The following is a 72,089-nucleotide window of genomic DNA, read 5'->3' as shown; positions in this document are numbered from 1 at the left end:
CAACGGGATAAAAATAGAAAATGATAAGTACTTAAAATCATGAAATTAAACTTGAAATACATAGAAATGATAATTATGTGATATACTAAAATATGACATGGAAAATACATGTCTGTGAAACTTGCCTGATAATTATGCATATTCAAGATTATGAACTTCCTCTGGAATAAATATACATTGAACTTGTAAAAAAATTATGGTACATGAAATATTTTCATAATTAATTGAATAATTTATATTTAAGAAGAAACAACAAGAAAATGATATGTTTTATGACATGTAAATATGAGATTATGTAAATAAGAATAATAAATGACTCAAAATTATTGAAAATGTTCAGTAAACTCCGGTAATGCCTCGTGCCCTATTCCGACAACGGATACGGGTAAGGGGTGTTACAAAATTGGTAGTAAATTCGGCTAGCTTGGATGTTTGGCAAATTTTGCTAAATTTGGAGATTTTAGGTTTAGGGACTAAACTATCAAAAATGTAAAATTTTAGGAAAAATGTGTAATTTAATGAAAATTTAATGGTCTTTTGCATTAAATTGAATGTGAAATTTAATAGATTGAATTTAATTTCTATATAGATCAAGAACCGAGCCAAAAAGACAATAACCAAGGAAAGGGGAAAATTGTGGTGTAGGTCCTTGTGTTTTAATCGAAATTGGTAATAGGTAAGTTCATAGTATAAAAGAATTATATTATATTATGTTTAGTATTGATGTTGCTTCTGTGTTAGTTAGTTAATTTATTTTGAAGATGAAATATGAAGTGGCTATTGATGAGTAAGTATAGATATTATATTGATTGAGAAAATGGATGAAATTACAAATGATGAAATCTTAATGTGAACTTATTGAAATTATTGATTATGTATGGTTACTATGGAAATGCACGTCAAGTGAAAGTGAAAAATTTAGTAAATTGTCCAGTTGAACATAGTAATCACTAAGGTACGATTGGCATGCCCATAGGGTCAGTAAGCGTGCTTGTACGGGATTGCACTTTGGTCTCTCTGTTTGCACTTCGATGCCTCTGTCTGCACTTCGATGCCTCTGTAACATCCCGATTATGGGCCTAGTAAGAACAGTGGTTTCGAGACCACAAATCCGATAAGGAAAAATTTATTTTTACTTTATTTTTATGGTCTACAATTTCATGAAAAGACTTCGTAAAAATTTTGTTCAAAAATTTTGACGTTTGGGCACTCAATTTAGTCAAAAGGACTAAATTGTAAAAAGTGTAAAAGTTGAGTTCTACATGTTAGAGGTGTCCAATTGTTATGAAACTTTAAATTGGAGGTCTTTATATGGTAATTAGACGATTGGTTAAGTTGGTAGACAAAAATGAACATGAGATAAGTGAAATAGGAAATTTTTAAGTTACGGACAATTTGGTAATTTAGTAATAAAAAGAATTAAAAAGGGAAAAAGATGGCAAAATGTGCTCATCTTCTCCATGGTGAACGAAAATAGTAAGGGGGAAGCCATAGTTAGGGTTTTCAAGCTTCCAAGCTCCATAGTAAGTGATCCCAAGCCCCGTTCTTAATGTTCTTTACGTTTTTAGAGTCTCAGTAACTTGATTTAGCTTATTCTAGCAATAATTTAACCTAGGGTTTATATTTGTAAAAATACCCATAGGTGAAATGTGTTTATTTTGATGTTTTATGGTATAATATGAAGCTTGAAATTATGTTAAACAACTTTTGCTATTCGATTTTAAGTGAAAACAAGTATATTGATATAATCGGTAAAAATACCTAATGTTCATAAGTACATGATAGAGTGGGAATTTGATGTTGTCATAGAAGAGAAAAATGTTAGCATTTCATAAAACAGAAGAATAAGAGATGAAGTTTAATTTTCGAGCTTTGGGGTAAAAGTGTAATTATGCAAAAGTTTAGGGGCAAAATCATAATTTTTCCAAAGTTCGAGTCAAGGATTTTTTTGATGAATGTGAGTATTAAATAAGCTAAATTTGCTATTATAGATCAAGAAGAGCAAAATTCGGAGTTAGACTGTGGAAAGAAAAAGATAGAGGACTAAGTTGCTAGATTTGGTTAAATTTTGTACCGAGGTAAGTTTACAGTAAATAAATGCAATATTTAAATAATTATTATTAATACTGCTATTTTCCAGCAATTATGTATTTATTTCATGAAACTATTTAATGTTGACTTAAGTATGAGATGACAGAGAATTAGTGATAAAAGCCCTCTTGAAACATTAGGAGTGTATTGGATACAAATGTCATGACATTTGGGTAAAGAGATCCCATGTAAGACCATGTCTGGGACATGGCATTGGCATCATTAAGGTTATGAGAGGTCCCATGTAAGACCATGTTTGGGACATGGCGTTAGCACCGAGATGAGAGGTCCCCCGTAAGACCATGTCTGGGACATGGCATGGGCACCGATATGAGAACTCCCATGTAAGACCATATCTGGGATATGACATTGGTAGTACAAGAAACATCTCATGTAAGACCATGTCTGGGACATGGCTTTGGCATGTTATTATCAGAAAAGATACCCAAGTATCCTTATTATTCTAATGTGGCTCAACGGGCGAGAAAACAGATTATGTCCTATGGAAGTTCAAGTAAAAGTATAATTAGCAACTTCAGGTGAGTTATAAGAGGTAAGAATATGTTATGATATCAGTGAGAACCAACATTTCAGCAAGAGAAGAGTAAGTTGTAATCTTAAGCTAACTAAATAGGTAAGTAAATAAACAAGTAAATGAGAGTAAGTAAAGAGGAAACTTAAGAACATGATACTTGCATATCATTATTTGTGTTAAATGTTGTTATTTATTTACTTGTAAACTTACTGAGCTTTATGCTTACTTCTTTTATTTCTTTTTCTTTCATATAATATTATCAAGCATATTCGGGATCTTGAAGATGTCGGAGAGCGTTCACACTATCAACCACTACAACTTGGTATTTTAAGACGATAAATGGTTCGAGCTATGGCATGTATAGGAACGTAGTCATTTCTATTGTATATTCTTAAATTATGACCAAAATATGATATGTAAATATTTGATGATGAATAGTTATTAAAATGGCTAAGTATGAAGGTGTTTGTTGTTATAAAAGTCTAGGTGATAAATTATGCATAGAAATCATGAAAAAGTAAAAATTGGCAGTGAATCAATTTTGAGACAGCAGTAGTGATGTGAACTTGAAAAATCATCAAGGATAGTATAAAATGAATTATAGGGTGAATTATATATAGAATTAAGTCTTATTGAGTCTATTTTCATAGAAAAATAATAGTGTAGACAAAGGAATTATGTATTCTGAGATATTTGCATTTTAGTTAGACAAGGTCAAAGTGGTTTTTGGAATCCCCTGTTCTAATTTTATAAAATCATTAAAAATTGTACAAAAATATGTATGAGTTGTAATTTATATATCTAGATTCTTTATTGAGTCTATTTTCTTTAGAAACAAGTGAGAAGACCATATAAAGTTTGTACAATGAGATAATTAAATTTTAGTGACAAGATGTCAGGACAGTCAATCAGTGAAACAGGGGAGAATTTAACTAATAAAATGTACAAATTGGCTAAACCAAAAATTCTGAAAAAATTTATGGTAAAAATATATATGAGTCTATTTTCAGGGAAAATTAACGGATCTAAATTTCGAGTTTTGTAGCTCGATTTATAATTAATTTAGTGACTGCTGCGCAGGTGGACAATTTTATTGTGAATAGTGAAAGAAATTATTTTTATTTGTTTAAGTAATCGGAAATTTTTTAATGTTCCCGGTTGGGACCCAAACCATTTTTCTTGCATGTTTTAGGGTCTCGAGAGTTCTTTTAGGGACTATTGATTGAATGTGAGTGAATTAATTTTTAAAAGCAATTTTTTTATGCTCCGAGCTAGTAAGTTAAGTCAGGTAACACCTCGTGCTCAACTCTGGCAACAGTCTCGTGTGGGGGGTGTTACATTTTTTGGTATCAGAGCAGGTTTAGTCGGTTCTCAAAATATTCAATATGAAAAAGAGTCTAGCTATACATGCCATACTTGTATTTTGATAGTGTGACGACTCCTGACGATTTTAAAATATTTTTCTTTCATAGTTATAGATCCCGAAAGAGCTGGTACAAATGATGTAGAAAGTAATGCGCTCGCTCCCGCAGAAGGGACACTACCACTAGATGGTAGTGATCGGCCTGTTACATTAGTTAGGGAGGAAGGGCTCGAAAAGCCTTCTTCCAAGCTATGAATGAATGGTTTACCGAGTTCGTTCTTACGAATCCGGCTGTTAGACCTCCACCCCCTCATGATTTTCAGATTCCCCATGTAGCTCCCCTAGTTACAAGTATAAGTACAGTTATTAGAGAAAGGCCACCAGTTGATAAGATTAGAAAACAAGGGGCTAAAGAGTTTCGGGCTACTAATGATGTTGATGCAGAGAGAGCAGAATTTTGGCTTGAGAATACTATCAGAGTATTTGATGAGTTATCCTATACACCTGAGAAATGTTGAAGTGTGTTGTCTCACTCCTTAGAGATTCGGCCTATCATTGGTGGAAGACTCTTGTGTCAGTTGTACTGAGTGAGAGAGTTACTTGGGATTTCTTTCAGAGGAGTTCCGTAAAAAGTATATTAGTTAGAGGTTTATTGACCAGAAAAGAAAAGAGTTCCTTGAGTTAAAGCAGGGTAAGATGACTGTTACTGAGTATGAACGTGAATTTGTCAGACTCTGTAAGTATGCTCGAGAGTGTGTATCTAAAGAAGCTATTATGTGTAAAAGATTTGAGGATAGGCTCAATGATGATATCCGACTGTCAGTTGGTGTTCTAAAGATAAAAGAGTTTGTTGTTCTAGTTGAGAGAGCCTGTAAAGTAGAGGATTTGTTAAAAAAAGAAAATGGCAAAGCTGAAATTGAGGCGCAAGAGACGAAGAACAGGTAGATGAGCAGATCATTTCAGTCTATTTCCAAGAGGCCTAGAGAGTTCCCTAGTGGATCAAATTTTCCAACCAGATATTCTAGTCGAAGCAGAGGCAAAAGATTTGAGGGTTCTAGAGCTCAAACTACTACAGTTGCAAGTACGGGTAGTACTCGACCCACTAGGCCAGAATGTGCCCAATGCGGTAGATGTCATCCCGGAGAGTGTAAAGCAAATGGAAATGCCTGTTTCAGATGTGGTGCACCAGACCACTTTATTTAGGATTATCCCAAAACAACTAAAAGAGAAGTAATATTGAGTGCGAGACCAGGAAATGCTCCTATTAGAGGCAGATAACAGAGGAACCCGAGAGTTGGAGCAAGTAATAGGGGTCTGTCCAGAGACTCAGCTGCTAGACTAGATGTTAGAACACCCGCAAGGACATACGCTATCCGTGCTCGTGAAGAGGCATCCTCCCCTAATGTGATTACGGGTACATTTGCTCTCTATGATACTAATGTTATTACTTTAATTGATTCGGGTTCGACTCATTCTTATGTTTGTATGAGATTGATGCCTAGTATGAACATGCCTATAGAATCCACTGAATTTGTAATTAAAGTATCAAATCCATTAGGCCAGTATGTGTTAGTAGATAAAGTATGTAAGAGTTGCCCTTTGATGATTAGAGGTCATTGTTTTTCGGCCAATCTCATGCTATTGCCGTTTGATGAGTTTAATGTGATTCTTGGTATGGATTGGTTGACTGCCCATGATGTGATAGTAAATTGTGGAAATAAATACATTGAGTTGAAATGTGAAAATGGTGATATTATCCGGGTTGATTCAGATGAGTCAGATGGTTCTCTCTCTATGAATCCACTGAATTTGTAATTAAAGTATCAAATCCATTAGGCCAGTATGTGTTAGTAGATAAAGTATGTAAGAGTTACCCTTTGATGATTAGAGGTCATTATTTTTCGACCGATCTCTTGCTATTGTCATTTGATGAGTTTGATGTGATTCTTGGTATGGATTGGTTGACTGCCCATGATGTGATAGTAAATTGCAGAAAGAAATACATGGAGTTGAAATGTGAAAATGGTGATATTATCCGGGTTGATTCAAATGAGTCAGATGGTTCTCTCTCTATGATTTCTGTTATGTCTGCTCAAAAATGTTTGAGAAAAGGGTGTGAAGCTTATCTTGCTTTTGTATTGAACACTAAAAATCCAGAGTTGAAAATTGAATTAGTGCCAGTGGTATATGAGTATTTAGATATGTTCCCGGAAAAATTGACAGGTTTGCCTCCTTTTAGAGAAGTTGAATTTGGTATTGAGTTGATTCCAGGTACAACTCCTATTTCTATTGCTCCTTATAGAATAACCCCGTTGGAATTGAAAGAATTGAAAGCTCAGTTGCAGGAATTAACTGATAAAGGTTTTGTCAAGCCTAGTTGTTCTCCGTGGGGTGCACTAGTGCTTTTTGTGAAAACGAAAGACGGTTCGATGAGGTTGTGTATAGATTACCGGCAGCTAAACAAAGTAACAATAAAAAATAAATATACACTGCCTAGAATTGATGATATGTTTGACCAATTGAAGGGAGCCACTGTGTTCACCAAGATAGATTTGAGATCCGGTTACTATCAGTTGCAGGTTAAAGAATTAGATGTTCCGAAGACTATTTTCCGGACTAAGTATGGTCACTATGAGTTTCTTGTTATGCCATTTGGCTTGACTAATGCTCTTGCTATTTTCATGGACTTAATAAACCAAATTTTCAGACCTTACTTGGATAAATTTGTAGTTGTGTTCATTGATGATATTCTGATTTATTCTCGTGATGAGACTGAACATGCCGAACATTTGAGAATAGTTTTACAGATTTTGAGGGGCAATCAGTTGTATGCCATGTTTAGCAAAAGTGAGTTCTGGCTTCAAGAAGTCAGATTCCTTGGGCACATTGTCTCAGGTGATGGTATTAAAGTTGATCTGAGTAAAATTTCAGCAATTGTTGAGTGGAAACCACCCAGGAATGTATTAGAGGTTAGAAGTTTTCTTGGTTATTACATACGATTTGTAAAGGGACTTTCCATAATAGTTACCCCATTGACTAGATTGTTGCAGAAAGATGTCAAGTTTGAATGGACTGAGAAGTGTCAGCAGAGTTTTGACAAGTTAAAGGCATTGTTGACTGAAGCTCCTCTTTTAGAACAACCAGAACCGGGTAAAGAATTTGTGATTTACAGTGATGCATCCTTGAACGGATTGGGTTGTGTACTTATGAAAGAAGATAAAGTCATCGTATATGCTTCCAGACAGTTAAAGCCACACGAGAAAAACTATTCGACGCATGACTTAGAGCTGGCTGCCATAGTGTTTGCGTTGAATATTTGGAGGCATCATTTGTATGGTGAGAAGTGTCGAATATTTACTAATCATAAAAGTTTGAAATACTTGATGACTCAGAAATATTTCAACTTGAGGCAAAGAAGATGGCTAGAGTTGATTAAATATTATGAGTTAGTGATCGACTACCACCCGGGTAAGGCAAATGTTGTTGCTGATGCCTTGAGTAGAAAATCTTTATTTGCATTGAGAGCTTTCAATACGAGTTTGGCTTTATCAGATGACGGTTCCATTTTAGCTGAGTTGAGGGCTAAACCGATATTTCTTGAATAAATCTATGAAGCTCAAAAAAATGACAGTGAGTTGCAAACTAAAAGAGCTTAATGCGAGTTGGGAATAGAGTCTGATTTTCAGATCGGTTCTGATGGTTGTTTAATGTTCAGGGACAGAGTATGTGTACCAAAGAATGATGAGCTTATTCGAAAGATCTTACAAGAAGCACATAGCAGTTCTTTGTCTATTCATCGAGGTAGTACAAAGATGTATAACGATTTAAAGAAAATGTACTAGTGGGCAGGAATGAAAAGAGATATTTCAAAATTTGTTTCTAGATGCTTGATCTGTCAACAAGTAAATGTCAAACATCAGGTACCTTCAGGTTTATTGCAGCCTGTGTTAGTTCCTGAGTGGAAATGGGACCGAGTTACCATGGATTTTGTAGCAGGGTTGCCGTTGACACCGAAAAAGAAAGATGCAGTATTAGTTGTGATTGATAAGCTAACTAAGTCAGCTCATTTTATCTCGGTTCGTATGGATTATTCACTTGACAAGTTGGTTGAATTGTATGTTTCAGAGATAGTTAGACTACAAGGAGTACCGTTATCGATTATCTTAGACAGAGATCCGAGATTTACATCGCGGCTTTGGAGGAAATTGCAGGAAGCTTTGGGTATAAAGTCAAATTTCAGTACAACTTTTCATCCTCAGACCGATAGTCAGTCAGAGAGAGTTATTTAGTTATTTGAAGATATGCTCAGATGTTGTGTTTTAGAATTTCAAGGCAGTTGGGAGAAATATTTGCCTTTGGTAGAGTTTGCCTATAATAATAGTTAGCAGTCGAGTTTGAAGATGGCACCTTATGAAGCTTTGTATGGACGTAAATTTCGTACGCCTTTATATTGGACAGAACTTAAGGAAAATCAAATTTACGGGGTTGATTTAGTCAAAGAAACGGAAGAGAAAGTAAAAGTTATCAGAGATTGTTTAAAAGCAGCTTCAGATAGACAGAAGTCTTATGCAGATTTAAAAAGAAAAGAGATAGAGTATCAAGTTGGTGACAAAGTGTTTTTGAAAGTATTCCCGTGGAAGAAAATTTTCAGATTTGGTAAGAAAGGCAAACTAAGTCCACGTTTCATTGGACCGTTTGAGGTGACTGAAAGAATCGGGCCCTTAGCATATCAATTAGCTTTGCCAACTGAGTTAGAGAAGATTCATAATGTATTCCATGTGTCTATGTTACGTCATTACCGTTCCGATCCGTCACATGTGATCTCACCGATAGAGGTTGAGATTCAGGCAGACATGACTTATGTTGAAGAACCAGTAAAAATTCTAGATAGAGAGATTAAGCAACTAAGGAACAAGAGTATTGCACTTGTGAAGGTGTTATGGAATAGGCATGGGGTTGATGAGGCTACATGGGAGCCCGAAGAGGCTATGCAAAAACAGTACCCAAATCCCTTCACAGGTAAGATTTTCAGGGACGAAAATCCCTAAAAGGAGGGAGAAATGTAACATCCCGATTTTGGCCATGGTAGGAACAGTGGTTTCTGGACCACAAATCTGATGAGGAAAAATTTATTTTTACTATATTTTTATGGCCTACAATTTCACGGAAAGATTTCGTGAAAATTTCGTTCAAAAATTTTGACGTTTGGGCACTCAATTTAGTTAAAAGAACTAAATTGTAAAAAGTGCAAAAGTTGAGTTCTACTTGTTAGAGGTGTCCAATTGTTATGAAACTTTAAATTGGGTAACCTTATATGGAAATTAGACCATTATTAAGTTGGTAGACAAAAATGGACATGAGATAAGTGAAATAGGAAATTTTTAAGTTAGGGACAATTTGGTTATTTAGTAATAAAAAGAATTAAAAAGGGAAAAAGATGGAAAAATGTGCTCATCTTCTCCATGGTGAATGAAAATAGCAAGGGGGAAGCCATAGTTAGGGTTTACCAGCTTCCAAGCTCCATAGTAAGTGATCTCAAGCCCCGTTCTTAATGTTCTTTACGTTTGTGGAGTCCCGGTAACTTGATTTAGCTTATTCTAGCAATAATTTAACCTAGGGTTTATATTTGGAAAAATACCCATTGGTGAAATGTGTTTATTTTGATGTTTTATGGTATAATATGAAGCTTGAAATTATGTTAAACAACTTTTGCTAGTCGATTTTAAGTGAAAAGGAGTATATTGACATAATTGGTAAAAATACCTAATGTTCACTAGTAAATGCTAGAGTGGGAATTTGATGTTGTCGTAGAAGGGAAAAATGTTCAGCATGCCATAAAACATAAGAATAAGAGATGAAGTTTAATTTCTGAGCTTTGGGGTAAAAGTGTAATTATGCAAAAGTTTAGTGGCAAAATCATAATTTTTCCAAAGTTCGAGTCAAGGATTGTTTTGATGAATATGACTATTAAATAAGCTAAATTTTCTATTATAGATCAAGAAGAGAAAAATTCGGAGTTAGACTGGGGAAAGAAAAAGATAGTGGACTAAGTTGCTAGATTTGGTCAAATTTTGTACCGAGGTAAGTTTACGGTAAATGAATGCAATATTTTAATAATTATTATTAATGCTGCTATTTTCCAGCAATTATGTATTTATTTCATGAAATTATTTAATGTTGACTTAAGTATGAGATGACAAAGAATCAATGATAAAAGCCCCGTTGAAACATTAGGAGTGTATTGGATACAAATGTCATGGCATTTGGGTAAAGAGATCCCATGTAAGACCATGTTTGGGACATGGCATTGGCATCATTGAGGTTATGAGAGGTCCCATGTAAGACCATGTTTGGGACATGGCGTTGGCACCGAGATGAGAGGTCCCCTGTAAGACCATCTCTAGGACATGACATGGGCACCGATATGAGAACTCCCATGTAAGACCATATTTGGGATATGACATTGGCAGTACAAGAAACATCTCATGTAAGACCATGTCTGGGATGTGGCTTTGGCATGTTATTATCAGAAAAGAGACCCAAGTATCCTTATTATTCCAATGTGGCTCAACGGGCTAGAAAACAGATTATGTTCTATGGAAGTTCAAGTAAAAGTATAATTAGCAACTTCAGGTGAGTTATAAGAGGTAAGAATATGTTATGATATCAGTGAGAACCAACATTTCAGCAAGAGAAGAGTAAGTTGTAATCTTAAGCTAACTAAATAGGTAAGTAAATAAACAAGTAAATAAGAGTAAGTAAAGAGGAAACTTAAGAACATGATACTTGCATATCATTATTTGTGTTAAATGTTGTTATTTATTTACTTGTAAACTTAATGAGCTTTATGCTTACTTCTTTTATTTCTTTTTCTTTCATATAATATTATCAAGCATATTCGGGATCTTGAAGACATCGGAGAGCGTTCACACTATCAACCACCACAACTTGGCATTTTAAGACGATAAATGTTTCGAGCTATGGCATGTATAGGGACTTAGTCATTTCTATTGTATATTCTTAAATTATGACCAAAATATGATATGTAAATATTTGATGATGAATAGTTATTAAAATGGCTAAGTATGAAGGTGTTTGTTGTTATAAAAGTCTAGGTGATAAATTATGCATAGAAATCATGAAAAAGTAAAAATTGGCAGTGAATCAGTTTTGAGACAGCAGTAGTGACGTGATTTTGAAATATCATCAAGGATAGTATAAAATGAATTAGAGGGTGAATGATATATAGAATCAAGTATTATTGAGTCTATTTTCATAGAAAAATAACAATGTAGACAAAGGAATTATGTATTCTGAGATATTTGCATTTTAGTTAAACAAGGTCAAAGTGGTTTTTGGAATCCCCTGTTCTAACTTTGTAAAATCATTAAAAATTGTACAAAAATATTTATGAGTTGTAATTTATATATCTAGATTCCTTATTGAGTCTATTTTCTTTAGAAACAAGTGAGAAGACCATATGAAGTCTGTACAATGAGATAATTAAATTTTAGTGACGAGAGGTTAGGACAGTAAATCAGTGAAATAGGGGAGAATTTAACTAATAAATTGTACTAATTGGCTGAACCAAAAATTCTGAAAAATTTTATGGTATAAAGATATATGAGTCTAGTTTCAGGGAAAATTCACAGATCTAAATTTTGAGTTTTTTAGCTCGAGTTATAATTAATTTAGTGACTGTTGTGCAGGTGGACAGTTTTATTGTGAATAGTGAAATAAATTATTGTGAATAGTGAACAGTTATAATTAATTTAACGACTCCGGCAACAGTCTCGGGTAGGGGGTGTTACACTGTCACACTTTGGTCTCTTTGTTTGCACTTCGGTGCCTCTGATCGCACGTTCGTGCCTTTGTTTGCACTTCAGTGCCTCTGTTATGCATCTATGATGCCTTTGGTTTGAGTATCAAGATTTTTTAAAGTTTTAAATGTTCAATGAAATATTTATTTGTATATGAGCTCACTTATTTTGGATGACATGTTGAATATGGAATTGGTGATTTATTTGTGATGAGGAATATCATATTACATGTTGATATGTGATCATGAATTAATGTAATTTGTGGATGTGTATTCGGCTATCAGGAATTGTATGTTATCTCTTTATATTTTAATAGCAATGAATGTAAGTTTAGTTGATGATTCAAACTATGAACTTACTAAGCTTCATTAGCTTACCTGTCTTTGTTTTTTGTTTTTTTGTAGTTACCAAATTGTGGACTGATTGGATAGATCGACTGAAGGCTCACACTATCCAGTTATTTGGTAGCTTTTGCTATTTTTGTTTTGAGGTGTGGCATTTATATAGGCTTTATGTTGTTAATATGTCAAATGTTTTGTTTCAAGGTTATATCTTGTTGAATGATTAGCTTTGGATGTTTATTTAAGATGCTTTGTGGTTAGATGAATCTTTAAGGTTAAGATATGATTTTAGTGCTTTGGTATGGTAAGCTTTTATGCATACTTTTATTTTGGTCATTTGGTTTAATAATTGAATTTTTAATAGGTGGCTAATGTTAAATGTTTTTAATAGCTTAGTTATTTGAATGAATAATCTTGATTCTAGTGCCTTTGAATGGCATATGATTAGTTATTTAGGTGTTTGAATGGATAAAATTATTGTCTTTTGTGGTTAGGTAACTTTTTGGCATGAATTAAATTTGCTAAGATGAGATTTTTACCATTATTGGGATAAATATCGATGCTTTGGCATTTGGTATTGATACTTGACCAAATGAACAGTACTTAAACAAAATGAAATGCCAAAATGGTATCTATTTTCAATTGAGTATCGATACTTTTTCATAAAATATTGATACCATCAACTAATTATCGATACCATTGTTTTGCAAAGAAAGCGTAATTGAATTTTGGTATTGGTTTTCCTGAAAGGTATCGATTAAGTATCGATACCAACAGCGAAACTTTAATTTTAGTTTTAAAGCTTAATGTTTTTGAGACTTCATCCTATTATATGTTTGAAGTTCACAAATATATCCTCTTAGAGTTCTGAAATTAAATTATATATATTAGTTTACATGTGATTGATGTTTTAAATATTAGAGTATTTGTAGTATGAATGGAACTATGTATTGTATGTTTTAAAATTATTTGAATAACTGTTTTGAAGTGATGTGAAATATCTTTTTTTTGCTTGGTAACACTCTGTAACCTTAATCTGGTAACGGAGATGGGTTAGGGGTGTTACATTTACGATTTTTTTCGACACCACTGAAAATCAAGTTGTTACAGCTATCAAGTATCAGGCGTTATCTAATTTGTTAGCAAAATCCAGTTCTTACTGAATTACATGAAGCGACATGTGTTTTGGGTATAGAAAAAGGAGAATGGAACTTATACTTTGATAGGGAGAGGTGTTGGAATAGTCGTAATACCTCCAGAGGTTGATTCCTTGGGGGAGAGTTTTGAGTTAAGCTTCTCTCCACCAAATAGAAGAAGCTTCTCCTTGGGTGTTGAGGCCAGCATAGAATGGAACTCATTGATTTTAGGTCTAAAGTTAATCTCCTTAAAATCAAGTAGAAGATTAATCTCCTTGGCCTTTTAATTGGATTTTCTTTGCACCAACAATTAGGTAGATCATGAGACACCTTTTTTAGGGATGTTTGTTGAACTTACCATTAGATTAATAACTTTTTCATTTATTGGGATTCTTATTTAATTATCAAGGAATCTAGTAGGGAGTTCTCTTTAAAGGAACCTATGTTAGATCCCTACAACACTCTTGTACAATCCTTACAGAAGAGGTTCCATAAAGTGAGATGTGAATATAGTCTGAGATTTACAAATGAGTATGTGGATGCTCTTGCTACTTTGTCCTTAAAAATACATATGCTAAAAAAAATGAAAGCATTACTATGACAATGCTTAGAAAAGGCCTAACTTGTTCAAATACGGACTTACTTCAACCTCAAGAATATGAAGGTGATAAATACTAGTGTGTACCCATCATGGAACAACTACATCAACCTACTCTTAGTAGCATTCCAAGTTTAATGCATTATGTTTTGATTCATGGTGTTTTATATCATAGAAATGTTGGAGTTTTATCCAGGTGTACATCCAGTAATGAGGCAAATTAAAGGTTGAAAGATGATCATTAATAGTAGCGAGGGGAGGAAGTTTCACCTTTGCATCGTTTACTACAAATGGTAGGATACTTTTGGCCAATTATGGTTGGAAAATTTTGGTTTAAAAATGATTTTCTGCACAGCGAAAAATTAAAGTTTTGAAAATTCTTCGCTATTCTCGTACCACAAATTGCTTCGATTGTGGGCTCAAACAATCACGGACCAAACATAGAACCAAAAAAGATTTATTACTTTCAGTAGGAAGACAATTCTCTCTCAATTGAAACTAGTAGAATTATTATTCCTAGAAAATAGAATTTACACATAGAAAATAAATTATCGCTATTTTCTAGCAAAATAACAATATTGAAAACTTATATGAACTCTTATATATATAAATAGCTCTACTAGTGTCATTTATTTATTGGGGGAGATATGAAAAATCTAGTTGAATTAGTAAAACACAAATAATATTTATTTAATAGAAAACCTAGTCTTCTAGTTTAACTAGAAGAGGGGGTGGCACTGTTGGAAAAAACTGGGTTTCGAAAACGCAGCGGAAAATGAATTTAGGGAAAACAAAGTTTTAACAACTTTTCCAAAATAAGGTTTTGGTTGTGATATCTAAAGTAATAAACACTTAATTAAAATTGTACCTTTTTTATTCGTCTAGGATGGGCGATTCGACCGAGTAGTCTTCTCTGTTATCCTCAAGCTCACGTCTGCCAAGTGTGGGTTCGCTTCGAATAAGAAAATTTTTCACAAAAATTACTAGTGGGGTAATTTTGCAATTTCTCTAAATTTTTGGGTCAAATTGTAAGTCAGAAAAATATTTCTAGAAATTTCTTGAAATAATCTCTTTAGAGAATTTTCTCTCTACAACTTTCTCTTGAATTCAAGTGTGTAAATTAATAACCCAAGGCTCTCTTTATATAGGGAGAGTTTAGAGAGTTTAACTATGATTAAATTTAATCGTTTTAATATTAAATCTTATTGAAATAATAGAATACATTAAATTAAATTTAATATTAAGACAATCACTTTAATATTAAATTAATAAAATACTATTGAGATAAGTATTAAATTAAATTTAATATTAAACTATTAAAATAATATTATTTTTGGAATAATTAATTTAAAATCAAATTCTCTGATAAAGTCCTAGTAGGAGTGTAACTCTTCCACTACTCAACCACCAAAAACCAACCACCACTAGCCACCAAAACATCGCTGTCATGGCTGCCAACATCGCCATGTCCGATGATGCAAGTGTGACACCTTTACGACACCCCGAGTCAATTCGGTTACTTTCGGTTTGGTCTGGGTCAGTGACGACGTGACGAGTCCGGTCTAGCCACCAGTTAGATTGTTGATTCGGTCCGGGTTAGAGATGACCCAACCAGTTCGGTCTAGCCACTAGTTCAACCAGTTTTCTGGTTTTAGTCTCGTTTTTGGGCTCTCGAGCCCAATTTACAATCTCATGTCCAATTTTCAAGTTCAATTACCCATTGGGCTAATCGTCTGACTTAAAAATTAATTTCCAAAAATATCATATTAATTTTGATTAATTTAATTTTACTTTATTGATGTCCAGAAAACCAACTAAAAATACGACAAAGACAAGTGCACTTATCGATAAATAGTATAGCTCTAGTGAGAAAAGATATTGTTCCCATGAGAACTAAAAGTACTAGCAATTGCCATCTTTTTATTATCCAATCGACAAATCGAAGTGATTGAATTAAACTAAAATTAACTAAATCAATTAACTAAGAACTTGGAAAAGAGCAAATGAGGAAAATAATTTAATAATAACCAAGAAGCGAAACAATACACAGGAAAGAATCTACCTATACTGCATCTATCGTTATCAATCTGAATTAAACAATTTATTCACTTAATATCTTGATCCATATAAATCCTTAAATTATGCTAATATCTCTCTTCAAGACTAAAAGCAACTGACTTTAGCTTGATTAATTGAAATTTCTTTCTAATTAAAACCACTATTATCAAATTAACTCGATCTATGGATTCCCTATTAGATTTGACTCCAATCTAGTAGATTTATGTTGTCCTATTTCTAGGATTGCATGTACCTCCACTCAGTTATGCTATATCTACATCTTAAATAGGGTCTATTCCTCCTCTAAATTAAGCACATCAAACATGAATTAATAATCTGGAAATATTAAATCAAGAATTAAGCACACATAACTGAGAATAAGATTCAAGTATTTATTGCGTAAAACAAAAATCAAAAGACAAAATTCATCATAGGGTTCATCTCCCCTAGGTATTTAGAAAATTAGTTGTAATCGCAAATAAAAACATCTCAAAGTCATCATAACCATAAGAAATAAAGAAGCTCATAAAAACTTCAAAGAAATTAAAAGGAGATCTTCAATCTTGATAGAAATCTACTTCAGAGTCGACTTCAACAGTGTTTTTCAAGTTATTTTCTTTAATATTCTCTGACTTTCCTTTTCTTATATTTGGTATTTATAAGTCGTAAAATTCCTGAAAAACCTAAAATTTGCGTTTTCCGTCGTGTCTGGAGTGCGAATCATGAAATATACATGGTCTAGCACATGGTTGTGTGGCAACCCGTGTGGCTCACACGGCCGTTTGTCCAACCCGTGTGACTTCTGAAATCTGTTCAAATTGTCTAATTTTCGCTTTATTTTTGCTCGTTTTGCTCCCAAATTCTCTCCTAAGTATAGAAACATTAATTTAAAGGATTAGGAGCATAAAATTCACCATTTTGCATTGATTAATCACCCAAAAATGGATTCAGAACTAGATTAAAATGTATTACTTTTGACACTTATCATTTATCAAAATTAAATTTTCCAAAAATCACTTAGATTTTCCAAATTAATTTTTCAAGAAAATTGTTTAATCAAATTCTCTAGTTGAACAATTCTCATGACCACCTAATTTAATTCCACATCAAATAAATAAACTCAATTAAATTATTTCCAAAGTCGTAGAATTTTCTTCTAATTCAAATGCAGTCCGATTGAGCTTTTGTTGACCTAGCAGATGGGACCAATCGAACATATACAGTTAGACTCTAGTAATTGCAATTATGTCCAGAAGTATCATTCCGGTAATTCGCAATTACTTAATCATGGATTCAGTTCACAAGAAGTACCATGATTGAAAACTCTTTATTGTATACTCTTTATGAAAGCAATTCATCCATTTGTTTTGTCCAATGACCTCGTCATGTGTGTGTTATCCTCATATGATATCATTGATTCCTTTGAGTTAAATTTGTTCACTCAATGCAATCTTATTTCATCTCATTGTCATCATTGTGTCTTCTTAACGATTAATATGATCACTGTCAACAAATGACTGTGATAAATTGTTCGTTCGAGATCGAGCAACCCATGGCCACATTCCATATTTATCAATCCACACAATGCCAATGAAAGGATATCATTAACTCTTTAATTGAGCTATGAATTCCACTGTTTCTAGTAAAGCCATGTCATAGATAAGTCATATACCCAACATACCGGCTATGGGCTCGATCATCGTTAGAGCATAAGCATCCACTTATATCAGTGACTAACTCAGGATTTAGGTAAATCACACCATAAACGTCACAAGTGAATTAATTCACAAACGGATTCAAAATTAATTCATCTTGGGTCCTGTCCAATGTATCATTCTACCAATGAATACATCTATGTCTCTACTCGTGGAATCAACTGTTTTGATAACCAAGACTAGCCATCTCCCTAATTGGAATTGTAGGTGACATAATAATCCTTCTCAGTATTTGAATCAAATGTTCATTTTGATTCTTTTACAGGATTACGGACTCATTTAGATTATCAACTGGAGCAAGTTATCTTTCTCGTACAGTAAATGTTCTTATAATGTCATTTATCTTCAATTTGAACTTAGAAATCAATAAGCTAATATTTGTTTGTCACAATTTCGCTATACATGCAAAATATAAAAGACAGAAATACAAAAGATATAATAGTGAAATGTAAAATTAATTTTATTTATTTATTTATCGTTCATATAAATATAACACAGTTACATGTTTACTACAATATGGGCACATTTCCCAATAGACGAGTACACTAAGAATGTTGCCCCTCATATGTAATATAAGGGAAGTTTAGGTCTCTCTTGTATTAAGTCCAATTATATGTGTTTCTTGAACCTTTAACTTGACACTTTATAATTTAATTCAACCTAATACATGTATTTCTATTTTCCAAAATAAATCTTATTTATAAATTACTTTAATTGGATAAATTAATTTTCCAATTAAATACTTTTCTCAACCTAATTTTTAATACTATTAGAGTCATGACAAATTTACCGTAAAAGAATCTATGAGAAAATATATTTAATTCTCATATTCAACATGTTCACAGTGACTAATTGATTTAATTCTATTTTCGAACTTCAATTATTTAATTAAATAATAATTTGAAAAAATTAAATTAATTCCTAAGTCATTTCTATACTTAGAGGGACTGATTAGACATATATAATTAGGGCTCAAATGATTTATAATTAAGCTCTAGCTTTTCGCCTATTAATTATAAACTCATTTAGTCATGAAGTCATTCCACTATAGTATTGTGACTAAACTCTCCCTAATTACTTACCATTACAAAAGATATTCAAACAGTGCCCGTCCAATGATCTTGTCATGAATGTGTTACTCTCATAGAATATCATTAATCTCTTTAGGATAAATCTGTTTTCCCAATATGATCTTACTTTATCTCATGGTAATCATTACCTCTTCCTTCATGAAAAGTTAATTATTATCAAATAGTAATTAAGTCATTTATCACAAAGACAAACGACTTGCGACCGTGTTTACTTTTCATCTATCATGTAATGCCAATAAGAGGATATCATTTACCTATTTCTTGGGTTATGAATTCCACTATTTTAAATGATGCTACATATTGTAGTAGTCATATACCCAACGCACCAACTTTCAGTTTCTTATATATTTGAACTCAAGCTTTTACTTATATTAAAGTATACGAGTCACGCATACATAGTTCATCATCTGCTTAGGATTAAGGTATGTCACATTACAAACGTAACAAATGAATAATCCATAAACGAATTTAGGATCTATTCTACTTGGGTCCTAGTCAATGTATTGTCAGTCCAGTTAGTCACATCTATGTCTTCATCTTCTAGGAGTCATTCGCTCTAATACTCAAGATAAAAAATCTCCCCAATTAGACTTGGTAGACGGCATATTAGTCTTTCAATCAGTTTGCTCATTTCCAATTAGACTAAGGACCTGTTTAGTTTCATTTACTAATCTATGTTATCTTTTCGTATTACGATCTAACCAAGTAATACTGCTTAGTATTAGTTAAACATAAGATAGCCAGTAAGTTAATATTTACTTTCATTTTGTTCTGCGTGTAAAAACCATTGAGGACAGTATATAAGGGTATTAATTTAATTTATGGATATTTTTATTAAACCAATTTCTTCGAAAAATATAAGTATACAAAACGAATATACTACTCTTAATACACCAAATCCAACAACTATGACAAAGGATGCTTTGAAATTGTAAAGGTCTTACAAGAAATATTCTAAGCCACATGCATATTTGCTTATAAGAAATATGACCGAAGGAGCTATGTATTTGCTCGTGTATTTTGATGATATTATTGTCATAGGTGACAATGAAGAAGGCATTGAGAAGTTTGTAAATGAGTTAAATGCCACTAAACAAAGGTTGTTTCTTAATTAGAAAGAAAAAAACATTCTTAAGGTGTTGAAGAAAATTTATGTAACAATTAGATTTTTTGTTGGCATTGATAAATTTGGTTTTGGGTTGAATTGCTCAAACCGAGGCATTCTAAGAATGGGTACGGAAGAGAATTAGAGAGTTATTATTTGGTATCGGAGGAAGCATTTGGCACTTGTGTGCATCTCATTAGGAACCTATGCACGTTTGCTAATTGAGGGAGAAATTAGGAGTGGTACTAATTGAGGGAGAAACCTATGCAAGTTTCTGGATGATGGATGTAGTCAAGTGGAAGATGTGCTCACCAAGCCTTTTGTCTGCTCCAAGTTTTTGCTAATTGAGGGAGAAATTAGGAGTGGTACTAACTGTCTTCTCAGCAAGAAGGTACTTCAATTTAATTGTGTTTCAGGTATGGGTTTATGTTCTGTATTCTTTATTAAATTTTTTACAGATTCAACAAGCTATGATGAGAAGGGTGAATGTTAATAAGTTAGGATTAACTGTTGACTTTTCCTTAAAGTTGTTGTAAGCAATTATATAGTTGTATTTTCTGTTGCTAACTGATAACTAATGGAGAAGTTGTTTAGGATATTTTTATTAGTAACAACTAAACTTGAGGTCCTTAGTTTATCTTTGTATAATTGAACTGGGCTCCTGTTGGGAGTAATTATAGCTAAAGTAATAAAATTGATAGAGATTTTTCTTAAGTTCTTCCCTATTCTCTTCCTGGTTGCATTTCCACTCACGCTAATATATTTTGAATCAGTTTGTATTGTTTCTTGGAGCAATTCTTTCACTTGCCAACTTCACCAATTCAGGTTCTTTTATTGAAGGGAAATGGAAACAAGCTCAGTTTTCAAGCTGTTGGTTTTATTCGTTGCAGCATTGTTAGTGAATTCTAAGTTGATACAATGCAACATTACCTATGATAACAAAGCTATTCTCATCAGTGGACAAAGGAGAATCCTCATCTCCGATTTCATTCATTATCACGGAAGCACCCCAGGGGTGATTTGGTTTTCACTTCTCTTTCTTATTTTACCTAGAAAAAAAATGAAACAAAGATTGAATTTTGGGTTTTTTATTTTTTTTGGATTTAGACGTGGAAGGATCTTATAAATAAGGCTAAAGATGAAGGCTTGGATGCCGTAGACACTTACGCCTTTTGGAATGGACATGAACCTTTTCCTGGCAATGTACCATCTTAGGATCTTAATTGGGCATATTTGAATTTTTGAGTTTTCTTTTTTTAGTTTATTTCTTAATCATTTTATGTCCTTCGAGTAATTTTATTTTTGGAACGGTGTAATATAATTTCGTAGAGTGATGTGACTTGGTATGTTTTATTAAGACAGTGCAAAAAAGTGGGATTATATGTTCATCTTCACATTGGACCTTATGTTTGTACAGAGTGGAATTTTGGGTAAACTTAAAATCTTTTTAAGAGTAAACGCTTTGATAAAAAAATATGTAGTTTTATTTAATTCCATGGTTCCTGGAACCACAAGGTCCCTATCATCCTCTCTCAGGTGTGAGATTCTTATATTTGGTTTTTATGGTTGATTTCTAGTTTTAGCTAGGATTTGGCTTTCAAAAAGAGAAGACATGGACACATGTTAAGAGCCTAAGATGCCAATGGATGCTTTTGTCTAAATTTCTATCTACCAGGTTGTTTCAACTTAAACTTGAGTAGAAGTGTTAAATATGCGTATGTATCAAACATGAGTATATTTTACTTTTCTTTTTGTTTTCTTATATATCTTAAAGTTTTTGAATATTGATATCTTTATATTCATGTTCAAATATGCATTGGACATGTATACTTAACAAAAAATGATGAGTTGAACTAATCATTTATATATATATATATATACACTATAACAATTTGATGTTCAATATAAGGAAACATTCCTATGTGGCATATCTAAGAATACGCTATTCGCTAGTATAAAAAATTATCATGTGTAATTATTAATTAATTAAAAAAAGGCTTAATGGTTTTTAAAAAATCAATTAAGCTCTTACGACCTTTTTGCACCCAATTGATCCTTTGAACGAACAAAATTGGCCAAATAGACCATTTAATTAACGTTGACCATTACAACGTTGATGTGATTATTAACACTGCTAATGTGATGCTCCATGTCAACGACAGTTGCTGATGTAGTAGTCCAACGCCAGCTGTCATGTCAACAAAAATAAAAAAATTCAATTTTTTTGAAAAATAAAAATATAAAAGGAATATTTAAATTCTTTTTACTGAAATGAACCTGGACATATGGTTGTCCAGGTCCATTCATTTCAAAATTTAATTTCTTTTAAAAAATTTAAATTTTTAAATTTTTAAAAAAAATTTATAAATTTGTAAAAAAATATTAAAATTTATAAAAATATTAAATAAATTTAAAAATAATAAAATCGATTTAAAGCTAAGTTCAGAATGAATCTGGAGATACGGTTGTCCATATTCATTCAAGATAATTTTTCTAAATTATATATAGTTTAAAAATATTAAAATTTAAATTTAAAAGATGTTTATCAATGTTTTAATTCTATTGGTACCTTTTAGGATGTATAAAAATAAAAATATTTTATATAATAAATATAAATAATTTTATTTTTATTAATAGTATGTGTAAAGTTTCTTTTAATGTATGAATATGTTCAATTATTTAAAATTTTTAGGCTATAAAATAATATATACACATTTTAGGCTACACATGTAATAAAATAACTGATACAATTTTTTTAATTAGATATATTCATACATTAAAAAAATTACATGTACGATTACTAAAATTAAACTGTTTTTATTTATTTTATAAAAAAATTTTATACATAATAAAAGGTACCAATAAAATTGAAACACCAATAAACATCAATCTTTTTAAAGAAAATTAAATTTTAATATTTTTTAAACTATATAATTTAGAAAAACCATCTTGAATGAATTTGGATGTATATTTCAATAAAATAAATAAATATTCTTTTTTAATTTTTACTTTTTAAAAGTTTTTGATTTTTTTTTTTTTGCTAATGTGGACGTAGATTGTCATTTGTATAAAAAATTATTCTTTTGGAATATTTATTTATTTTTATATATTTATTTATTTATTTAGAATTAGGATCAAATTGGGATCATTTGTAAATTTAGAGGATTATTTTTTAAAAATTATGAATAAATTGATATAATATGTAAAAATTGAAGGCTAAATTTGTTGTTATACAGATTTTTTTTAACTGTCACGTAGCTTGTCGTTTGTGATTTTAACCAGAGTGACCAAAATAACTGAATTATGTAACGTGGGTGCTTAAATTGTAAACTTTTTATTTTGGGTGTCTAAACTGAAACTTTTTTATAGTTGGATGACTATTTGTGTAGTTTACTCATAATTTTAATATTAAAACAAATTAATTTAATAATATATATAAAATAAATAACCTATAAAAATTATTAGTAATGTTATACTCCTTCACCACTCAGACACGTGTCAGCACCAGATGAATCGTTGACCTTCTCGTTCACTCCATCTAAAGTAACGCCTCGACAGGTCACCAGCCCTTTAACATCTTTGGGTAAGACTACTTGTTCCTCTCATAGGAAGCCATCCACCCGTTGTTTAGGTATGAACACTCTAAACTTCCTCCTAATGTGACTAGGAATCCATTTTGGCGCAACAACCTCGTATCAATAAGGTCTCATGATATACGTCCATGAATATCCTTTACGTATTGGGCGGGGTTGAATGCTTATCTTGCCACATCATACCAATGGACAAAAGGACCTCTCTTATTAATACCCCGTTGAACAATGAAGAATGGATCAATCTTTTAGTACCCTAAAGTTATTCTGTGCAATTGTCTTCTTAATTAGTCAGTTCTTTCATCCTTGTTCCAGCTCTCAGCCTATTTAGGTGAACCGACCTCCGTTGCACCACTGCAATTAGGGGTGTGCAAATTTTGGGTAAAACCGAATTAATTCGGTTAACTGACCGAATTTGGTTAATCGGTCGGTTAACCGAATTAATTCGGTTGGGGTCGGTTAATAATTTTTTGGAAGTTCGGTTAACGGTTAATTCGGTTCGAAATCGGTCGGTTAACCGAATTTAATAAATAATATTATAATATATAAGCATTCGGTTGGGGGTTGGTCGGTTCGGTTAATTTTTTGGAAGTATAAATTAATCGGTCGATTAATTCGGTTAATTTTTTATATGTTTTATACTTCTTTTAACCAAAAATAAAAAAAAAACATATAAATTTTGGTTAATTCGGTTAACCAACCGAATTAACTGAAAAAGTTCGGTTCGGTTAATTTTTTTTTAAAATTTCGGTTCGGTTAACGGTTAAGAGTTTAAAAGGGTCGGTTAATTCGGTTAATGGTAGTTCGAGTCGGTTAACCGATCGAACACCCTTAACTGCAATCTCCTCCCTACCCCCTCCTTTGTTGTACATTGTATCAACAAGTAACATAATCTAAATTATAATAAATCAATATTTATATTCAATGTTCAAATCATGACGAATGTTTGTATTGTTCAAATCTTGACGGCTGTTGGACTTAATATGGGAGTCCCATGGGTAATGTGCAAGGAAGATGATGCCCCAGATCCTGTTTTAATCGTTTCACTCTCTCCCATTTCCAAATTTCGCCTTGTTTTCGAATGATTTACGTTTTTATTGAGTTTCATTTGGCTTGGTTTTCCATCACATGTTGAAACAGATAAATGCATGGAACGGCTTTTACTGTGATGCATTCTCTCACAACAAACCTTACCCGCCTTCACTATGGGTTGAGGCCTGGAGTGTTTGGTGAGTGCTTTCTTTGCCAACCTTTGCGAATGATCGTAAAGTTAACATGCGTTTTTTTTAGGTTTAATGACAAATTAATCTACTAACTTTTGAATGTTTTGTCAAAATGGTCCTAATTATATTTTTGAGCTTTTTTGGCCATCAACTTTTGTTCTTTTTCTCAATGTGTTTTTCCTAACAGATTTAATGAAAATACCGTTAAAAAAGTTAACGGGAATGATGTAAAATTTTATATGTGGAATATTTTTAATGAGATGTAATTTATTACTTAGATAACCAAATAAGACAATTGCATATGGAAATAATAGAATAAATAAATAATACATTAAATTAAAAAATAACTCTTAATTTAAAGAAAATAAACGTAATTATCTAAAAAAATTAACTCAATAGAAAAACTTTTCAATAAACAAACATACGAAAGATTGAAACATTTTGAAAGAAAGAAAAGATTAAAACCTTGAATTTATTCATTAAATCTGTTAAAAAATGCAGTTTGAAAAAAAAATCAAAAGTTGATGGCCAAAAAAGACTCAAAAATACAATTAGGACCATTGTCACAAAACATGCAAATGTTAGTGGCCAATTTATCATTAAGCCTTTTTTTTATCTATCTGATATACCTTCACCCAATAATGAAAAGGTTTACTGAATTTGGTGGCACAATTCACCGCTGCCCTGTTTAAGACTTGGCTTTTGCCGTTACTCATTTCGTACAAAAGGGTGGCTCATGTATCAACTATTATTTAGTTAGTTACCATGTTTTTAATTGAAAAAGATTCAGGGTACCAGCAATGAGTTTAAGGTTATGGCTAATGATCAATATACTTATGATAGTACCATGGAGGAACCAACTATGGACGGACCATTTATTACAACCAGTTATGACTATGATGCTCCAATTGATGAATATGGTGAGAAAACTGAGGTCATTGCCACTAATCTTTCTCATTTCCTTTTCTTTCTGCGTTCTCATGGATCCAAACTTCTGTATATACAGCAACATATTACCATAGATTTTGTCTTTGAACTCTAAATTGTGACTGACAAGTGCTCCTCGTTTAGGTTTAATCCGGGGACCTAAACACGGTCTTCTGAAGGAGCTCTGTAGAGCTATTAAGCTATGTGAACATGCTTTAGTTCCTTCAGATCCTACTGTTACTTCCTTGGGAACCTATCAGCAAGTAGGCTTTTTATGTCCTGATTACTCTAATTATCTGTTGGTAGGATAATCCACAAATGAGTCGTTCTGCCAACGATGTTAATGTAGCAGTAAATGTAATTAGATATGTTCGGATCTCAATACAATATCTAAGAGTTAGTAATGATTGTTTTCCAGGCCCATGTATTCTCTCCAAAGCAAGGAAACTTTGCAACTTTTCATGGGAGACTTACAATGAAGACATTTCTTCTCTACGGGAAAGCTCAAGAATCACAGTTCCTGGACTCTTGGAGCATCTGAATGTTACCAGCTACCTGTGGTACACAACCAGGTGAGGCACTTCATTTTGAAGCACCGAGGTTTATCGAGATCTCGAGCATGAGCAAAATAAGAGATTATCCATGAGTATGTCATGCAGACTCAACCTTGAGTTCAGCTAATAGTTTCTTCTGGGTTAAATTTTAATCCAGTGTTGACATCAGTCTGTTGGAATCATTTCTACGAGGAGGACGAAAATCAACTCTCGATGTCAATTCAGTTGGCCATGCTCTTCATGTCTTCATCAACGGACAGTAATATGAATGAAACATATTGAGAGCACTCTACGGGACTAGGGTAAAAAGGGGATTCATACTTGCTGGAACAAATCACATTACACTTCTCAGCATAGCTGTCGTATTGCCGGTTTGTTGCTCTTGACCATGCTTATCTGGATGCAAATATTAGCTACATATGTACAGTTAGTTCGGACTATTCCTTCATCTATGGGTCCGTTCGGATCGGTGGCAAACATAGCAACTGAACTGAACTTGTCTCAACCAAAACTTTAAAACTCAAAACAGTAAATATAGAAGTTTCTGGATTACTGACAAATTTATGTAGGTGTTTAAGGTTAAGAGTGGTTCCAAGAAAATCACGCTAACTAGGGTGAAATTCAAAAGAATAATATGGGATAAACAAGTATAAAAACATAGATAACTTATAGAAAGCATTCGCTAATTTAAATATAAGATAATATCTGAAATAGAAACAAGGGCAAAAGGCAGAGAGAGTAGCCAAATATAAATACAACCACACATTATTTAGGGTCTGTCTGTCAGACATTCATAAGATCCTAGTTTCATAAACAACTCCAGACATCAAGTACATTTAAATGTTGATTCATGCTGTCTGCACCGGGTTAGATGAATGAAAGGCAATTTTCTGCTGCAATTCTTCTTTCCTTGCACCCACAACCTTGTCAATTATGGTGCCTTCTTTCAGAAACACAAAAGTTGGCATCGCCTCAATAGCCCACTCCTGAGCCACAGTCTGCACAATTACAAAGAGCATGGTGTAAGAAAATTTGACAAGTCAAAAGCTAAAATTACAGGCTTTTTAATTAAGCAATGGCTTAAGAGACCCTACATTCAGTTCATCCACGTCCACCTTCAAGAATATGACGTTGGGCAGCTTCTTAGCAAGATCCACCAGGATTGGTGATATAAAACGGCATGGCCCGCACCATGATGCTGTGAAATCCACCACCACCTATCCAAATAAATCTTTTCTTAAGTATCATACATACAGATCTATAATTTATCATAACAAACACAATAAACAACACCTAATACTTGTGATACACCACTAGGACATAACTGAGGACCTTGCTAAGAACTATACAGGACAAATTAAGCAGGAGTTACCAAGTCCTGCGCTGAAATCAGCCCAAGTTTAAGTAGACAAAACCAATTTTTCCAAACAACCTAACAAGCAAAATTTGGTAGCTAATACAAAGAAACAGCAATTTCTGTACCAGTTTTCTTAAGTTACAACAAAGAAAAGATATTTACCAGTTTCTTGGACTGGTTTCCCATCTCGAGCTGCTGGTTCCATGAATCAACAGTGTGGCAGGCGATTACTTGTCCCTCTTCCGCCATAGTTTTTTCAGTCAACCTCAAAGCTTACAAATTAGGCAAAGCAAAATCCTTTTTATCTTGTTTCCCTTGGGTTTGTTTGACAATTTCGGTGGTGCACAATCCTTTATATAGAGGAATTTAGGGGCTAATTACGAGAATGTCATAGGTAAAGTTCGGGAATCACGTGACGCATTCTCATATGTCAGTGACGGAATAATATTAGTGGTCAGCGGTGAGAATAGTTCCGCTTTTTCGTGTCCATGTAAATGGAACCCAAAGTATGAACGGCGCTTTTGAATTTGGAAGGACACGGCACGTGCATCACATGCGGACAAAGAATCGGATTCAATGTGATAACAAAATTCAACTACAAAAATTTAATGTTGAACAAAAAAGAAAAGTAAGAAATCCAAAATGGATAAATTGCACCCAGCTCATTAAATTATTTCTACGTTTAAGCTTCGGTCATTTAACTTTAAAAAGTTATAAAATAGTTATTGAATTAATTAAAAGTTTTAATTTAAATCATTAAACTATGAAAAATTTTTCATTTAAATCATTGGAATGTTAAGTTTTTTTTAAAAAAAATTGGGTAGTGAGGCTTGAGCGGCGATTTGACTATCGTTATGGTGGATCAGTACTCATCGACGAGTAGAAGAACACATATTAGATCTAAGTTAATTTGATGATCAGTGTCGGAGGTCGAAAAAGAAAATTGTTTAGATTTTGATTCATAAATTCGTGAATCCAAAGTTATTTTATAAAAAAAACTAAACTATAAAAAAAGAGAGGGAGAGAGAGAGAGAGAGAAATGAGAGCTTTCGATGTTAACTTTGAAAAATTTTATTTAGAGTTGAACCATGGATGAGTCAAATTATTTTCATGTTATTTTTTTAACAGTAAATATTATCTTTGATAAATTTTAGCCTTATTTGATCAAATAACTAATGCCTATAAGAGGGACATGCCAAATACCTTCACCCATTTAATTTACATTAATATTGACAACAAAATTCAAAAAAGTTGGTAGAAATCAGTATAATTTACAAAACAATACATTTTAAAAACAACCAATTATAAAATAACATTACTCATTTTCCTTATCCTTTAGGTTGCACAAATTCGAAGGAGTCTATTGCAAAAGTGTCTACTTTCACATGCATCCTCCATGCGAACTTTCATGCTTTTATTTGTTTCATCCACCAATATTTTGGCTTACCTTAAACTAGGTAGTTTTGTTGTTCTTCACGCGAAAAACACCAACATAGAAAATTTTGTCCATGACACGAACAAACCCTAACCCCTTTTTTTAAACCCTAACATTAGACAACACAATTATTTTTTTAGTCATCGCACTCCAACAAACACATAAAAGATATTGCACATGTCGCTGAGATACCCTAACCCATCTCCATAAACCTGAAATCTCCATGTTCATGCATTCGGTTAGCCATAGATTAATGGGTTATTTTTCTTGGATTGGATCGCTCTCTCAAAAAAAAATCTATTTGTGGAATTTTTTTTTGGTGAAAATAAGATTACAACCAATTAAACAAAGCTAATAAGAGGATTTTCTGCAAACAACTGTAATCTGTCCTCTGTGTCAAACGTCATTTTGGCCATTTGATCTGTTTCTTTGTTTTCTTCTCTAGGAATATGGTCTAATCTCCAGTTCCTTATACTGTCCAAAAGCTGACGAATGCGTCTGACTAAGGCCGAACAAGAAGACTTCGAATCAGGATCCTGAATAGCTTCAACGACCTCCAAACTATCCGTTTGTATCAACACTCTTTCACATTGTTTAACTTGCAACAAAGATAAGCTGTCTAAAATTCCCTATAATTCAGTATCGAAAATAGAGCATTTCCCCAAACGTTTATTGAATCCAAAAAGCCATTCCCCTCGTCCATCTCTTAAGTCTTCCCTTGCGGGAGCATATCCAGAATCAATCTTCACCGCACCATCCATTTGTAGTCTCACCCAATTATCACCCCAAAACAAACTCATTTCTCCGAACTTGCCTCACGTCAAAATTGTCGTTATGAGAGTGTTTATATTGCTTGGTCCAACTAAAAGCCTTTTTAATAATTTCCGATGAGCTCCATGGCACTCCTTGAAAGACTAGGAGATTCCTATTCTTCCAAATTCTCCAAATAACACAACCAAAGAAAACTGTCCAATCAATCCCCCCAAATGCGAGCTTTTGACTAGTTACCATATTAGATATTAGCCACTCTTGCATATTCTCATAAAAGAAATGATTATGTTCTTCAGCTCAAATTATTTGAGTCCAAATATCTTTAGCTGCATTACAATCTCTAATGGCATGTATAACTTTCTCTGATTCAATCCCATAATCTGGGTAAATATCATTGTGCTCAATACCCCGTCTTTGCCTCTCCACTTGCGTCAACAGATGTTGCTCAAGAACTAACCAAATAAAAGACCGAACCCTCTGAGGCCCTTGATACTTCCATGCCAATTTCCAAATTTCATCCTTCGAACTCCACGAATTCTCCTTAAGTATCTTGTAGGCATTCTTGATAGAGAAGGCATTAGATGTGGTTCTCACCCAAGCTACTATGTCAAAACCTAGAGAGGGATGTGGGGGAGGAATACTGACTGTCGAAACCATTTTTTAAAACAAAAATTAGTTGTCGACTTAAAAATGAAAATTGGAGTTGCCACCAATATTTTATTGAAGTGTGATTGGATCACCCAAAAACGATTCTGGTCTACGAGTTTTAGAAAAACGGTTTTGGGAGTCAGTTACGTACGAGGAAGGATTAGCACCCTCGTAACGCACAAAATTGGTATCAAATTAATTATTTAATGTCTTAAGGTCGAATGATTGAAAATTCGAGAAGAAATTTAAAAATATGATCCTTTTTTATTGATGCCAATTTTAAAAACAATACTTGGAGGAAAAAAAATTTAAATGAATGTAGAAAAGGTTTCCTCATCTCAAGGCGACAAAGTGTTGCATCCCGTAAGTTAGGATACAGTATTTGAATCCTTGAGAATAAGCTAACCCTAAAAAAATTTATCAAAATTTCGTATTTTTGAAATCTGAAAATGTTTGGTCATCTTAGTTCAATGAGAAAACCGAAACCTCGTAAGTTAAGGCACGACTTCTTGGAATTCCAAATATGACATGCAACTTGCTTTTAATTTTATTAAAAACGTAAATTTTGAAATTTTTAAAAAGTTTAATTATCGAGGTTTGACGAGAAAACCGAAGCCCCGTAAGTTAGAGCACGACTTCTTGTCATCCCAAATACCATGTATTGCAAATCTTGTTATACAACATTTTTAAAGAAAATTTTACAGACTTAGGAGTAGAATTTAAGGTAATATGGAAGACAAATCATAAATCTATAGTTACATTGATGAATAATAACAAATTAAAATACAAATGGGCAATTGGCACTCATAATGGCACATATCATCTCAATTAATCAAAGAAGACGCAAGGAAATAATATATAATACAATTTTAAAGTAAATAGTACAACAATTTAAGGTAAATAACATACAAAACAAGTTACAATGAATAATATACTCAATAATTCAAAAATAAATAACTTCCATAACAAATTTTTAAAAACATGTGAAAATTTTGAAATAAAGAAATAATAAAAAGAAATTTAAAATAATACATAAAATAGTTAAAAAGGATAATAATAAAATTCAAAACAAGAATAAAACGCACCAAAAAAATTTAAACTTTAAAAGGCTAAAGTTAAATTAATTAAGGATTTAAAAGATGAAATTTAAAAAAAAAAGTAATAATAATAATAATGATAATAATATTAATAATAACAATGATAATAAAAAAATCTGATAATGATGAAAAAAAAAACTTTAAAATAGGGAATTTAAGTGAACAAAGGATTTAATTGAAACTAAATGATATTTAAAGGCATTGATTTAAAACATATATAAAAAAATTGATGAGGGCCTGATTGCAACATGCATAAAATAACAACGACCGATTGAGGCAACACCCTAGGCCTTTACATGCAGCGTTGAGAAATGGGCCAAAATAAAATGATATAGAAATTATGGGGTGAAATTTAAAAAAAAGAAAAAAAATAGAGCTAAATTGAATTGCGCCATGAAAGCGGAAGGACCATTCGCGCAAATAAACCATTTGGCTTCAAAAACACGCGAATCTTTCACAAATCGGGTAGGGTCGGACGGACCATTAATAAAACGACGCCATTTCTATGCTTACCCTTTGGCCCAAAACGGCACCGTTTTAGGTAAGCTATAAATACCAAAAAAAATTTAAAATCCTCATTTCTCCTTCATTTAAAAAAACAAAAAAACAAAAATTTTCTCTCAAATTCTCTCCCTCTCCCCAAGATCCGGCCATGGCTCCAGCGCCGGACCACCGTGGCGGCCACCGGTCGCCGGCGATGGCGCTGCCGTACACGGTGTCCGGAAAATAAAAAACCCATTTTTTTTATTTTTTCTACTCCCGGACTCCAAAAACACCAATTTTCATCGGAATCGGCACCTCCTCCTAAATAAGGTACAATTTTTATTTTTTTATTTTCGATTTTTGTTTTAAAAGAAAAGAAAAGAAAAGAAACAATAAATAATAAATAAGCCGAAAAAATAAAATAACAACCTTTGAGAATGCCCGATAGTTGAACTGATTTCTTTCCAATCTCTTTTGATTCATTCCTGTGTGTTAAAATACATAAATTCGGGGCCTTTTTATAGCCCGAAATTTCTTATTTTCTCTACTTTTACACTGTTTGTGTTGTTGTTGGACTCTCCTAGTCCTTTTACAGGTACGAACGTGGCGGCACGTGCGAGGAAGGCGGCACACGTAGAGGCTGCCGTTGGGGTGCGGCGGTTGAGGCTTGGCTGCTGCCTAGGGTTTTGTTTTTCTTTTGTTTTGGGCTAGGGTTAGCTTTTAGGTTGTTGGGCCTATTTTTGGGTTTGGCAATTTGGGCCTGTTTCATTTATTTTGGTTTTAGTTTAAATTTGGTTTTATTATATGTATATGGGCTGGGCAAATTTTGGGTTTGTACACTGACGATGCACTCAATAATCTCTTCAGGTAGCCAAATCCGAAAGAGGTCAAGGTTCCATGATTCTTCCTTTGTGACCATTTCCTTCAGGAAACATTCAATATTGATGGTGTTCCGAGTTGGAATGAGATTAATAAGGGGACTAATGTTAGGAATCCAACTGTCCTTCCAACATCTTATGCTTGATCCATTTCTAACTGACCAAAGTATGTTCTCACAGAGAAGAGGCCAAATCCTAGAAAGGGCTCTCCACATGAAATAGTAGTTACCTCGATTGATACTATTAGGAACGCTTCTCCAATTCGGTATTTTGAACAAAGAACACAAACCCATAACGCCTCTAAGTTAGACAAAATATTGTACCCCAACTTTTTATTTATAGATTATGTACACTCACAAGTGAAAAAAAATTATGTAACAAATTTGTAAAAGAATTATATAAGAACCAAATATAACCTTGGTTGAAAATGGTAAAATCAAGATAGTGAAAACATTATGTTTTGGTAATTTCACAATAGAGTTGAGGCTTGATTGATGGGTAACACCAACTCAGTCAAAATCTTAAATTATAGTACTGAATATATATACTATATCTTCTTTAAATATTATATATTTATATAAATATTGATATTAACAATCTATATTATATGCCAATTGAGTCTTAACTTAATTGACAACGTTGTTATTGCAACAACTAGTAGGATGTGGGTTTGAGAGTGTTTAAGTGTGTATTTCCCTCCGATTTAAGGGTCTAGGGAGGTTTATAAGTAGAAGTAGGACCTGTATTAAAATAAATCTATATTACATCTAGAGGTGAGCTTTTAGTCGAATCGAGTAAAATTTTTTTGAGTTAGTCAAGTTGATTAGTCCTATTTTTATGAACCTAAGTTGATTTAAATTTTTTTCTAATTAAGTTGAGTAAAATGAAATTCGAGTCAAGTCACATGAATTTGTTTGAGTTAAATTAAAAAAAATTGAAATCTTGTTGACAATATGACTAAATTTTTAGCTAGATCATATAAATTTGAGATAATACATTTTGAAAAATTCTTTGAAAGCAAAATAAGCGAAAAAATATATAATTTAATAAGATAAACTTAATTTGGTAATTCACAATGCCTCAAATTTATATTTTAGAAAATAAAGATTTGAAATTTAATCGTTTATAATCTATAATTTACTTTTTTTCATAAAATTTGTGATTTTTTATAAATACTTTAATTTTTTAATATTATTTTGAATTTTAGTAATTTTATAGGGGATAAGTTTGCTCATTTTTAAAATTGATAAAGATTCAATGGATATTTACATTAATTTATTAATTAAATTATTCGAATACTTAACTTGACTCGAATTTGAGAAATTAAACTTAAATTAATTCAATAAATTAAATATCTCAATTCAATAAATTCAAAATTAAAAATAACTCAAATGGGGTTTACATAACAACCATTTTAACAACTGAATTTGAAAAAAAATGATGATTTAAAAAAATTTAGAGTTTTGAGTCGCTTTATGGAATACTTAGGGAAATAGATCAATTTTGGAGAGAGAAACATAAAACACGTCCTACAAGGCATGCTTTCTAACTTTCTAACACATTAGCTCTTTTGGTTACATGATTAAATGTTGGTGGTTTTGTGTTTGAGTCTTGGGTTTAATTCCTTTCCTTTTTATATTTGTATTTTTATTTCATGTTGTTTCAAGCTTTACTTTTATTTTTAATTATTGTTTTTAACATATTAGCTCATTTAGTTAGATGGTTAATTAATAGTGTTTTTATCCTTAAGTCTCATGTTCGCTTTCTCTTCTAAGCACATTGATATTTTTTTTTATTTCGTGTTGTTTCAAGCTCTTTTTTTAATTAATAAATATATTGTTTTCAAGTTTTTTATTTTCAATTTATCTTTTTAATTAATAAATATTTTATATAATCAAATAATTATTACCAAATATCATTATTTTTAGTAAATATAATTTTTATTATATAATTGACAATAATTATTTGATTTTATAAATAAAAGAGTGATTAATTAAAAATAAAAAAAACTTGAAAATAATATATTTATTAATTAAAAATAAAAAAAACTTGAAACAACATAAAATAAAAATATAAATATGAGTAGGAGAGGAATTGAAGCTGAAACTCAAGGCTAAAATCGCTAACATTTAACTACCTAACTTTTTGATATATTAACTCTTTTGGTAAAATAGTTAAAAGTTAGTGGTTTTGTCATCAAATCTTGAGTTTAATTTCTCTCCTACTCATATTTGTATTTTTATTTCATTTGTTTCAAGCTTACTTTTATTTTTAATTTCTATTTTTAACAAATTAGTTCATTTGGTTAAATGATTAATTAATAGTGATTTTATCTTTGAATCCCAAGTTCAATTCCTCTTTTAAGCACATTTTATTTTTTATTTCATGTTGTTTCAAATTTTTTTTATTTTTAATTAATAAATATATTATTTTTAAGTTTTTTTAATTATATTTTTAAATAATAACTCTTTTATGCAAAAGATCAAATAATTATTTTTATAAATAAAAATAAAAATAAAACTTGAAACAACAAGAACATGAAATAAAATACAAAAATGAGCAGGGGAGGAACCAAACCCGATACTCAACCACAAAACCATTAACATTTAATTATTTAACCAAAAGAGTTTGATGTGTCAAAAAATCAAAAAACGAACTTTACAAAACTCATTTTCTATTTCCCTCCTCAAAATTAATATATTTCTCTAAATATCCTCGACCTAAAACGCTAAGGACACGTTTGGTTCGCTGTATTGAATTAGAGGCGTAATGGAATAGAGGTGTAATGGATTAGAGGTGTAATGGAATAGAGGTGTAATAGCAAATCAACTGTTTGGTTAAATGTAATGGAATAGAAGCGTAATAGTAATCTTGTGTTCGGTTGAATAGAATAGAGATGTAATAGCATAATGGAAAAAACTAAAATGACTAGAATACCCTTAGCATAAATTTGTTTTGGTAAATGATTATTGTTATTGTTATTTAAATTTTAATAAGATTATTATTATCAATAATAAATAATTTAATCATATTTAAACATAATTATTATTAAATATATTATAATTAAAATATATAATTTAATAAAATTCTTAATAATCAGTATTCTTATATGAATTTACTCAAATCATAATATATGATACTATAAAATTTAAATTAACATAATTATTATTAAATATATTATAATTAAAATATATAATTTAATAAAATTCTTAATAATTAATATTCTTATATGAATTTACTCAAATCATAATATAAAATCGTGTTGAGAGGTTCAAATCTTATAATTACAAAAGAAATTGTGGAAAATTAAAAATATAAAACCAATTTATTTATTAGTTGTGATTTTATATCGATTCAATTGAAATATAATACAAATGACAATCTAAAATAAATGTATTATTTTCAACCTAAAACATTAACTTGAAGCTTCAATTTTATTATGTCAATCAAACCTTCATTTTGTTCTTATATAAGTTATTAATAAATATAATTATTTTGGGATGTAACATAATCTAATAGATTATAAAACCTGTAGGCTTTATCATTATGTAGTTTTTGTATCAATATAATCATGAAATTTACAGACTACATCGTGGGAAGTTAGCCATATCAATGGTATCATCATCCCTGCCTCACTCACTTATCACCCCAGCACTGCTGGAAACAGTTCACATAGAAAGTACATGTTTTCCTAATCCCCCGACCCACCGTTTCATCGAGTCGCGATAATCAACTTCAAGTTGGATTTCTTTGCATGTTTGGATTAACAGGTGCAAGATCAGAGCTAAAGTACCTTCACCTTGACAAATTTCACTGTGTTACATTAGCAAGATGTCCTTGGCGTGCTGAAATCATTTGCCATGAGAATGTTGTATGCCAAAAACGACTTCTGCTTGCTCCTTTCGGCTAACCCACATCCTGATACCAACCAAAACAGAACTGTCGGTTTAGATTCGAACATCTATATTTGAAGAAATATGATGTATCTTTATTCTTCTCTAGACTGATAGCAAGACTTGTGATTATTTAGCATGGGTGCATATTAAAATGATGAAGATATCGGTATTAAATATTAACTGATGCATTTTGTGTTTGCTAGTAATGACTCGAAGTCGAAGATTCCTTTTACGACACAGCAGGAAAAAAAGGAAAAAGGAAAAGCTTCAACATGTTTTATCTCCTACCTTTCAAAGACATATTCTCTAATAGGTTTCATTTGAAAAAAAATCATCAAGAAACAGAGATAGTGAGACTACTCCTCACCCAATGGCTGTATGTATGCTGGAACAACAATAAAGAAAATGACACAAGTGGCAAAACAGAGAAACCATGTATAAGGCAAATCAACTAATCTGGTGGCACAGTGAATGAAGAACAGATGGCTCAAATATATATATATATAAACTCAGAAAACTACAGCTCGAGTGACCAACCGATTCCAAAGGCCTCTGATGCATCAGTGGTGGAACAACGGCAGCGCTTTGATTCATGGAACCGTCAATTTGGCAGGGTCTGGAATGTACTTCACTATCAGTGGTGCCAACACCTGACTGCTGGATCCCGGAGAACATTAGTTAATCACAATGCAATGAATGAAAAAAAGAGCAACCCCCCCTAAATTAACACATATACACCAAGAGATTACACAGAATAATTATAAATTAATCATACTTTTTATAATCCATGACCACTAAAAGAGTTTTTTTAGATTAGAACTTTCCTAAATTTTTCTATTAGGTAGTATGTACAAATGTACAAGTTATATCAACTGCAAGGCACAATAAGCAATTAAGTCCAAACTTCTGCTCCCTTCTAAATTAAGATATGACTCGTCGTAGTACTTCAACCAGGCTAATTGGACAAATCACTTCGAATTACGTACAAGGCGGTAATTTCTACAGCACAATTTTAAAAGATCTTCACTCACTTCTAAGAAAGATACAGGACCGGGAGACAAAGCCATACGACAAAAAATGTAACTTTAAACATTGAGAACATGAATAACTAGAGAAAGATTTAAATAGTTCATACATTTGATAGGCCTTTGATCTGTACAATTATGATTGTAATATCATCGGTTCGATTTTCAAGCTCCAACCAACGTTTATAGGAGTCTCCAGCAATTCAAACCTAAGTTAGGGTGCCTAAAGTCGAACTGGAAAATCACGAAAAGGAATACATCTAATGAATATTGACAAACTACTGAAAGAGAGTATGTGTTTGTTCTTACAATGAACAGGAGCTTGGGTGAGAGTTGGTGCCTCACGAGTAACAGTTTGAGTTTGTCCTGATGCACTGCAAGTTGCATTCTGCTGGAAAAAAGGAAAAATCGAGTATAAGCACGCGCAAAGCACACACAGAGCCATAACATACGTGCAGGCATGTAATGATTTGTTTCAGTAAATCTACTATCAAGATTTAATACCGTTTACATTGACAAAAAGATGAGCAACAATTCTCAATTTCTTCTGTAAAAATAAAAGTAAGCGATTAGTTATGGCGACAAAACGTACCAAAGCAGTTGCGGTGCATGCAATGGATGAAGATTGTTTTCTACTTCTTCCTACACTAGGTTGTGATTGCAAGCCAAGTTCCCATGGCCTAATCCGAGTCGGAATTCTAACCAAGCCACAACGGCTACTGCATTCAATTCGTGACTCTAATCAATGTCCTGCCGAAAACCAATAGCAAATTTTATCATCATTAATCTAAGAAAAATTGAATGAATAATAAAATAAAGTTCCAAGAAAAATACCAGTAGATAATGAAGGCCGCAAGGGGGCAGTAACACTAGCAGCCAGCATTTTGCAAATAGCTACAACAAAGGCTATTCAAAGAACAAACCCTGAAAAATATACGAAAGATTGCATTATTAGATAAAATTTCAACGTTTAAAACAATGAAACCCCATCAAAAGAAACTGAAAAACAAATGAACATGTAGGGATTAATAATTAACAACCCTATAGAGGCTAAAAGAACACAAAAGAAACTGAAATAAAAATGACCCAATTATTTTTTATGATTCTCAACAGCAAAAACAACCTCAATAGGCATAATTAAATCCAAATTAAAATAACATCCATGGAATTCAATACAACAGAAATTAAAGGAGAAACAAAAAAAACTTGGAACCTTGAAGAAGGTGCTGGGTAGGAGAAAACTGGAGAAAGCAAAGGAAGATGCCGACTTTAAGAAAGGGACGAGAAGAATTGGGAAATGGAAACCCCACGTCTAGGAAGAAGGAGAAGAACAGGGCTCAAATAATGCCGTAAAATCCTGCCGACTTTGAAGGCTGTTATTTTTGTAGAGATGTGGGCGTGTGGAGAACTATGAGAAACAGAGGGATCAAATCGGCAGAGGCTAGAAGGGACAGAAGAGAAACAAAGGGGAAGCGGATGGGAGGGTAAAACAGGGAGGGTAAACTTAAGCGGCTCCTAATCTGGGCAAAAGGAACGGATTACAAATCGGTGGATTTTACCGATTAGGATTGTAATGTATTACAATGGTATTAACAATATCATGAACCAAATATAGGAATAAAGGGGATTAGGTGGGCCACCGATTAGGGGTGTATTGGCTACACCCAACCAAACATGCTCTAAATATTTTTAGAATCCACTCGGTTTTTTTTTCAAATTCGGCCCATTTTAACGTATAATATACTTTGTATTTAAATTAAATTAATTTTATCATTAAAAAATCATTTTTATCTGTTCTCAAAATTCTAACTAGCGAGTAAAGTACTCATGTTCAGAATATTGTTATTTATTTATCTTCACGTACGCAATACTTCGAACAGCTTCTGATCTTTGGTGAATGGCCCTCCCTCAGCTAATCCCATCCCATTCTTCTTCTTCTTCTTCTTCTTCGCTCACTCACCAACCTTCGATAAGCCCCAACGCTGTCAGTCCTTATCTTTTAAACCCTAATTTCAAGCCATTTTCAACTCTTCTTCGCTCTTCCAATCCCGCAGGTTCCATAGGCTCAGCTCCCTCCGATGCTTCGCTTCCTCTTTCCCGGAGAAACGCCACCCGTATCCTCCCCAATCAGATGAATCCGTACGGCTCCCTCTATTTCCTCTCCCCTTAGTTCTCTTCCCCGGCGCTGTTCTCCCCCTCCAGATCTTCGAGTTCCGTTACCGCATTATGATGCACACGCTCCTCCACACCGACCTCCGCTTTGGCGTTATTTACTCTGATCCCGTCGGTGGCACCTCCGACGTCGGCTGCGTCGGAGATATTTTCAAGCACGAACGCCTCGTCGACGACCGCTTCTTTCTCATTTGTAAAGGCCAAGAACGGTTCCGCGTCACCAACATCGTACGTAAGAAACCATATCTTGTCGCGGAAGTCAACTGGCTCGAAGACCGCCCCTCCAGCGACGAGGATTTGGAAGGAATAGCCGATGAAGTGGAGAGTTGCATGAAAGACGTGATTCGGTTATCGAATCGCCTCAATGGAAAACCGGTAAAGGAAGCGCAGGATTTGAGGAGGAATCTATTTCCGACTCCGTTTTCATTCTTTGTAGGGAGTACATTCGAAGGGGCGCCGAAAGAGCAACAAGCTTTGCTGGAGTTAGAAGATACGGCGGCCAGGTTGAGAAGAGAGAAGGGAACTTTGAGGAACACTCTCAATTACTTGTCTGCAGCATCGGCTGTGAAAGACGTGTTTCCCTCTTCATGACGAGAGAATTGAGTAAATTTTAAAGCAAACTTTGTTTAAATTTTGGCGAATATGTTGTTGTGTGTAATTTTTTGTACACGAAGGCATCATTTTTATATGAAATTTTGCTTGTTTCTCACTAGTCGTTGTTAGAATCTTGAATGAATTGTTTATACTAACATGGTTAATTTGCACAGAAGATAGTTTTTGGGATATGGTTTATTCTTTATGTTACTGCTACTTATTGGATACTTAGACTATATTGATGGCCGATGAGGTTTAGTTTCCTTGAATAGGGGTATTAGTTCGTTTTTCGAGCAGAATTTTGTAAAGGGCTTTGTAATTCAATCATTTCTTTTTCCTGGATTGAGCATTGTTGTTAAAGGGCCGTAGAAACTATCTCAGTTTTCAAGCTGTTGATTTTTTGTTCGCAGCATTGTTAGCGTGTTCTAAGCTGATTCATTTCTGGTCAATGGAGAATTCCTATCTCCAAGACTCCAACTCCATTAATTAGCCCAGAAGCACCACTGAGGTGATTGTTTTTCACAATTTTCAGTTTATTTTCCCCTTCAAAATATAACAGAGAACTGGGTTTGTTGGTCTGTTTTAGATGTTGCAGGGTCATATAAAGAAGGCTAAAGAATAAAGATGGGGGCTTGGTTGTCGTAGACACCTGTCTTTTGGAATGGTCATGAATCTTTCAGGTACTGATAGCATTGAATTTGTTATCTGCTTTCTAAGTCGTATGATAATTTCACAGGATCTTCAGGACAAATGAAGCTATGAGCTGAACATATCACATGGCCTTTGTTAGCATAGCTGTTGGATTACTGGTTAGTTGCTTTTAAACTGTGCTTGTCTCGATGCTGATGTTAAACACTAGCAGATATATGATTTGAGGTTTGGCCATTCCTTTACCCTATGGATTCATTAGGATGGGGCGGAACTAAACTTGTTCAAACCAAATATTTAAACTCAAACCTTATATAAAGTTTTTCAACTAGTGATGCAAATTTATGTTGGTTTGAAGAATGGCTGGACTGTGTGGTAGGGCATAGAAGAAAGAAAAATGGATTTGTGGGTGTTTTCTTGCATAGGGTTTTCCAAGGAAACCAAAACTTGACATGGCATAAAGGTGATTCCAGGTTTGACAACTTGCAATTATCTGCAAAAACTGCAATTCATCTGTTCCGGCAATGCTTTATAAATGCCATAAGAAGTTAAGTAGGCTCTCAGTATTACTGTCAAACAGGTTAAAAAGAAGAAATGATGATTTGGTCTCACCAAATGGACCTTATCCGATAAATGGATCCAAAATTCAGTATATAGTAAAAGAGCTGATGGCTTATTGAATTGGAGTTGACTAGAAATGTGGGCACATCTAGACAGGAAACGAGAACATGGGTTTCTTTGTGGGGGAACTGTCTAAAACCCAGCTCCCAAATTATTTCAGCACTGTAAAAGGTTTTTGTTCCACATCAGTTGGAAATTAAATGTCAATCCTTAACTTGAAGAATTCCATCAACCTCTAGTTTAAAATTTGATTTGATAATTTTTATACTCATCTAGGAACTGTGAAAAGCTAAAGTGTATCTATTTGAAACCAATTTATGAATACTATTGTTTTTTATTCGAGAAAGAGATTCAATCAGCTCAAATGTCATCCACTAAAATTTCATCCTTGTTGAGGTTTGATTTGGTAAATTACTTGCAGTGTTTAAATTTGGATAATCATTTTTTTTTCTAATCACTTTTTGTTAACATCAGGTGTTTGTTAATGTTCAAATCCGGATAACCTCTTCTTCTTGACCTTTGACCTTCCAAAGGAAAAAAAATATTAAATTTTACTATGATTAATTTTAATGTTGTTTATACTTTTTTTTATTATATAAATGACTAAATAATAATTGATATTAAGTAAAGTAATTTTGAGCTGTTTTCTTAGGTTAAGCTATTAAAAGTCTTTGAACTCTTGTATTTTTGTCTTCTATTTGTATTAATTGATTCAAATTTGAAAAAAAAATTGACATTGATTTATATTAAACTTCTTAATTAAAAATGAAGCTGATTTGGATAGAAGCTAAAGATTCCATTAAATTCCATTTAGGATTCTCGCATTTTCAAAATATAAGGCATAATATTAATTCACCCATTAACATAAAGTTATTTTTATAATTGGTAAATATTTTAACATACCGATAATAAAAGTGAAAGTGTAGCAATGGTAAAGAGTGGGAGTGTGGAAAAGGCACGTGTACTCAAATGCTAAACAATACCCGTCTCCTTTTTAGGTAATAACACTATTAAAACATGGAGCCTGCGACGATCGCCTTCTTTCTGCGCACTCCGATATATCCCCCAAGACGCCTATCCACCCCTTTTTCTATTTTATTTACAAACTCCAAAATCCCCAAAGCTTCACTTCCCATAATCTGCCCCCATCATGGACGTTGATCCTCGTCTATACGAACAAATTGTAAGTTTTTAATCTTTTGTCCCATTCTCTTTCACTTCTCAATTTTGGGTTTTTTCACCAATGCTAATATAGTTCTACGCTTTCATTTTGTTTGGGTATCTTTTCTTTTTATTGGGTTATAAGAAATTAGGACACTGTTCAATTATGCTGTTTTATCTTTTGTTCTAGGTTTACTGGGTTCGTATGGATTTATCATCAACATGTTTTTTTTTCAAGTTATGAAGGTCCGTTAGGGTTTGAATTTTAACTCTATTTGGGTCTAAACTAATTCCAAGAACAATTTTGTGTTAATGGATTCTGAATTAATTGTGGGTTATAATTATATTATATATGCGTGCTTGGTTTTGCAATAGAACCAATATGTAATGCTTCTCGGTATTATGCTGTTATGATTGACGAGAAAATTGGATAGCATGTAAAACCTTGATTCTATGGATCTACCCTTCCATTAATTAGTCTTCCTCCACAAGTTCAAGTCTTGATTAATAATTTGGAAAGTTAGTTTGCGTATATGATTGTAGGTCTTTGTTGCAGATTGTTTGGGGTTGTTTGGTCTAGTGTGCATCTAAGTGTTAACCTTGTTGCGTGATTTTGGGTGCTACATGGAATTGTTTCACCTATTTGCTACTGCAATTATTATACCGTCAATGTATATGGTGATGCTGTCATGTGCTAGCCTTTAGTTTATGGTGTCACTACTTAAAATAGCATTCCACATCTTCAATCATTTTTGATGAACTGTCTAATTTGTTTCGTAATTTATTTATTTTTTCAATCTATATTATAGTACATATTCTTATGGACTCCTTTTCTTCATCTTGTTCTGATGATGAAGCACCAGAATGTCATTACTGATTAATCTACATTATAGTTATGTCCATCTTATAGCCTTATCCTCTTACATTTGGGCATCCATCACCATTTATCTTTTACAGGCAGTCAATGATAATGACATCCACAACATCATCATGTCATATCTTGTGCACAATTGCTTTAAAGAAACCGTGGAATCGTTTATTGCTTGTACTGGGATGAAGCAGCCTTCTGATTATCTTGAGGACATGGAAAAAAGAAAAAGTAGGTGAAGTTTTCATCACTTGATAAATTTTATGTATAAGATATAAGATAACCCAGGATTATGATGCTGGACCACATTTGTGCAACCATGGCATGTGTTAATTATCAAACATGCAAGGTTTTCTAATGATAGGGTCTATCTTTTGCATTCTTTTACTGAAAGTTGCAAAAGTTGCATTCTTTATGTTTCTCAGACTCGAGTGTGTATTAGACATGACAATGTGTCCAACATGGGAATATGTATTTTTTTCCACTAAATTTTTCCATATATTTGGAGGGTCCTAGGAAAATGAAAAGACGGAGCAACATAGCTAACATGTATGTGGCCATGTGTCCGGAAAAGCTATAGGATTATTGAAGCTAAAATATGGCTAACAGATGATTTAGCCTAGCTTACTAAATTTCTGCAAACACTCACTGAGAGCTTACTTCTGCATGCTTGATGCTAATGCAAAAATTTTGAAATATTGTGATGGAACTAAAAAGGAAGCATGTATAAATCTTGCCAGCTAAGTTGTGTACTTCGCAGTGATCTTATACCACGAATTGCATCTTCTCTACTGTAGTTTGCTGTCACCTCTCTTTTTTAGTCTTGATGAAATGCTGACGAATTTGTTGGAATTTTGTGCAGGAATTTATCAATTTGCTTTAGAGGGTAATGCACTTAAGGCAATTGAATTGACTGAACAGCTGGCAACTAACTTACTAGAGAAAAATAAGGACCTGCATTTTGATCTTCTAAGCCTTCATTTCGTCGAGCTTGTATGCTCTAGGAAATGGTGAGATGAGGATAAAATATCTCTTGAATTATGAATCACACATATTCGTACTTAAAAAAATTCACTTCTATTGCAGCACAGAAGCTCTGGAATTTGCACAGATGAAGTTGACCCCATTTGGGAAGGAGCAAAAATATGTTGAAAAGCTTGAAGTATGTAAGCTTAGCAAGTTTTCACGCTTCTAATCTATGTGTCGGATATTTAAAGATATGCTGTTACTGCAGGATTTTATGGCTCTGCTTGCATATGAGGAACCTGAGAAATCTCCCATGTTTCACCTGCTTAGCTTGGAGTACCGGCAGCATGTTGCAGAGAGCTTAAATCGAGCAATTCTTGGTATATTTAATTCTTGTAGCTACTACTACTTGCAACAAATTACCATTTAGAATGTTGTAATAGAATCTTCCTATAGCTTTCTGCTGTTTAATGTCACTGTTTGATCTTTCTTTTTAATACGTACAATTACATTGGGTGGAATAATGTCAGCTCATGGAAACCATCCAACCTACACGGCAATGGAAAGGCTGATACAACAAACAACAGTAGTTAGACAATGCTTAAACCAAGAGCATGCAAAGGTAATCCATCAAACTTTCTGTCATGAATACCTGGTCCAACGTAACATTAAACTGCATTGATTTTTCTAGGATGGGCCACCGCCATTTTCGTTGAAGGACTTTCTAAAAAGCTGAACAGTGAAAGAATTTCTGCAAAGAATAGTTGAGAGTGCTTATAAACTTTGTTGCTGAATGTGGTGTCACTATAAGGTCTCATCGTGGTTGACGATATAGTCGTTGCCTGCGTCTCTCTGTAAAGGTGTTTTGAGGGTGGCCCTTTGGGGGTGCATCAAAATGCTCATCTCTTTCTGAAGTTTGCCTGATTGCCTCTTTTCATGAATGGCCTTTTAAAGCTCTGGATTTTGCAAATGGGGGAGGGGGGTTGCAATGGGGGCCTTTTTAAAGTTAAAAAAAGTTCTGAACTTTTTTATTTTGACTTTAGTTCAATTTGTATCTGAGTGTTAATATTACATAACTAGCAAATCATTTTAGGAAATATATTATATTTTGATAATAAAAATACTTATGTGTTATATTTAATGGTATTGTCTTTTAATATAACTAGTAAATTTCATTTCCATAACAAAAGACTGATCAAATAGGGATTTTACTAGGTAGATGGATTAGTCAAAATATTATTGTACTAAATGCAAGAAACATATATATATTATCTTTCATGTCTTTGGTGAAAATGCTGTTTTATGTAATAATCTTGAAGATTGTAATGTTATTGTTAGAATGATTAAGGGTTAGATATTTGTAAGCATTTTCGTTAACTAATGAAGCATTAATCTTCGGAGGGTTTTTTTTTACTCCACTTTATTTATTAAATGCATAATTTGGTACTTAAAAAATGATGTTTTTTTCTATAATGTGTTATTTTTGGTCTAATATTGTATTTGTATTTGACAAAAGTTATGATGTTTAATTTGGGTTTTAGAGTTAATTTGATGAAGGTTAATCGTTAATATTGAATTTTCATCAAATTGACTTTAAAACTTGAATTAGATCATACCCATCGGTTTGTATTTACAAATCAAACTCACAATCAACTCTAAATTTATTAATGAAAATTTTAAACCTAATCGTTTTAGTAATTAATTTTTATCAAATCAATTTTAAACAAAATAAATAACTTTTGATAAAAATATAAATGCCATAATGAAAAGAAATACAAATACTATGTTAAAAAAAATAAAATTTAAATATCAAATGATATATTATAAAAGTTAATCCTGTTTTCCCTTTGATAGAAAATATTACACCTAAATGTAACTGCATTTATTTATTGAATAAATAAAAAGATAAATTACTTTTTTATTAATTATTTTAAAAACTAATTAGTTTTAAAATTATTTTAATTAGTATCATATTGCACTATAATTAAACTATATTCTAATGGAATTATAATTGAATATAATACATTTCCAAAGTAATATATGCACTTTTATTTTAGTGAAGTTTTGCATTTTTTTTTTGCTTTCTCTTTATTTTTTTCATTAAAGCAAATTTTGAATAGTTTAGTTAATAAAATTCTAACATTAGTTGTATTTCTAAAGAAATAGAATGTGTTTCTCAAATTAATAAATATAAATTAAGGAGGGATACATTTACATCGACTTAAAACTTAAATGGTTTTACATTATTCCATAATTTTTTAGATGATTAATATTTTAACAATTCAATCATCATATTTCATGCTGTATTCATGTATATCATGAATGTTAAGTTTGGTAAAAATTAAATCCTTTTAACTATTTGTTTTGTGTAAAAAAATTCAACCATTATATATATATATAGACAATATTTTAGATCGATATGATAGAGATATCAGACCGATTCAAAAAATTACATTCATGAAGAATACAAATAGATTTGATAAATCTAACGGTTGAATTATTAAAATATTAATCGTATAAAAAGTTACAAAATGATGTAAAATCACTTAAATTCTACACTGTTGTAAGTGGATCCCTCTCATATAAATTTATTTTCAATAATATTTTATTGATAATAATAATCTTGTTGATTTTCCTTTTTTATTGTTTTTTACTTTTATTTTAATCGGTTCTTTATTAGTGAAACGCATTATTTTAAATAACAATAGTTTAATTAATTGATCTCAAAATTTATATGTGATTGAATTATATATAAGTTTAAAATATTTACATTTTAATTAAAATATAATTTAATTTTATGACAGTTAAAAATAATTTTAAAATTACCGCTCATCCTAGTTCGACCTAGCTTGTTGGACAACTCGTAAATGTATAATCTGAATTTGTGTTCTTTGGGCACTCACAAATGTCTTAGATTTTGTTATCCTCAAATACACTTCCACATATTTGAATGAAGATCCTAAAATACAACTTCCAGGGACCTCTATATACTTTAAAAAAAAAACAATTTTATATCATAATTTCACAACATAATTTGACAGGTCGAGTTGAATCCCTATATACTTAAAGAAGACAATTCTATATCATGATCTCGTAATATAGTTTGATAGGTCGAGTTGAATTGTAACAAAACTTTGAATGACTCGTGAGTATTAAAGAGAACAATTTTAAATTATGCTGAGATCGAATTGTGACATTTGAAATATTAAATGATCTAATAAAATAGTTCATATTCATTGTGCTAAATTTATTTTACACAAGTTGAATTATGTCGTGATATTATAATTAAAAATTAAGAAAATGAATAGGAATAAATATAAGGATTTAATAATTTTTTATTTAAAATTTAACAAATAAATAAACTCAAGGAGTTTATATATATATATTATACGAGGGTGAATTTTTTTTTCTAAAATTAAGAACAATTTGGAGGTGTTTTTTTTTTTTTTACGGTTCAAACTTTTTTAAGTAGATTGTTTTAAAGATTTTATTAATAGTGGAGTAATAATGTTTTTTATTTGTAAAAAACTAATGGAATTGAGTTCGATTAACTTGTGACACTAATTAAATCAAGAGTTTTATATATGATTAGATTTTGACCCACGACCTGGTGAATGTAAAAAATATTTTGTTTTAAAATGGAGTGGTAAAAAATTATATTTTAATATGAATTCTAATAAGATGTGTTTGATGCTGAATTTGTTAAAGATATTTAAAGTATGAATTATTTATTTATTTATAATATTAATTATAATTTAAAAGTAGGGTATTTCTGATAACTAAGATATTTTTAATAATTTGTTGGAAATGTCAGAATGAGATAATTTTAAGATAAAAAGGAAGATTGGGAAAACCTTAATGATCGTTCTTGTTCATGGAGAATTCTTCAGTTAAAATAAGAAATGATAAGGATGGCATATAATAGAGAAAAAAAGAGAGCATGTCTTTTGCCATCATACATCATAATGATTTTCACCATTAACTCCATACATTTGCATTTAAAAGAAGGAAAATCTCAAAATCAAACCAAGAAATCGACATACAAAAAAGCATATGGGATCATCATCATCACTTCAGAAAAGCTTCTCCTTTAAGCCCTCTCTACTACTTGGAGAAAGAAAGCAGCCATTAACAAAAAAGAAACACATTCATAAACACACAAACTTGGTGACATAATGGTAGTGCCTGGCCCATTTGTTGTTAAAAAGTTAAAAAGGGCTTTTGGAGTCACACATTTTCGGTGGAGTGATGAAGTAATGGCTGATTAAGGGATGGCTTAACATGGCCGGATGTTCTGCTGTTGTTGCTGTGCTCTGCCGTCGATTCAATCGCAATTTTTTCTTTGGCTGCAAACTTCCTCTCTTCGCTTTTCCCCCATAGTACTAGATATAGTCCTACTATAATCAACACTGCCCCAATGATTCTGCACAGTCCTCTCAAAATGTTTACATATAACACCAAAATAACATGTGATGATTAAAAATGTTTTGAGAATGAAAGACTCACTTAGCCACTTACCCTCCCAGATAGAACTCTTCCCCTAAAGCAATGGAAGCCATAATAGCGACAACAAGTGTCTGAACAGGTTGATAAACAGCAACGAAAACAGGGCCTCCTCTGTCAATACACCATATCTGTACTGCGAATGCAATCCCTGATGCCACCACTCCCTGCATGTTTTACACCCACATTTATATCTTTTCGTCTGTTTTCATTAACTTCAAATAGTGAATACTGACCGCGTAGAGAATAGTGAATAGTTCACCGCCGGAGTGGAACATCCAAGCTTGAGGGTCTCTCTCAAAAACTAGCGCAATGATGAGGAACTGAATAAGACCAAAGAAACATGTATAGGAAGTAACAGAGAGTCTAGCAGGGTACTTCTTCAACACGGGTGCCTGCAACACCAGCCAACCGGACCAGGATAAGCAATGGCCGATTAGATAGAGACAACCAAGGGTCCAGCTCTTCCCATTTGCATCCCCCAACGAAACAAACGTTGGTGTGGGTCTATTCAGCGGTGGAACTGGGCTGTAGATGGTTGGACCTTTGTATAGTGTTATAACTGATGCTCCAGCCACACATAATATTGTTCCTATAACCTTGGATATCCCATCTTTCCTGTCTAGCCGCACTTTCTCTATCCTGGAATTAAACACATCATTCCATTTCATGTCCCTCAGTCCCTGTCGTGTATACATAAGTTTATACTTGTAACTTATGCAGGCTTACCTTAGTATGGCTGCCATGAGAAAGGTGATGGCTGGGACAGAGTTTTGGATTGCTGATGCAAAGGTTGGTGATGTGTTATCTAACCCCAACAAGTAGAAACCTTGATTAGCAGTGATTCTGTAATGTAAAAATAACTAGGGTTAGTTAACTTGTACTTTCGTTTCTTCTTTTATGTGTTAAGAGTTTTAGAACATGATCATGCATACCCAACAAGAGCCAGTAGGAAGAACTGTAGAAGAAAATTCAGTGTCAAGGCTGGTCTCTCCTTCCTGAAAAAAAAAAGAAAAAACAAGTTAGGGTTTAGCATATCTAGGGGATTTAAAGAGAAGAGTTATGGGTTATGCTTTGTTTGTATGATTTACTTTTCAAGAAAATATGCAAAGGGTAAGAGCAGAAGCAAGGCAATGATATTCCTATAAACTGGGAACACAAGTTTGCTAATGCCCATATCAAGAGCAGCTCTGGAAACCACATGGAACCCTGCATAACCAAACTGCAAGGCCAACATTGCCATATGCAGCTGGAGCCTTTCAGGAACCGAACACCACATCCTCGTATTAGAGGCTGAACCACCAGTATCAGCCATTGATGTAAAGCCTTTTGAGATTAAAAGAAAACTCAACTTTACAAATAAGATTTCCAAGGAAAGTCGAGGATGGGGTGATTTGGATGAATGAAGTGGTGGGTATAAATATAGTTCAATGTGGATGGTTATGGCCCCACAAATGGGCCCAAAAAGATGATGTCAACTGTTCTAATGTTGCATGTTGTCTCCCACCACATTCTTTTTCCCCTATTCCACCTCGAACTGACAAGACAACCCCAATCGCACTACTGCAACAACATGAATAGAAAAGTTAGAGAAAATCGAAAAAGAAAACCAAAGAAACCGAGATGATTACATATTTACTACACTATTATAGTATTATCCAACAGCTTCTGTTTTGGCTCCATGCCATTAATGATTATGATTGGAGGTCATCAAATGGAGTGAAACGCCATGGCTGATAGCTCGCACGAGGGGGGAGGGGGGGGGGCATTAGAGCCTTTCAGCCCCACCTCGCACTTACTACTAAGCTTTACATTTCTTGTATATTTTTCATTATTTTAATACATGGTACAACATTTCCATACTTTATATATCACCAGTATATTTTCATTAAATTAACAACTTCTTGTCGGATAGATTCCCCGACCTGATTATCCACTGAAACAGCTTTGATTTGCCTACTAAGATTTAATACACAGTACAACATTTCGTATACGTTTGATCATGGTTATTGCAGGGAACCTAATGAAGTGTTTCCACTGAGGTTCCAACTCCCAAAGTTTGCTCAACAATGGGCTGTTTTTTCTAATCTGATCTCACCTCATTTGCTTTAACAGACATGTTGACCCCCCCACAATCGAGATCACCATCATTCTAAATTTCAGGAAAAAAGAGGCCTGCCTCTGGGGAAAAAAAGGGGGGAGGGATGGAATATGTTTACATCTGACAGCAAATGCTTTTCTCTTTACAATATACATTTTTTAACAAGGATGGGTGAGTTTAGCACGAAAGATTGAAAGAAAGGAAGCTGAGTCTGACTCGGCCTGCTTGAACTGGTCGGACATCGACCTGACCAACCCAGTTGTGATGTTAATTGCATTTTAAGTACTTGACAGACAACTACAATAGATTTTGTTCGCACGAGAGAATCTTCAATGCAGACTCTGGTCGAGGTTTGAGTCGACTCGTTTGACTGAATTTCAGCCTCTTTTTTTCTTAAAAGAAATATTACTTTTTGATGACAAACGGCCAAACTGGACATATTTTTATTAATTTACAAGGAAAATTTCAATTAAACATGGCATCTCTTTTTCGAATATACGGCAGAAAGATGGATGCCCCACTATTCCAAATTAATTGCTGTGGTGGTTTAAAAAAAATCATTTCTATAAACTTGATACTTAATATCATTTGAGAATTGAATTTTAAAACATGCATTCGAATTTTTTTTAAAATTTTGGATGATTTTATGTAGTCTTGAATTTGACTAATAAACTATTAGCATCATCTTAAAAACTAAACTTTCTAAACATAATAAATAATGTTATGCCTTCAATTTTTAAAGGCACAACACTGATTCATGTCTAATATTATCTTTAGCTTTGTTGATGAAGGGATTAGATAAGGCGGAGATGACGGTGGTGTTGGGCGGTCCACTTGAGAATCGCTATGTTGGGTGATAAGATTATGGTGGTAATAGAGTTGGATGGAAGAAGAAGAAACAGAGGTACTAGGATAATTTTGAAGTGAAAATTTTTTAACTTTCGAAATCTTTCTGAGTTTTAAATGTTTTTCTTTTCTTTTTCCTTTCAATTCAAGCTTGTTTGGAATGGTATTAGGATAACACTTTTGGTAAGTCTATCAATCTATAGCAGTTTTTTAACGTTTCTATTTAGTTAAAATGGTGAGGGAGAATCGTGGTGGGGAGGCCGATAGTAGTGACGACAATGAGGGTTGGAAGAAAGGTGCAAGTACTAGGCCAATGAGAGTCGCTTGCGTCGGCGACGTCACCAGCTGTACCACTGGGGTTAGCGAAATGCAGCGTCTGTTGAAATGTAAGGGATTGCAACTGAATAATTGAGTTCTAGTTTAGTATCCCCCAAGGAGAAAACTAACTGAGCCTTGTGAGTGGGCCAAAGCATGGTGGTGGGAAGCCATGGTTTTATTTACCTCGATTTCCTTGGAGGTTCATCTGCCACCTTACTAGTTTATCCGTGAGGTGTTGAATTACTGTGGAGTAGCGCCCGGGTAGTTATCTGGGGCTTCGTGGTGAATTCTTTTTAGATTTTTTATACTCTACCTGTTGGAGGGATGAGATATTAGAAGGGAGTAAAACTTGATTTTATTTGAAAAATTAAAAAAAAGATAAATTTTAAGTTAATCGAATCGAGTTATTCATGTTAACTCAAATAAATAATTCGAGTTTCAAGTTTGAGTTGAGTTGTCTTTATCAATTTTAAAAATGAGCAAATTGATTTCTCTCTAAAAAAATTACAAAATAATTCAAAATAAATTTTAAAATTCAAAATATTTATAAAAATTTCAAAAAAAAATATTTTAAAAAATTTTAAAAATTCTAAAAAATAAATAAAGAAAGTTAAAATTCTACAAATTTGATAAGAAAGTTAAAATTCTAAAATTTTCTAAAATAATAATTTCAAGGACCTAAATAAATTTATCATACTAAGTAATTTATTATTATTATTTTATTTTGAAAAAGTTTTCAAGTATATATGATTTTAAATTTATATGCTCTAATATGGAATTAGTTATATTGTAACAATATTTTAATTTAACATGTTTAATTTTTTTAATTTAACTAGAATAATTTCACTCGAATCTGATTTCACTCGATTTGATTTGAAAAAAATTAAAATTAAGTTAGGATGATAAAATAGGACTCATCAACTCGAGTAACTTGAAATTTTTTTTACTCAATTCGTTAAAACGCTTACCTTATGAGATACCCCATGTCAACGTGTTCTAAAACCTTTTTGCTCCCTTACTACCATGGATCATAATAGAGTTCCTGGTTGTTGAGCTTTAGCAAACGGTAGGGTGCAGAAGTCGAGCACTTAGTTTTAAGGAAGGGAACCAAGCTTGGACTTGACCGTTCGAAATATATTTTTATGGACCATAGGTTTACTGCAGATTTTACTTTTCCTACAATGTGGTCACTGCCTTCGAGCGAGCTATGCCTGTACAAACCAAAGTTGTTGGATGAGTTGAGGAAGAACCAGTTCAAAGCCCTTTGGAAGGGTAATCCTCTGCATGTTCCGAGAACTATCATAGTTAGAAAGGTGTACAAGCACTGCTTGATTGGTGTGAGCCTAACTTGTTGGATTAAAATCTTTAATTATGGGCACATATGTATAATGTATAATGCTATTATAAAGTGGGATAGAAAATTAAGTGACCAATTATGTTATAAGTGTCATGGAAATAATGTGTAGATATCATAAGTTGTATTTATAATTTGATGAGGGGCCAAATTATAAATACCCAAAACTGATTTAATAATCAGTTATTTAAAAAGAGGTTGTGGTTCCCAAGAAATAGATATATCTCGTATTTATTTTCTATCTCTATTAGAGAATTGTACAAAGAAAAAAATTATTTTCTTGAAAGATTAAAACTTTTTGAGTAATCTTTAACAATAGACTCAAACATGCTTTCGCAAAACTATTAGTTGCTTTGTTTTTATTATTTTTACTTTGAACGAAATTGGTTTTCTGGACATTAGCTTCAACTGATTTGGTTTTGTGAATTCGTATATTATGTATATATGAATCTTTATATTAGATTTGGTTTATTAATTTGTAAACTTTAAATTTAGTATAATATTTATGAGGCATGTTTAAGGAATTTCTTTTAAAAGTAACAAATTAGGGTTTTCAATTTCTAATTGTGTATATAGAAAATCTCACTTTCGATTATTTTGAAAATTATAGTACAATAAAATATTTTAGTTTTGACTATTTTGAGAATTTTAAATTTGAATATTGGTATGTATGTATATATATACTGTTATCTTTTAATTTGATTGACAGATGAAATTAAGAGAAACATTTTGAAACAAATAATTTCAGATTTTGGCTTTAGGTTTTAATTAAGCATCTCTAATATTTTAAATAGATTAGTTGAAATAAATGTCACCAAAGTGACATTTTTTTCGTATATTAGTTTGTTTAAAATATCAAGATGATTATATGTTTTTGAGACTCATGAGTTTATTAATTGATCCAAAGGCAAGTTAATATTTGACAGAATTTCAACATCTGTAGTGATAAATGTGTGACAATTATAAGATACTCTATATGAGCAATATGTTAGTCCAAAGATTGATTTATTGTTTGACATAATTTATCGTCAATGTTTGATTGCTACAATAAGAGTATCACTTACTATTAATATTACTTTCCAAAGACTTGGTATTAATGTTGTATTTGGTATATTGAGATGAAATTAGTCATTATTTTGAATTTATTGTTTACTTATGAATATTTATGTGAGCTTGTTTTTGTTTATTTTTGTTCTACATTCAACTAATTCATCTTCTGCTGCCACAATATCTGCTAATATCAATTCTATACCCATACTTAATGAGACCAATTTCAAGGAATGAAAAAGACAATTACTTATAGTGCTTGGTTGTATAGGCATAGACCTTACACTAAGGGAAAAACAACCTGCATCTCTCACTGCGGTAAGCACCCTTGATGCTAAAAGGGATTTTGAGAAGGTTCAAACTGCATGAGTCTAATGATCATGAAACATAACATTCCAAAAGTCTTTAGGGGCACAAAATCTGAAGAGATTTCTTAGGTCAAGGGTTTCCTTGATGAAATTGAGAAACGTTTTGCCAAAACGATAAGGTTGAAATGACATCACTTCTGACTTTTTTGATGTCTATGAAGTATAAGGGTCAAGAAAATGTGAGGGAGTACATTATGGAGATGTTCCATGTTGCTTCAAGACTTAAAGCACTTAAGATCGAGCTTTTTGAAGAATTGCTTTTGGTATTACTTCCTACTCAATTTAACCAATTCAAAATTAGTTACAACTGTCAAAAGGGGAAATAGACTCTAAATGAACTAATTTCTCATTGTGTGCAAGAGGAAAAAAGGTTGAAGCATGATAAGTCAAAAAGCGATCATTTGGCTAGTGCCTCCAAAGACAAAGGCAAAAAAAGAAAATATCAGAATGAAGTTGTTAAGAGTCCAGCTCAAAAGAAACAACATCAAGTTACAAAGGGTTGTTTCTTTTGTTACATGTTTGGACACGCGAAGAAAAAATGTGTCAAGTATCACGCATAACATGTAAAGAAAGGTATAATTCTTACTTTGGTTTGTTCTAGGTTAATTTAGCTTCAGTACCTAGAAACATTTGGAGGATAGATTCTGATGCTACTACTCACATAAGTGTTTCTATGTAGGGTTGCCTAAGCTACCGAAAGCCAAGTGATGGTGAAAAACACATCTTCATGTGCAATGGAAAATCGATGGAAGTGGAAGCAATTGGGCATTTTAGGTTGTTATTAGGAACTAGTTTTTATTTGGATTTAAAAGACACTTTTGTAGTACCGTCTTTTAGACGAAATTTAGTTTATATTTCTTTGTTGGACAACTTTGGATATTGTTATTCAATTGGAAACAATCAGTTTAGTTTGTCTTTAAATTCAAATGTTGTTGGAACTGGTTATTTAAATGCTTATGACAACCTTTATTTGCTAGAAACAGTTGCATCCTGTAATGAAACCTTGCATGTGAAATCATGTGGTATTAAACACAAATTAAATAAGGAAAACCGGACATCATTATGGCATAAACGCTTAGGTCATATCTCAAAAGGTAGAGTTAAACGCCTTGTGTCTGATGGCATTTTAGAGTCCATTGACTTCACAGACTTTGATATCTATGTCGGTTGCATCAAGGGAAAATAGACCAAAACCAAGAGATTTGGTGCCAACAGATCTTTAGACGTCTTAGAATTAATTCATACTAATATTTATGGGTTTTTCTCTACAGCATCTTGGAATGGTCAATAATATTTCATAACATTCATAGACGACTACTCACATTAGAAGTACCTATATCTCATTCATGAGAAATCTCAATCTCTGGACGTGTTCAAAGCTTATAAATCTGAAGTTGAGAATCAACTCAACAAAATTAGAAAGAATGTCAGATTTGATCGTGGTGGTGAGTACTACGGTAGATATGATAGCTAAGGTGAACAACGTCTAGGACCATTTGTGAAATTCCTAGAGGAATGTGATATTGTACCACAACATACCATGCCGGGATCACCTAGTATGAATGGTGTAGCTGAAAGACGAAATAGGAATATTAAGGATATGGTAAGGAGCATGATTGCTCATTCTACCTTACCTGAGTCCCTTTGGGAGAAGCATTAAAGACAACAATTTATATTTTGAATAGAATACCCACTAAAATAGCTGTAAAAACACCTTATGAGATTTGGACAGGTCGAAAGCCTAGTCTAAAGCACTTTGACATTTGGGGATGTCCAGCTGAGACAAGGCCTTATAGGCCATATAAAAAGAAATTAGCTCCAAAATAATAAACAACTACTTTATTAGCTATTCTAAGCGATCTAGGGGCTATAAGTTTTATGATCCCAAAATTAAGAATATTTTTGAGATGGAAATTGCAAAATTTTTTAGGATTTTGAGTTTAGAGGGAGAAAAAAGTTTAGAGACATTGCTTTTGAGGAGGAATTTGATTTTAACTTAGTTTCTACTATCACTTTTGACGATGTTCAGATTCTCATACCCATCGTTGATCAAGAAATGAATCAAGAACCTCAACAAGATAATGTTGAACAACTCCCTATTCAAGATAAGGTAATTGTTCTAGAAGAAAAAACTCAACAACCTTAAGAACAAGTATCATTAAGGGGGTCCACGGGAGAGGATAAATTCTATTTCAGATGATTATGTTGTATTTTTCCAAGAACATAAGGATGGCAATGGAATGATGGAAGATAATCCAATCAACTTTCTTCAGGCCATGAAAAGTTCTAATTCCCAATAATGGATAGATGCCATGCAATAAGAGTATAAGTCTATGCAAGACAATAAAGTTTGAGAACTTGTTCAATTACTTGAAGGTGCAAAACCAATTAGTTGTAAATGAATATTTAAAACCAAGAGGGATGCAAATGGTAATGTGGAGAGGTATAAGGTGCATCTTGTAGCTAAATGATATACTTAGAAAGAAGGCATTGATTTTACAAAGACTTTCTCTCCAGTTTCATTGAAAGAATTTGTCAAGACAATCATGGCGCTTATTGCTCATCTTGATCTTGAGTTACATCAAATGGATGTTAAGATTGTTTTTCAGTTGAGACATTGAGAAATAATTTATATGGTGCAACCAGAAAACTTTGAGTCAGAAGACCCAAAGAATATGATTTAAAAATTAACAAAATCCAATCACGTACTCTAACAAGCTTCTTGTCAGTGTTACCACAAGTTTAATCAAGTAATTGTCTCGTTCGATTTTGAGATGAATATTATTGATGATTGTGTGTATCACAAATTCATTGGGAGTAAGTATATATTCATGGTTCTATATGTAGATGACATTTTGTTTGGCACTAATGATATAGGCTTATTGCACGAAACCAAGAGGTTTTTATCTAAGCATTTTGATATGAAAGATCTTGACGACACCTATTTTTTTTTTAGGAATTCAGATCCATCGAGATCGATCTTGGGGTATTCTTGGATTGTCACAAAAGATATATATGATAAAATGCTCAAAAGGTTTGGCATACAAGGCTGTAGACCAGTTGACACCCTTTGTAACACCCCTTACCCGGTCCAACAGCCAGACCCGAGTTATAGGGTTCTACCATAGTCATCAGAGCAATCACATACACAAAACAATTACAATATAATGTATTTATGACAGTTTGCACAAATGGAAAATAGATGAAATGCGAGTAGACCTCGCAGGCAAATACAACGCGAATATCTTGCATACAAACATCTCACGAATAGTCCTATTACGATGCGTCTAGACTCCGCATAAAGACATGTGGTGGATAACACCTGCAGTTATACATATTGCGGATAGTCTCATGGATAAACTTATAGCAATTTGACTTGGCAGACTCATACTTAAACAAAGCATTTGCGGACTGCCTCGCGAACCGTAATTGGCAGACAGTCACGTGAACATACAAATGGTAAACTATCTTACATACAGTCGGACAACGGAAAATTCATTTCTAAATTCAACCCTAGCACATTCAGATGTTTAACAAACATATCAACATCATTCTAGGTTCAAAACTTATGAACATTCAATGTAAACACATATATGATTCAAGTCCTATATACATTCACTAATCACTCAAGTATATCAATACTATTCTTGATAGCCTATGCTTTGTTCATAGCTTTGGACATAACCAACAATCATGTAAATGTATATGACATGACATCATTCAAAATCCAAACCACATTTTGATTCAAAAACACCATAACTAAGGTACGCGTATGTGCATAACATTTCCTATATACATGCCACATAATTAAGTCCAAAATGAATAAAAGACTACCAAATTGAAGGCTAAATAGTATGAGCTCTGAGTTGATCCGATCTATACATAACAGAGTAAGCATTACAAATGCTTAATAAGTCCAGAGGAAATTTACGTAACTTATTGTATTATTACAAAAATGTAGTAATTGAAATACATTAGCATTAGACATGATATCCTTTGGCATCCTTAACATTCATATACATCTTAACAAAACAACTAATAGGTTAGTTGTTTACACATTAAGTACTTACATTATAACTCATTTATACATATTCAACAATTTAGTATAACTAATATATGTCACCCCAATCATGTACATTTCATAAACATATAATTCAAATCATATTCATACCACATTCCAATCATACTTATTTTTGCATCATAAACAACTTGATTCAAGTTCATGCATATCAATCCTTATTTTTCTACTAATACCACTTTTATTTCTATTTTTGGTCCATAGAACTGAATAAAACTGAATTCAGGTACATTGAACTGATTTGATTACATATGTTGACATTACCGAGCTACTAACACTAGCTTCAAATCAGGGTTGCTAACACTAGCTTAGTTCGATGTTGCTAACACTAGCTTCAGAGAATCGACAGTAGATGTTGAACCTCAAACCATCGAATTAATCCCTGATTGCAACACCCATTTGTTTATACAAGTTGACGTATTTGGGTTGCTAACACTAGCTTCTAATCAGGGTTGCTAAAACTAGCTTGGTACGATGCTGCTAACACTAGCTTTAGAGAATTCACAACAAATGCTGGACCTTAAGCCATCGTATTAATTCGTGACCAAACATTCATTTTCCTTTTCTGTATCATTTCAAACCCTATAACTGTATACACACTTTCATATTCCAAATAACAATTCATATACATTTCGAACCATGTAACATACTCTTACACTCAGTTGTTCAATCATATAACAATTTAAAATTCATTCCATACTACATATCTATTCACATTTATCATAAATCTCAAAATTTCCAATTTAGTCTTTTTTATGCCATAAGTCATTATTATTTCACATGCATATAAATTAATAAATATAATCATACAATTCAAAAATAATATAAAATAACATAGTAAGTTCCATATGAACTTACATGGGAAAACAACGGTAAACAAGGTGTTAGGGACTAAATCAAAATTTTTTTTCTTGATTATCTGCCAATTGATTTAAATCCCAATATATAATAATTCATTATAATTTATCAATTCCAATAGACTTATATCATCCTATTATAAGTATAATTCAATTCAATTTCATTTTTTTGAAGTTTTTCAAAATTTTGTATTTTATTCAATTTAGTCCCTAAAACCGAAATAGCTATATCTTTCAAATTCAAGCTTAGTTTTCCAATCCAATTTCAATTTCATCCTTACTTAACTCACTAGTAGCATAGATAATAGAATTTTCATCCCATTATTTATAACTTTTACACTTTAGTCATTTATAGAAAAATTAACAAAATCTCTTTAAAAATAGTCCTTTTCTCATTTATAAGCTTAAAAGCTAACATTTAAGCACCAAAAGTTTAAAAAATCATCAATGGAAAATTTTATAAACTTTAACAATTTTACAATTTAATACACGTGTTAGCTAGATCAAGCTACAATAATTACAAAAACACAAAATTCATGAAAAATGGGCTTAAGTATGCTTTCCATGCAATCGGCTGAATGCTTTAAAACTATAACAATAGCTTGTCTTTATTTTCTTACAAACGGTGGAGGAAAGTTAAAAATAAAGATGATGGCTTCCTTTTTTCTTTTTTTTTTCCATATTTTTAAGCATATTTTCTTTATAAATTTAAAGTTTTAACTTTTAATATTATTTCATTCACCAAATCGTCCACTCAAAACCAAAATAGTATAGTTGCTATTTTAACCTTGAATTAATTGCTATTTTAATCCTTTAACAATTATAACATATAGCTATTAACTTTACCACTTTTACAATTTAGTCATTATACCTTAATTAATCACCAATTCAATAAAATTACATATAAGAAATTCAAGTTATCCACATAATAACTCCATAAATATTTAATAAAAATATTTACAAGCCTGATTTATGGAAACGAGGTCCCGATACCTCTTTTTTTGACACCACTAACTTTAAAGTCAAAACACTTGTACCTTAACTAACTATCTAATTAACAAATTCGTCAGACAAAAATTCAATATAATAATGTAATTAACTGTTAAATATTAATTAATAATATTTACGGATTCAATCATCGGAGAATGGGGTTCCAAAACCACTGTTTCTGCCACCACTAAAAATCAGGCCGTTACACCCTTGTTGCTAAAGGAGACAAATTTAATCTTACTCAATGCCCTAAACGTAACCTTGAAATTTAGGAAATGCAAAAGATTCCATATGCATTAGATGTTAGGAGTTTAATATATGCTCAAGTATGTGCTCATTCAGATATTGCGTATATTGTTGGGATGTTAGGCAAATATTTAAGCAACATTGGAATGGACTGTTAGATAACAACTAAGAGAGTTATGAGGTATCTGCAGAGAACAAAAGATTACATGCTTACTTATAAGAGATCAAATCATTTGGAGGTCTTAGGGTATTCTGATTTTGATTTTATTTGGTGCCAAGATAGTAGGAAATCTACGTCAAGCTATATTTATCTGCTAATTGGAGGAACTATATCTTGGAAAAGTGTCAAACAGAAACTGATAGCTTTTCCATTATGGCAACTACGTTTGTAGCAAGCTATGAGGCATCAAACCATGGAATATGGTTGAGGAACTTTATCACTAGATTGCACATTTTGGAGAATGTATAAAGACCACTCAAATTATTTTGTGACAATAAGTCAGCTATATTGTATTCTAACAATAATAGGAGCTGATCTAAGTCAAAGCATATTGACATAAAGTTCCTAGTTGCAAAAGAGAGAGTGAAAAGTGGACAAATATCCATAGAGCACATTCGATCAAACTCCTTGATAGCGGATCTGCTCACAAAAGGTTTACTAACCTAGGTATTTCATGAGCACACTGCTCATATGGGTGTTATATGATTTAAGGACATCATGGTTTAGTAGGAGTTTGTATTTTATTTGTTTTATGTTTGTTCTCAAACATTTATGTATTTGGGTAGTTTTTTTATCAGAAATGAAATATTCATTTTATTTGATATTGACCTCATTTAAATTTAAGGAGGACCAATTGGAAATAGGCATGTTTGGTTCACATTGCATGTAATTTCTATGCTACATATTCGTGATTGATCTATGTCATTTGACTATATTTGTATATGTAACCATTGATGAGTTTAGTCATGATTAATATGACAAAGACTGCTTTGATCCTATATGGATATAGTTGGTGGGCGAGATTGTTATTAAATACATGTTATATGATAGCAAATTTTGAGCTCATAAGGTTGTACATTTATCAGGAAACATATGTTGCATAAGTGGGAGATTGTTGGATTAAAATCCTCAATTATGAGCATATATGTATGATGTATAATGCTGTTATAAAGTGTGATACAAAATTAAGTGACCAATTATGTTATAAGTGTCATGAAAATAATGTGTAGATACCATAAGTTGTATTTATAAATTGATGAGGCCAACTTATAAATACCCAAAACTAATTTAATAATCAATTATTTAAAAAGAGGTAGTGGTCCCTAAGAAATATATATATCTCGTATTTCCTTTCCATCCCCGTCAGAGAGTTATACAAAGAGAAAAACTATTTTATTGGGAGATCAAAACCTTCTGGGCAATCTCCAACAATGGATTCAGGTACGCTTCTGCATATAGTTTTGTTCTTAACGATCTGACATAAAAGTTCTTGGTTTATATCAGATTATTTTGGTATTAACACGAATGGGTATAAAGATAGTGACTTTCGAAAAGGTTTTCAAAATGGAGAGCTAAGGATTCCGCACCATTTGGAGGCCTGGCCTCATGGCTATATAGATAAAGTTGCTCGCATACTCCTTAGAGTAACCCCTAAGCCTTAATTATTCATTATGTGGTATGGGTTGTGTCTCGATCATAAGTAGAGCACTAAGAAGTGGATAGAAGTGGTGCTATCTGAAGAAGATGAGGGGTTGATTGATCCCCTGGCTAGCTTAGATCAATTGAGGGTTGATTTTAGTTACTTTTTAAATAATTTGACTAGAATTAATTCAATTGGTACCTAAACTACTTTTCCTCAAAATTGGTACATTCGTTAGTCAAACCATTAAGTCTATTTAAAAAAAAAGGCTTAACCTAGAAATTGGTACTTGAACTACGCCATTCTTTTCATTTTGGTATCTAAACATTTGTTTGATCATAGGTGGTACCTAAACTATTTTTTCTCAAGTTGGTACCTCTATTAGTTCAATCACTAGTCAAATTGTTAAGTCTATTTTTAAAAAGTCTATTTTTCACTCACACTTTATATTTTTTCCCTATCTTCCTCTCACCTTGGGCTTCCTCTACAAGTATGAGTGTTTTGGGCTTCATGGTTTTGGTTAGGATTTCAAAATCGGACCGATGGTCAAACTAGTCAGGCCACAATTTCTCGGTTAGATCAGTTTGTCTGATTCGATCAAATAAATTATTAAAAAACCATAAAAATAAAAAAAATATTTAAAAAAAAATCTTTCAACTAGTTCAACTAGCTTGGTTCAATCGGTCTATATTAGTTTGTGGATCAATCAGTTCAACCATTATCTTTGAACTGATACCTCGGTCAATTCCCGATCCAATCGATTAGTCTGATCTAGTTTTGAAAACATAGATTTTGATTGATGAAATAAAATTTTCGATCCCGTCTGGTCAAGCAAGCAAGAGATGAAGTTCGAAAATAGAATTTCAAGCATTGTTAGTATTGCCAAACATTATAAAGGAAGAAGAAAGGAAAAAAATAAAGAGTGAGAAATAATGAAAAAGAAAAAAAGTATTAATTTTTAAAAAATATATAATTTTAAAGTTTATATGACATGAAAATCTATTATTGGCTAGAATTTTTTTAATGGATGTAACATTTTGGTGCAAGATGGGTATGGAAGAATAGTTTAGGTACCACTAGTGATCAAAACAAAAGTTCAGTACCAACTTCGAAAAATTGGTATAATTTAGGTACTAATTTGGGGGTTAAGCTTTTTTTTTTTAAAGAAACTTATCTATTTGACTAAGGGTTGGACTAACAAAGGTACCAATTTGGGAAAAAAAGTAGTTTAAGTACCACTTATGACCAAATAAAAATTTGGGCACTAAATTGAGAAAAATGACATAGTTTAGATACAAATTTGTGGGTTAAGCTTTAATTGTATATGCACTTTTTATATGCATTTAATTTTTAGAATTTGTATAATAAATTATACTTGAATCTAAACCTTCCCATTCCATCATATTGAATTAGGTCTAGGGGTGAGGTTGACTTGTTGAGGGTAGATTTTAGTTTCATATTTTATGGGAGCTAAAATGTAATTTTATTATTTTATATTTTTATTTTTTTAAAGGATTGAATAAAAAATTTATCATTTTTTACGAAAATTAAAATACAATTTTATCATATATTAATTTAAAATTTTATAAATTTTAAAAGGCAAAAACTAAAATTTTTCAGCCTGCTCCTTAATAGATCCAATACAAATTATATATATAGAATTATACATGTATAAGAAAAATAAATATTGACCCTTGTTGTCAATTAGATTTGCCCATACATTGGGTAGCTTGCTCGACTTGATCTGAATTCAATTTGAATAATAAAAAATATTTTTTAAAATTAAATTAAATTATAAAATATTAATTAAAATATGTATTTAATATTTTATTAACTTTTAATAGTAAAATGGATTTTTTAAGTGGATAAGCTGAAAATAAATTCGAGTTTAACAAAAATTTCGAAATTAAACCTTAGCTCAACCTATGAACATCTCTATCATGAATCCAAAATAAAAGATAGGGGTATAGCACACTTTATGTCAAATCTAGGTGATGAAAAGTCCAAAATCAAAGTTTAAAAGACTCCATTCTTGTCCAAAATATTCTTAAGTAATAATGGATGAAGGCAAGCATGCAGCCTAGCCTTTATTAATATATATAATTATCAATAATAATGTTTGCTAAGGACTTATGCTACAATATTAATGGGTAAGATTGAAAAAATTGTACATGAGATGATTTAAAAGAAAAGTTCAAATAGACCTGGCGGATGCATCTAACTTCAATTAAAAAAAGTTTAGCTTTTTTAGTATTCTACATCCCATATGCACACATTACATTAAAAAAATTACTTAAATACAAACTTTATCACTTATTTCTAAAAAAAAAATTGAACCTCAGTAAATTCTATGAATAAATATTTCTTTATGATCGGACCAATCATGGAATTCGATGATCGAAAATTAATAGTTTGATGGATTCGACTACGGGTCCGGTTTTAAAAATGAGTTTAGAGAAAACATGAGAATCAAAAATGACCAAAGTAGTCATTCGTGTTAAGCAACTGACTCAATCCACGTCAACTTCCTCACCTAGCTGACATGGCTTGTTTCTTGTTTTCAATTCAAATCAGCTAGGATTGGATTTGTTTATTTTTTGAATAATTTGAAAGATTCAACCCACTGTTGTATTCTATCTCAAACTCCTAGTTAAACACTTATATTTATTTGTAATGCAAAGCAATGAAAAAGTATTCTTGCCATTCAAACCAAAGTTGCTTCTTTTACATGGTATCAGCTTAGCCATCTTTTAGGATTCAATGCCGCTCTCTCCTTTTTTTCCCGATCCTTCTTCTTCTGCCATGGGAACCACCGATGCTAATATCTCCTCTGTTATGTCCTCGCTTATGTCTTTCCCTTCCATCCACAACCAACTCACCATTAAACTCACCGCCTCAAATGATCTTCTCTGGAAAACTCAATTCACCCCAATCCTCCATGGCAATCAACTATACTGTCATGTTGATGGAACTACCTCTTCGGCGAGAGAGGTTAACGGGGCACCGAATCCGGCGTACCAGGCCTGGTATATTAAAGATCAGCTTGTATTAAGCTGGATCTTTGGCTCTCTCTCTGAACCAGTGCTGTCTCAAGTTGTTGGTTCAACTACTGCCATTGATGCGTGGACAAAGCTTCAAACCACCTATGCCTCCGGGTCCCGTGTTCAGATCCGGTCCCTCAAAAATTCATTGCATTCTCTCGCTCGCGGCACTGATTCGATTGTTACATACATGGATCGTGCAAAGCGTATATATGATCAGCTTCTTGCTCTCAATCAACCGATCTCTGAGGATGATCTTGTTGATCACATTTTACGGGGTCTTGGTCCTGAGTATCGGCCCTTCACTCATAACATCGAGGCACGATTAGTGTCTGTGAAATTTGATGATCTATACGGCTTACTTTGGTCTGAAGAATCACAGTTACAATCTGCCTATGAGACTCTTCATCCAGCGGCTGTTGCCCACTATGCCGGTCGGCAACAATCTAATGGCAACTCCCGTGGCAGGGGTCGTGGCAACCGCCGAGCTGGTTACTCTTCCTCCAAGGGCCGTGGTGGCTCCTATCCTTCCGAACCAACCTGCTATAATTGTCGAGGGCGTGGCCATACTGCCAGACAATGTCCAAGCCCGAAATACAATGTTCTAGTGCTTAAATATTTAAATATCATTATTGTGTGCTTAATGATAAGATTATTGTGTTTTATGATATGAATGCATTCTACTTTTATTCTCAATTACATATTAAAAAAATGAATTCGTATTTATTTATTTATTTATGTAAAATCAATTTTAATTGTAATTATGCATATTTGGTGGAGTGTTTATAAATCTAATATCCTGAGTTCTTAAAAAGATGAGGTTTAAGTTATTGGAATGTAGGTACATTAACAAAAGGTATACAACCCCCTTTTTTTCCTTAAAAGAAAATATGTAGTTAGCTGAGTAACTGATTGATGAGCACTTTTATTGATAAGTCGTATTCAGTAGAGTTTTATTTAATGTATCTTACTATTAAATTATGGTTATCTTCAGATTCATTAGGTTCTAACTCGGCCGCTTTTGTTTGGCTGCCTATTTTTAGGTGAACATGCAGTAGCAGCAACTGAACCGGGGCCATTCCATTGACTAGGAAGAGCGAGTCATTGTCTGAATCCAACATTATCACACCTGCATATTGATGTGAAATATCCTAACCATAACAAATTGAAATTAGGAAATGTAGAGAGATTTATTTTTGGTATATTTATGTAGTAATTTTTGTATTATGTTGTCTTTTATGTTTCATTTTCTTACTAAATTCATGTATTGTGATGATTTATTAATTAAGTAAATTAAATTAAATTTATTTTATGTTTAAACGATATATTAAAAAAAAAGTTGGTCGTAAATTAATTTTGGATCCAAATTCGATTCATTCGCAAAAGGGTATTTTACTTCTTTATTTTATAAGCTTAAAAAACTTGAATAATTACATTTAATTTAACCCAATTTCATATTTAATTCATCAAGAGTTACGTCGCTCTTCATGCAATTAGTTGAATTTTAGGTGTATGATCGAAGTTTGGGATTTTGCATTTAAATTTTACTCCCAAAAGGAGCAAACATTAGCTTCTGTTTTTTCTTTTTCTTTTTTTCCTGAAACCTGTGAATATTTTAGAGATAGGAAAGCAACAATAAGCCAATGAATCCCAGTGATCTCCAGCTTTGAAGAAATTGATATTTGAGATTTAGAACAAAAACCCTGCCTATGGAAAGGCCCCCCTTAGCTTTATCTAGCTTTGGCTCATTTTTCATTTCTTAGTGGTTAGCAGATAAACCAGTAGTGATTCTGTTTTCAATGCTTTTGGCATATAAAGTGCATGGACTGTGGGAGGAGGGGGATATTTTGGTGAAACTGTAGCTAGATTTTCACATGATTTTGTTTAAGGAACCCACCCCAACATGATTAGATATGTCCATCATTATTGAACTTTACAAATTGCGTGTGCTATAGTCTATTTAATAAAAGGGAGAACAATCCCACATTAGTCGTTAGGCATAATAGATTTGCTGATTGCATGCTTTCCTACATTTTTGACTCAATAAAAAATATTTCTTCATTATTACGCATCAATGCATAAAATATTGACCAACTTGCTTGTGTCAAAGCTTTTTCTCCCTTTCTATTAGGTTATTGGCTTAGAGGACCGTTTCAAAAAAAAAAAGTTTTCCTTGGGAAAAAGACCCTAATTCGCTATCCATCGTTATATAAATGATTATAACAGAAGATGAGCCGAAATTAAAAAGCATAAGAAGACACAGAATATGAAATAATTAAACAATTTCATGAGTATCTTATTACATACAAAGGTGAGTTTTTTTTTTTATCCAAGAAGATATGGTGGTGGTGCTGCAACATTTCCAACATTTTTTTCATTATCAAAAACCATATTTTGGTTAATCTTTCATTTCTGAAACCGGGTAGCCATCTCTTTCGTAGGTTGTTTTTGGGGTTCCCACTTCCCACTTTTAGCATCCGTATTGCCATTCTCTTTTTGAGTTTGATTTAAGGTGAAAGAAGGGGCCCTCTCACCTCCATTAACAAATAGGTCCCAAACTTTACCACGCTTAATCACAATGTCTATTGAGAAGATGGTATATGGAATGTTTAGGTAAAATATAGGAATAATTACAATTAAAATTAACATTAAAAAATATTATTTAATAAATACTCATATATATTTGAATATAACTTACATAATTTACCCAAGACTCAAATATTACTCTTCAAAATTTTTAGCCTCAACCTTATTATTAAATTAAAACCTCATTGAAATCAGTGTTATTAATTAAAAGGCATCCCAATTTATTTTTGATTTAACCAAAAATGAAATATCATCAATTTTGGTACGACTAAGGAAACTTTAACCATATGTCCTTAGGTTGCATTCATTTCTTTTTTATTTTGCATCCTAAAGGAAACTTTCTTAAGTTATAATTGGATAAACAATTGAAAGAATAAAAATAAGGATAGACGCAAGAATTAGTTACAGAGTTTAATAACACTTTTCTTTCATCCATGGGGTCTTACTTAGAAAGCAATTCAACTAAGGTCACTCTGCCCTTAAAAACTTATCTACAAACTGAGAATGAAGCAATTTGTTTATAAATTAATTGCACTAGAAAAAGCAAGTTCCTCACAAGGAACAAATAAGTGTTCTTTTTGTACTTAATCAAGTAAACAAGCCTTCTTTAAATAAGCATCGTAGGCTTGCAAATATTTAGCTAGTGTGAATGTGATATCACTAGAATTGTGCTTCAATCAGACTTCTATATGACATCACACAACCAGAGATCTTCAAGAATTGTACTTATATAAAAATTAGGGGTGAGCAAAACTCGATTCTATTTGAGAAAAATTGATTTTTTTTGAATTTTGAGTTAATCAAATTGAGTTGTTTGAGTTATTCAGTTTTTTCAAATCAACTCGAATAAGTAATTTAGTTTTCTGAGTTCGAGTCTAGTTAAATTTTACAATTTGAATAATTCAAATAACTTGAATAACAATTTGATGTGAATACCCTTTGGGTCCCTGACAATTTTGAAAATGTGCAAATTAATCCATCTAAACATATTACAAAAAATTCAAAAAAGTCTTCAAAAATTCAACAAGTAAATTATCAATCAAATTTATCATACCACTAATATTGTTTTTATTTTATTTTGTTTTCAAAGAGTTTTCAAATATATATGGTATTTATGTTCTTTAACTTGGAATTCAATCATATTGTAAACAAGATTTCTATATGGTTGATTTAATTTTTTTTAATTTAACTCAAACAAATTTATTCGACTCGATTCGAAAAAAATCAAATCAAGTTAGGATGATAAAATAGAACTCATCAATTCGACTAACTTGAAAATTTTCAATCGATTTGATTCAATCGAAAGCTCACCCCTAATAAAACCTAGATCATTGTATAAGGTAACATGATCGAACATAAAATCTTCATATAAGTCTTTGCTTAACTGATATCAAGTGATCAAATCCATAAAATTGTTGCATAAAATCCTCAAAGTGATGTTATAAATAAAAATGAAGAAGAAAATTTTTTCAATCAAAAGTATGCCAATATATATGGCAAGTTATACAATTGTCTAGTTGCAAAGTGAGTTGCAACTGACAATGCAACTGGAACATGCAATTAGCGCCATCATTTTCCCCCTTTGGTATTTTTGATAAAAAAAAATATAACAACAATCTAAAGCAAGGTAAAGATTATTTTCAAAATGATACTCTCCCTTAATCCAACTAATCATTAATGAAAATAAACTATAAGATCAATCATTAATGCAACAAGAATCAAAGCATTAAAAGAAAAGCATAACATTTTAACTCTAATATAAGTATCTAAGCATCCAAGCTAAGTACAGATCAAAAAATTCAACAAATCATTAATAAAATATTCATCAACTAGAAAACCATCCAACAAAACATCATACCAAATCATCAACAGTCCCTAACTCTAATATTTCTCCCCTTTTTTTTCAAGATTCCAAAGGCTCGGATAGGCTCTATGAGCAAGAAAATCAACTTTGTAGCGAATTTAATGAGTTCATTAAGGAGCCTAATATGATTCTCCAAATAATGTAGTTGTTTTTCAATGCAAGCCACATCTATACCAAGATGTTCAATTAACCTGGCCTGCTCAACATTAGTTGTATTGGTAGCCAGACCTAGTTGCAATTGATACAACTGTTAGTACAAAACTCCAGTAAGGAAAATCTTGAACACACGATCGGAATTCGAAAGAAAAAGAAGAAATAGGACAAGGCTCCAAGGCGTGTATCAAGCCACTATCTTTAAGGTTATATTCACCCCCACTTATCTTCAGTGTGCAAATGAGTTCCAAGCAAATTAACCTCGAGGATACAATGAAGCCAATGACTATTTGCGTTTTGCACTGACGAGAATACTCCACTATGCACTGAGTAATGTATAACAAAAACTCAATTTCTACAAAGGGTTTCCGCAGTAATACTTTATAGAATAATCTAATAATATTAGAAAATGAAGGAAGAGAAGAAATAATATTAGAATTTTTTGATATATTTCCAAATGAAATCTCATTCCTATTTATAGGAATTTTCATGCTCTTCATAGAGACATCTTTCAATAGGTGTCTTTATGAATAAATAAATAATTATTATTCATTTAATTTTGTAACTATTCAAATAATATTTTTTGAATAGTTATAACTATTTTTTTAAAAATCAAATGATATAACTTTTGACCAATGACCAAAAGATTTATCTTTTGATTAATTACACCCATTCATTTATAGTTATTAGGATACTATAAATATTTAAAAATGTTCCAACAATCTCCCCCTATTTTCAAAATATTTAGATTTTGATATTCTTGGAAATCAATTTGCATAAATAAAGGTGTCATACGATTGAACCTTCACTTAGTGAAAACATGTTAAAGTTAATCGAAATTGCGTGGTAGATTAAGCTTTGAACCAACTATTCCATTTGATTAACTGAACACATCTCATACAATGATTTCAACATCAGTCAATGCATAGTATCTAGGGACACTATTATGGCCATGTGTCTATGTCCTCTTTTCATGAGTGCTGTCAGAGCCAAGCCCTTAAGCTCCTAGAAGCGGCCACACTTCCACTCACATAGGTAGATCCCATCAAAAGTGTTCTCGTAATTATAACACTCTAACATATTTATGTTATGGGTCTATTAAGAGTATATTACTCATCCTTCCCTTATCATTACGGGTACCTAGCACTTTAATCTTAGGATGAATTTATTTATAGTGCTAACAGTCACATACTAATGATGTACTTTGTCTCATTGAACTCAAGACTTGACGTTATACCAAGCGTTGAATCGAGTTTCCATCATGGGTGACTCTAATTAATAGGCTTGAGTCCCATCCCTTTTGAGGTCCTTTTTACTGCATCTCTAGCAA

At 32.3% G+C, this 72,089-nt stretch overlaps 4 protein-coding genes, 1 long non-coding RNA gene and 1 pseudogene across 10 annotated transcripts; 3 read left to right on the top strand and 3 right to left on the bottom strand.

Moving 5' to 3' along the window:
• Positions 1-24,378: 24,378 nt before the first annotated feature.
• Positions 24,379-26,443, top strand: LOC107952283 (beta-galactosidase 5-like; annotated as a pseudogene).
• A 370-nt stretch (positions 26,444-26,813) lies between these two features.
• LOC107951474 (thioredoxin H1) lies at positions 26,814-27,996 on the bottom strand. Its single transcript, XM_016886539.2, has 3 exons — positions 27,667-27,996; positions 27,242-27,364; positions 26,814-27,145 (listed from the first exon to the last, which is right to left on the bottom strand). Exons 1-3 carry the CDS (start codon positions 27,751-27,753, stop codon positions 26,996-26,998), a joined length of 360 nt encoding a protein of 119 aa, XP_016742028.1. The 5' UTR covers positions 27,754-27,996; the 3' UTR covers positions 26,814-26,995.
• An 8,357-nt stretch (positions 27,997-36,353) lies between these two features.
• Positions 36,354-39,325, bottom strand: LOC107951475 (uncharacterized). 6 transcript variants are annotated; one of them, XR_001698447.2, is made up of 7 exons: positions 38,951-39,325; positions 38,572-38,661; positions 38,330-38,487; positions 38,047-38,128; positions 37,848-37,971; positions 37,250-37,366; positions 36,354-36,734 (listed from the first exon to the last, which is right to left on the bottom strand). It is a non-coding gene; the product is annotated as an uncharacterized lncRNA (long non-coding RNA). The 6 variants fall into 6 exon arrangements; XR_001698448.2 differs by having other exon boundaries at positions 37,250-37,369; positions 37,848-37,960; XR_001698445.2 differs by having other exon boundaries at positions 37,848-37,960.
• A 422-nt stretch (positions 39,326-39,747) lies between these two features.
• LOC107952284 (lon protease 2) lies at positions 39,748-41,627 on the top strand (the record flags this gene model as incomplete). Its single annotated transcript, XM_016887549.2, has 3 exons — positions 39,748-40,512; positions 40,914-41,011; positions 41,090-41,627. A coding segment is annotated over one exon (753 nt), but the record flags the coding sequence as incomplete, so codon positions are not given.
• On the top strand, positions 41,177-45,908 carry LOC107951476 (glucose-induced degradation protein 8 homolog). The gene is made up of 8 exons (XM_016886541.2): positions 41,177-41,312; positions 42,771-42,955; positions 43,891-44,032; positions 44,664-44,811; positions 44,888-44,963; positions 45,036-45,147; positions 45,298-45,389; positions 45,459-45,908. Exons 2-8 carry the CDS (start codon positions 42,923-42,925, stop codon positions 45,501-45,503), a joined length of 648 nt encoding a protein of 215 aa, XP_016742030.1. The 5' UTR covers positions 41,177-41,312; positions 42,771-42,922; the 3' UTR covers positions 45,504-45,908.
• A 2,749-nt stretch (positions 45,909-48,657) lies between these two features.
• Positions 48,658-50,671, bottom strand: LOC107951477 (protein WALLS ARE THIN 1). Its single transcript, XM_016886542.2, has 6 exons — positions 50,362-50,671; positions 50,206-50,268; positions 50,000-50,116; positions 49,507-49,912; positions 49,286-49,437; positions 48,658-49,190 (listed from the first exon to the last, which is right to left on the bottom strand). Exons 1-6 carry the CDS (start codon positions 50,583-50,585, stop codon positions 48,995-48,997), a joined length of 1,158 nt encoding a protein of 385 aa, XP_016742031.1. The 5' UTR covers positions 50,586-50,671; the 3' UTR covers positions 48,658-48,994.
• Positions 50,672-72,089: the final 21,418 nt, after the last annotated feature.

Source organism: Gossypium hirsutum, chromosome D01 (assembly GCF_007990345.1).
Source record: "Gossypium hirsutum isolate 1008001.06 chromosome D01, Gossypium_hirsutum_v2.1, whole genome shotgun sequence".
In the NCBI taxonomy this organism is placed as follows: domain Eukaryota; kingdom Viridiplantae; phylum Streptophyta; class Magnoliopsida; order Malvales; family Malvaceae; genus Gossypium; species Gossypium hirsutum.
This window is presented reverse-complemented; position numbering and strand designations above follow the sequence as displayed.

Bases quoted from the DNA above. Each gene is read 5' to 3' on its own strand.
- LOC107951474 (XM_016886539.2), bottom strand. From the start codon at position 27,753: ATGGCGGAAGAGGGACAAGTAATCGCCTGCCACACTGTTGATTCATGG. The intron at 27,365-27,666 runs GTAAATATCTTT...TTATTTGGATAG, and splicing joins GAAACCAGTCCAAGAAACTG to GTGGTGGTGGATTTCACAGC. The intron at 27,146-27,241 runs GTAGGGTCTCTT...GTAATTGTGCAG, and splicing joins TGGACGTGGATGAACTGAAT to ACTGTGGCTCAGGAGTGGGC.
- LOC107951476 (XM_016886541.2), top strand. From the start codon at position 42,923: ATGGACGTTGATCCTCGTCTATACGAACAAATT. The intron at 42,956-43,890 runs GTAAGTTTTTAA...TATCTTTTACAG, and splicing joins CTCGTCTATACGAACAAATT to GCAGTCAATGATAATGACAT. The intron at 45,390-45,458 runs GTAATCCATCAA...TGATTTTTCTAG, and splicing joins TAAACCAAGAGCATGCAAAG to GATGGGCCACCGCCATTTTC.
- LOC107951477 (XM_016886542.2), bottom strand. From the start codon at position 50,585: ATGGCTGATACTGGTGGTTCAGCCTCTAATACGAGGATGTGGTGTTCG. The intron at 50,269-50,361 runs GTAAATCATACA...TTTTTTTTTCAG, and splicing joins TTTGCATATTTTCTTGAAAA to GAAGGAGAGACCAGCCTTGA. The intron at 49,913-49,999 runs GTAAGCCTGCAT...GTTTAATTCCAG, and splicing joins CTCATGGCAGCCATACTAAG to GATAGAGAAAGTGCGGCTAG.